The sequence below is a fragment of the Eretmochelys imbricata genome, chromosome 20 (assembly GCF_965152235.1).
Source record: "Eretmochelys imbricata isolate rEreImb1 chromosome 20, rEreImb1.hap1, whole genome shotgun sequence".
Taxonomy (NCBI): domain Eukaryota; kingdom Metazoa; phylum Chordata; order Testudines; family Cheloniidae; genus Eretmochelys; species Eretmochelys imbricata.
Window position 1 is genome coordinate 1,700,390 of NC_135591.1, and position 59,585 is coordinate 1,759,974.

The following is a 59,585-nucleotide window of genomic DNA, read 5'->3' on the forward strand; positions in this document are numbered from 1 at the left end:
TGAAATAGTGGGGAGAAAAAAAATAAATGACTCCCTAACCTCCTCCTTTCCATTTTATGCTTGGGACCTAGGGCCTGCCCCGCCATTTCGGGGATGGTTAACACCCTCAGTTGTGTTTTTCATTTAAAAGAAATAGTGATATGGCTGGATGGAGCCGGAGGTGACCATGGACAACAAAAAGAAAAGGAGGACTTGTGGCACCTTAGAGACTAACCAATTTATTTGAGCATAAGCTTTCGTGAGCTACAGCTCACTTCATCGGATGCATGCAGTGGAAAATACAGTGGGGAGATTTATATACACACAGAGAACATGAAACAATGGGTGTTACTATACACCCTGTAAGGAGAGCGATCACTTAAGATGGACAACAGCAAGTCCTTGGAGTCTATCCACATTGGGGGCCTTTCCACCGGCATAACTGTATTGGGGCTTAGGTAGTAGAAGATGGTGCTTGCTCAGCTCTGTTACCAGAGCAGATCACAGTTCAATATAAACTTCCCTCGCAGATGCAGTAACAGACCTATGTTGGTGCAGGGTCCCCTAATGCAGACAGCCCTAGGACTTTCACTAGCGTCTACATGAACCAAGGGCATTCGGAGCTGCAGCAAGCAGGGGAGCTGAGTCACAGAAGGCAGGCAATTCAGATGACCAGGGCAGGAAGGAGGTGCTGCAGCAGCAAGGAATAGAAGCGATACACCGCTTGTTAAAAGAGCCCCATTGCCTATCAGATACTCTGTTACGCACCAACTTAGACAGCGATTCCAGCTCCCCACGCCAGCTTGGCAGAAAGAGCTACTGCATAATCCCTCGGCAGGACAGGAATTCCCCCGCCTCACTTGGGAGATGCTGTGGAGCAAAGGATGCTTGGAGTTTGTGCCAAGAAAGCTGATCTACCTCCCACCCGAGGTACAAATTGAGTCTTTACGCGATTGTTCGGCTCCTGGGACTATGGTGAGAGGCCCGGCTGCCATGTCACAAACGGCTTTATTCAAATGGCTGCTGGAGCTTGGTTCTGCTGGACTATGGCAAGTGTCCAATGCATGGAGCCGGCCTTCAGAGCATCTTAAATCCTAGTGTTCAATACACGGCTCTGTGAAACCTGTAACAAGCGGTGCCACTCGGAAGGGCTGGTCAGCCAGAAGCACATTCATTGGGCCCCTGACGGGACCTCTTCTGCATACACCATGATCCAGCAGGTGGGACAGTTGCTTAGTAAAGCCTAGCTTTCAATTATGAACATTCCAGCTGGTCCCTTTTATGCCACAATTGAGTAAGTGAAGGCCCTTGTTCACAATATGGGGTTTGAGTTCATGTTTTTAGCTTGCCAGGCACAGAACCTGCCCAGCAGAAAAGCAGCCAGCCAAATGCTTTACCATCCATGCTTGTTTTAAGCGGCTCGAGGGAGAGCTTGGCAGGTCAGCTTAAAGCAAGGGAGAGCAGAGATTCTCATTCACAGGGTGGCTCTCAGTGGAACGAGGGGCAGGAGGCACATGCCCGCCCCCAGGGCTTGTGTTTCGTCTTCATTGGAAGCCAACATTTAAGGACAGAGGTCTTAGGGAAGGAACTGGCCAGTTGTTCACTGCAGCTTGAAACGGCTGCTCTGTGGGCCTACAGTTGGGACTCCGCAAGCACTCTGGGACATACAACTAGAGTGTATTAGACACACAGAGCAATCTTTTTTTTTAAAGCCTTTATTTCACAAACATGATATGTTTACAAAGACAAATGGAAAACTGACATGATCAGATTTTGAAACAGTGGGAACTAGTCAGTGCTGTACTCCTTAAAGGCTCCTTCATACCATTGTGGTACCATCCATCGCTTCCCTAGTTAACAAGCAAGCTAAGTGTTTTAAGATGAAGTTTTGTGGACACAGAACATGCTGCAGGGATTTAAGAGGGTTAATCTATTCCTCCCCTTCCTCTTCACCCTCCCCTTCAACAGAATCCACACCAACCTCTTCGTAATCCTTCTCTAGGGCAGCCATGTCCTCCCGAGCCTCCGAGAATTCGCCTTCCTCCATCCCCTCCCCTACGTACCAGTGAACAAAGGCACGCTTGGCGTACATCAGGTCAAACTTGTGGTCCAGACGAGCCCAGGCCTCAGCTATGGCTGTGGTGTTGCTGAGCATGCACACGGCCCGCTGCACCTTGGCCAGGTCACCGCCAGGAACCACAGTGGGGGGCTGGTAGTTGATACCAACCTTGAAGCCAGTTGGGCACCAGTCCACAAACTGGATGCTGCGCTTGGTTTTGATGGTGGCAATAGCAGCATTGACATCTTTGGGCACCACGTCCCCACGGTACAAGAGGCAGCAGGCCATGTATTTCCCGTGGCGGGGGTCACATTTCACCATCTGGTTGGCTGGCTCAAAGCAAGCATTTGTAATCTCTGCTACAGAAAGCTGTTCATGGTAAGCTTTCTCAGCAGAGATGACTGGGGCATAGGTGGCCAGAGGGAAGTGGATACGGGGGTAGGGCACCAAGTTGGTCTGGAACTCTGTCAGATCTACATTCAGGGCACCATCGAATCGGAGGGAGGCGGTGATGGAGGACACGATCTGGCTAATAAGACGGTTCAGGTTGGTGTAGGTGGGGCGCTCAATGTCCAGGTTCCTGCGGCAGATGTCATAGATGGCCTCGTTGTCTACCATGAAGGCGCAGTCAGAGTGCTCCAGGGTGGTGTGGGTGGTCAGGATGGAGTTGTAGGGCTCCACCACTGCGGTGGAGACCTGAGGAGCGGGGTAGATGGAGAACTCCAGCTTGGACTTCTTGCCATAGTCGACGGAGAGACGCTCCATCAGCAGGGAGGTGAACCCAGAACCAGTGCCACCTCCAAAGCTGTGGAAGACCAGGAAGCCCTGGAGACCAGTGCACTGGTCGGCCTAGAAGAAAGGGGAAAGAAAAGCAAGAGGAGTTAGCCTGTATTTGCAGCACAACTTGTACTATCTAGAATGGGAGAAGAACACAGTCTTCCATCCCACACCCCTGACAATTTTCTTCCAAATTTAAGTGTTTGTTGAAGATGAGATACCTGAATGTAGGGCTTGAGGTTGGAGACAAAGTATTTTCCTCACCCCCAGCATAGTTTAAATCTTGGCTACAGGACAGGCTCTAGTTAGTCCCCAGTCAGTTAAATGCACTATACCTCTGTTCCTTTTGTGCTGGGGGAAGAAAGCTCCAGACAGACTGGTTTTGATTAGAGATCCACCTAATACTGATCCATCACACTTACTGAACTGTCAAGCATTCCTCCCTAGATGGAGCTGTAGCATGAGACACTGCCAGGGATACCACTATGCCTCTGGGCTGTGGGGGGTCTGAACAGATTTGCAGTATCAGAGGCCATATTGCTCCTCTTTGGTGGCATCTGCCAGGTGGAAATTCCCACCCCATAGAAAACTCATCCTAAGACATGGTGGAAGACATGGCGGCTCCTCCTCCTGATCCCATGAGATGCCTCCTTTTACATACAGTGGAAGGTTTGCCTTAGCAATGATCACTGCCCAGCTGCTGGAGGTCAGCCAGCAAATTCAGTTCTCTAGAAAGGAGGAAGAGAACGAAGTGTAGCTACTGCACACATCTAACTCCACAGGCTGCAGTAGCTGGGATGCAGGAGACTCCCTCAGCCTCACGTTGTTCAAAACCCTTTCTAGGGCAGCAGTCTTAGGAGGGCCACAGAGTAGTTTAGTTGTGTCGCCCAGCTCCTTCCTCTTTACAAGAGAGCCAAAGTCACTCAAACAGATCAGATACCCTAGGGAGGGGGATGAATCTCTCAATGCAAGCATCACCCAGAGTCACCAGTTCTCCCTCCCATTAGACATACAGGTGCAAGGACAGCAGGCAGACCCCTTTTGAGGGGGCCAAATTCCAATTGTATAGGTAAAGGAGTTGTGTCAGTGCAAGATTTGCAGAGACCAAGGTAGCACGTTTCTGGTATGCAGTAATTAGGGTTCTAGTTACTTTCTCAGTATTCACTGCACTCTGAACATCCGTGGGGAGGATGTGCTCCAGTTAGGCATGCTGATTTCCCCATCCTTTGTTTCCCTGCCTAAATTACCTCTCCTCGCCTGCACCAGCTCCCAGCCATGCCACGTCCTAGCCTATCAGACGAAGTGCTCAGGAATGTGAGTGGTTGACTAGCAAGATGTTACTGTTAAGTTTGAGCGACCAACCAGTGAGAGAAGTTGGTACAAGCATCTGTGTTGGTGAGAAGGAAGGAGAAGAGGAGTTCTCACCTCTCAGAGCTGCCATTCCAGCCAGTCTGCAGACACAGGCAGACAGTGCCTTGCATTGGTTTACAGTCCCATATGTGAAAGGTTAACTTTACAGCCATGAGAACATTGGAACCATTGTAATGAAAGCTTATTCTACAGATCACAAGTCACTTCAGTCACAAATATATCAAGTGGCCCTGACATTAGACATCCCTGTCCTAGAAGTTGCAGAGATCTCCACCAAAGGTAAACATTCCTTCAGAGCCACGCCCAGCTCACACTAGTACAGATCTCGAACCCTCCAAGAACGAACCACCAAGCTGCTGGGTGACAAGTGCGGGTCTCTGGACTCTTCTGGTATGGCAGCTGCTCCCTCAGGTGTAACCAGAGGGAGGGGTCCTACAGATTGAAGGTTTCTCCCTTCCCCGCCACACACCAATAAAGACACTGAACAAAACCCCTCAGATGAGTGGTATTTACCAGCTTGCGGATCCTGTCGAGAACCAGGTCGATGATTTCTTTCCCAATGGTGTAGTGCCCACGGGCATAGTTGTTGGCAGCATCTTCCTTGCCAGTGATGAGCTGCTCAGGGTGGAAGAGCTGGCGGTAGGTTCCAGTGCGCACTTCATCTGGGGAGAGGAAAGGCAGAGAGTTTGTCTCCCCGCTGTCCATGCACAGCAGCTCTCTGCTCTAGGCACATGAGTTTACAAGGGAGCCCAGAAAGCAGTCAGATGATGGCTTCGCACACTCACCTATGACTGTTGGCTCCAAGTCCACAAAGACGGCTCTGGGGACGTGCTTGCCAGCGCCTGTCTCACTGAAGAAGGTGTTGAAGGAGTCGTCTCCTCCGCCGATGGTCTTGTCACTGGGCATCTGGCCATCAGGCTGGATCCCATGTTCCAGGCAGTAGAGCTCCCAGCAGGCATTGCCGATCTGGACACCAGCCTGGCCGACGTGGATAGAGATACACTCACGCTGCGGGGAGAAAGAGAGGGAACCAATTAGTGCCATGACTTCATTATAATCAGTGTCTACAGCGTCCCTGAACCATTACTCCCAAGTACCCCGTTGCTCCGGGTTAGACCATGCCCTTTGGAACAAGGACCTCCTCTCGCCGTATTAAAAGGGCAGCATCCATCTATGTGACATAAGGGAACAGGGCGATGTGGTCCAATGGACAAACCCGGCACGGCACTGGGAGTGAGGGAATCAGCTCCCCCAGTTGCAAGCTCAGTGCTTTGTTTTCCCCAGTAACAAGCCAGGAACAGTACTTTTTAATTCACCTTCAATGTCTATAGATCACAGTATCAGGGCCTTTGGTCCCAATCTCCAGTAGCATGTGGTCAGTGCTTCAGTGAGATCTTTTGAGTCACAGCATGGCCTCTGAATGTCTGGGTTCATGAAGGAGTAAGTTTTGTATCTGTAGTTAGTGAACTAATCTCTGGCCAGATTTCCTGCACCTTAGAACAGATTTCTTATGACACACGTTGGGATTGCATTACCATTTTACATTCAGATTCTGGTCTGGATGTGCCCCCTTTCCCACCCAGCACCTGCCCCTCCATGGACTTAGGGAGGGAATTTCTTTATTTAGCTAAATGAAGAAAGCTTCAACTCCTGCCATGATCACATTTCTCAATAGGAAGAATAGTTTTTAGTCAGAGGAAAAGGAGGCAATATGCAATTGAATTTTCCACCATGTGGTCTAGTAAAAAAAAAAAATTTTTAAATGAATGAACTATTCAGCATGAAGCAGCAACTGCAGTGTCTGCAGCCAGCCTCCGAGTGGTTTACCAGCAATCACACCACTTGCAAGCTATCAGCTGACCATCTCCCCACTCCCAAAAAATGGAACTGATGCAGTCAACTTCCACATCTGCAAAGCAGAAAGGTCTAAGCAAATTGTCTCTCTCCCTACACCCAGATTTACTCTCTGCAGGAACATCTGCCACCAGTGGCCGACTCCTAGGATTATCCTAGGCCTAGATCTAGATTTAGCTTACATCTTTCCCTTTTACAATCCACTTACGTTCCTAAGGCACACACCCCACCCTTGCTGAACACACCATCTGCTCCAACACATTTCTCTCTGCCTATGCAAGGAATCAGCAGGGACAGATGGCACTCGTGTCAGCTGCAACTGCCCCCTTTGGAGTTTAGCAAATCTAAGACAAGGGAATTACAAGCTTTTGCAGCATCCAGTAACCCCCCCCCCCCCCACACACACACACAAATGCAGCGCTTACGTAATGGACCAGTGGCCATTTCATTTCAAATGGCTGCAGGAGGAGGGATTTATTTGAGCAAGAAACACAACAAGGAAGAGCCACCCTGTTCCCCAGTAGCCCCACCCCTCAGCACCACACTTGGTCCTTTCCAGCCAGGGGAGGGGGTTTTTCCTCAACACCAACCTTAGCATTACCCAGCATGGAGGGGTTTCGGTGCCCTCCCCCCCCAAGGGGCCGCGCAGGGCTGGATGCAAAGGGAGCTGCAGTGGGGGGGGTCTGTGGGGGAATTAGGGCAGCACTGGGGGGGGTTCTGCAATGAGGAGTGTGCACAGGGGCGGTGAAGCATTCCCAGGCTGGGGAGTTTGCAGGGATGGGGAGCGCTGGCAGGACTGCGGGGAGGGAGTCTGCAATGAGGAGTGTGCACAGGGGCGGTGCAGCATTCCCAGGCTGGGGAGTTTGCAGGGATTGGGGGGGGGGGGTGTGGTGGTGTCTGCAATGAGAAGTGTGCAGAGGGGCGGTGAGGCATTCCCAGGCTGAAGTGCAGAGGGGCAGTGAAGCATTCCCAGGCTGGGGAGTTTGCAGGGATGGGGGGGGGGGGGCTGGCAGCATTGCGGGGGGGGGGTCTGCAATAAGGAGTGTGCACAGGGGCAGTGAAGCATTCCCAGGCTGGGGAGTTTGCAGGGATGGCGGGGGGGGGGGGCTGGCAGCATTGTGGGAGGGGTGGTCTGCAATGAGGAATATGCAGAGGGGCAGTGAAGCATTCCCAGGCTGGAGAGTTTGCAGGGATGGCGGGGGGGGGGGGCTGGCGGCACTGCGGGGGGGTCTGCAATAAGGAGCGTGCACGGGGCGGTGAAGCATTCCCAGGCTGGGGAGTTTGCAGGGACCGGGCGGGGGGGGCTGGCGGCACTGCGGGGGGGTCTGCAATGAGGAATATGCAGAGGGGCGGTGAAGCATTCCCAGGCTGGAGAGTTTGCAGGGATGGCGGGGGGGGGGGGCTGGCGGCACTGCGGGGGGGTCTGCAATAAGGAGCGTGCACAGGGGCAGTGAAGCATTCCCAGCTGGGGAGTTTGTAGGGATGGCGGGGGGGGGGGGGGGGGTGGGCTGGCAGCACTGTGGGAGGGGTGGTCTGCAATGAGGAATATGCAGAGGGGCAGTGAAGCATTCCCAGGCTGAAGAGTTTGCAGGGATGGCGGGAGGGGTGGTCTGCAATGAGGAATATGCAGAGGGGCGGTGAAGCATTCCCAGGCTGGAGAGTTTGCAGGGATGGCGGGGGAGGGCTGGCGGCACTGCGGGGGGGTCTGCAATAAGGAGCGTGCACGGGGCGGTGAAGCATTCCCAGGCTGGGGAGTTTGCAGGGACCGGGCGGGGGGGGGCTGGCAGCACTGCGGGGGGGTGGGGAGGATTACACAACACGTTGCGCAAGGACCCGGCTGCAGCGGCGGGGCGCCACGCCCGTGCAGACAAGACTCAACACGTGGCCTTTTCCCACTTCCCTCCCCCCCCCGCCCCCTCTGCAGCGACGGGGTGCGCGCGCAGCCGGCCGCCGCCACGCGCCCGAGCCCTTGCCCGCGCGCGGGAAAGGTAACGGCCGGCGGGGAGGGGCCAAGGGGAGCCGGCCGGCGCGCGCCCTCCCCTCAGGGGTTGGCGCCAACCCACAGCCCCCATGTGCTCCCCCTGCCGCAATCCGGGCCCCTCCCGCACCTCGCCAGATTCCCCCCCCCATAGCCCCCCGCTTTCACCCCCAACACCTCCCCCAGCTCACCATGCTGCGGGGCGGGCGGGCGCAGGCAGCGGGCGGGCGGGGACGTTACTTCTCCCGACAAGCGAAGAGTCGCTGGAAGTAACCGAGTGAGGCGGGCGGGCGCCGGCGGCTGCTTTTCTACCCCCGTCCCCGGGGGGGCGGGGCCCGGCCGCCCGCGTCAGACCCGAGCCCGGCCGCCATTGGCTGGCGGGCCCGTCCGTCTGTGAGCTCACAATGCGGGGGCTGCTGGGGGGGGGGACGACCCCGTGTTTAGGTGGGCGTTGGGGGTCCCCTTCAACTGACCCCCCCAGGCGGCCCCTCCCCCACCAGAAGATCTGGGTTTAGGGGCGCCCCCCAAAATCGAGTCCCCCCCCCGCTGCTCAGCGCAGAGCCGGGGGCTCCCCGCAGCGGGGCGTCGGGGCGGGGCTGCCCCCGGGAGCCAGCGCCCCCCCACCCCGCGACACCCCCCCAGCAGCCAGAGCTGGGGTACCCCAGTGCCCCCCGGATTGCAGAGCGGGCCCCAAAGGCAGACACCCCACCCGCCGTGCCAGGGGGACAGGTGGGGCCGGTCGGGGGCCAGGGCGTGGGTGGGCGGGTGCATGTGCATGGCGCTGTACGCTCCCGGCGCTGGTGGCTGCATAAACCAGGCTGCTCAGCCTGGCTCCTCTGCAGCCCCCCGCAACCTGTGCTGCGGCCCCCTTTGTCAGCCCCAGGGGGGGGAAAACCGCTGTTCTAGGCTCATGAGGGCGGGTCACAGACCCCTCCGCAGACCCCCGGGGCCACACGTGGGAAACCAGCGTTTGAAACAAAGGGCCCTTTCAGTCCAGGCCAGAGCGGGCTGGGGTTTTAACTAGATCCCCCCGAGCCAGGCGGGCGCTGCTGGCCCCCCGTGGGTGGCGAAGACAAATGTCTGGCAGCTGCCAGGGGCTTCTCTGCGCATTTGGCTTCCAAATAACTGGGATAGTTTCAGGCTGAGCCACAGCTGAAGCTCCAGCCCCAGCCCCTCGCCCCTTCCCCGCAGGTGCCAGCTTAGATGCGGCGCCACCAGAGAAAAATGCAACTTTGCAAGCGTCTGTCAAGCGCCCAGATCGCGAATTGCAGCTGCTGCATTAGGAGGGGCTTTGTGCGGCCTGCATGGCAGCACAGCCAGCCTTTGTCCTCGGCTTTAAAATCAAACCAGTAAAACTGCATCCCCGTGGGCGGAGGATGAGGCTGGCTGAAGAAGAGGACGGGCAGCCGGGTCTGGCTTCCCGGATGCCATCAATAATGGAGCAAGCTGCAGAGCTGTGTGCAGGGCGGGGGAGCCGGGCCAGGCCGCCTGACTGGGACTGCGGCTCCAGGTTGCAGAGGAAAAATGCGGCAGCAGGGGCAGGAATGGCTCAGCCTGGCTCCCATGGGCAGGGCGGGGGAGCAAAGAAACCCCAGAGGGGAGCAGGGGGCTGAGCGGGGTCTGGGCTCACAGGCGGGTTACTCCTGGGGGAAGCACTCCGGATTGACACTCCGAGCCAGAGGGGAAGCAGGCCCAGGGGAGAGAGAAAGGGGAACCAGTGCTTCTCCAAACGCCCTCCCTGCCAGTCCGGGCACACGCCACAGCAGCACCCACTGCACCCTGGACACCCGCTGCGGCACTGACCCCCCCATCACCCTGTAACCTCCGCCCCTTGGCAGGGGCACACTGGGAAGCAGCACACCCCTCCAGCCAGGGACACCGCCTGCAAACATCTTCCTGCAAACACTGGACCCCTCAGTACTTACCGTATCCTTTCATCCTCCTGTCTCTCGTTCCCCCTGCTGTCCCTGTGTCTGACCCCCTGTGCTGAGCTCCCCTCTAGCCTCCGCCTTCTCGGTTGCACCCAGAGGAGTCTAGCTCCCTTCCCCCTTCTCTTTTGGGGAGCTGGGCCCCAGCGTGGCGGGTTTGTTGTTCACCTCTGTGCAAGGCCTAGCCCGACAGCAGCAGCCTGGCCTAGCAGCATTGCCTGGATTCCCGTTTCCTTAGGCAAAGTGCAGGCAGCAGGAGCGGGGGACCCATCTCCCCCCCTTGCACGGCACCCAGTCTGCCCAGAGGCCAAGGGGCAAGGAGAGGGCGTAGGGCTCTCACCCTCTGTAGCCCCCTCAACAGGGGAGGGGGGAGTCCATAGGCACTAATAATAATAACCTGGTTCTAAAAATGGGCTACAGGGTCTAGTTTCTTTATTCACAAACCTGGGCTTCTCTGGGACCTGCCTGCAGCTGGGAGGTGTGACTGGCAGGTGACGGAGCCTGGGTTTGAGCTGACTCTGCTATCACCGAAGGCAGGGCAGAAGCATTGGGGGATTGCTGGGGATGGGCCAGTCCAGCTAGAGCAGCTCCACAGCGATATTTATTTGCACTTCAGTGTGCGGAGTGATAATGGCAGTGAGAGCCCCTGTGCCCTCTTGTGAGCCTTTGGCGTGTGGCGTGTTGCAAACTTGACAGGTATCTGCAGTGCCAAAATCTTATAACCCACGTAAGGTTTTAAGGGGAGGGACCTGGCAGGGCAGGCCTGGGCACTGGACGATGGTTGCAGTGCAGGCCTTTGAAAAAGCTGCAAGGCAAAGCCGCAGGTTGCTGGTGGGCCAGAGCCCGCTGCCTGTCTCCCCCACCTGGAAAGGTCTCCTCCTCAAAGCACACACACAAGGGAACCAAACAGCAGCCGACGGGCCTTGCTCTGTCCCGCAGATGGGCCCGACAGATGCAAAAAGCACCCTGCTCGACGTGTTTAGCAGGGCCACACTCACCTAGAAAACACTCTGGGAGGGCAAGGGCTACCGGTTGCTGCTTTCCTGGCACAACTGCCTTTTCCCAGGAGGCCCTCAAAGACAGCCTGAAACCCAGGGAGAAGGGGCTTGTTGCGGAGCATTCATCTCAGCCTGCCAGCTTTAACTCTTGAACTTGGACTGGGGGCTTGCTCTGTGTTGTCCCCATTTGAATCCCTTGCCCTTGAGGCCGCATACTGCCCAGCTGCGGTACATCTCCTCTGATGTGGGTCTTCACAGAAACTTGCCAATGCCACCCCTCAGTCAGCCAGAGGAGACACTGTTGAGCTATGCAAAGCACTCCCTGCTCCCCAGCGCCTGGAGACAAGCAGGATGCCTCTGTGGCCATGACTTGGTATTTGTTATAAGATGTGGAGCTTTCTGTCAAGGTTATTAACAGATATGAGAACTTGCTCGGTGCCGTCCCAGCAGACGACTTATTGCAGATGTGCCATGCTCAGATTTCAAATGGGGCAGGCTGTCTTTGTAGCTATCGAGAGGTGTGCTTAGGTGGAAGCCCTGTTTGCTACCTCTCATGCTACCTTCTCAAGGTTTGCAAATTGGACAAGAGAAAGGAAACCCACACCTCCTTCCCCTTTTATTCAGAGTTTGCAGGGCTTTTTCTGTTGTCCCATATCTTAGCACTCAGGCCTTGTCTGCACGATGCTTTTTTCCTCAAATTTCCCACTGTTGGTACTACTGGTAGAAGTGATTTGACGGCAGGCAACCGTGAGAATGTTAAGGGAAAAACAGACAGACCCAGGATCATGTGAATGCGTTTGGCTGGCGGTTTGATAGCATGCCAACATTCTTCCCTTCCCTCGCGGGATCTGCAAATGGCTCCAGCTAGATGTGTTCTTATTTTATCTGTATTTTGTACAATGAATAACAAAAGGGGCAGGCCAAGAATATCTGAAGACCTTTCAGAGGCTTATAAAACAAAAATGGTCCATTTTTCACTAGGCCAAAACTTTGGCTCCATTTCCCCTCTTGTCCCACCTCCAGACTGAAATGTGTTTGATCTAATCTCTTACATGGCTCATTCTAAATAATCCTATTTCCTGTTGTTTTTCGGAGCAGTTTATGAATAACCTCACTGCTCTCTCACCACAGGCTGCAAAGAAACGTCTGTTTTCACACAGTGGCTGCTTCTGCACTGGCAAAGCTGGAGACATTTCCTACTCCCCACCCCCCTCACTGCTGCAGTGCTGCCGGTGGAAGTGAGAGCTGTAGACAGGGCTCAGGTAAATCTATGCATTTTGATCACCGTGCCATCATCTAACCATGCTCTAAACCCCACTGCAGCCTCTAACATCACTACCCCTGGTCTGAGTGTTACAGATTCCATTTTTTGCCCATGTAGACAAGACTTAGGAAAGCACCGTTCACACAAAAGTATTACACATTCCGAAGCAGTTTTTACCTGCAAGCAAAAGCAAACTACATGGGGTATAGTAAAAATGTTTCAGTCCCTTTTGTTGTCCTATGGTACAGGAGGAAAAGGTCTATAGATTAAAAAAATACTTATTTGTACACCATATTGTTATCGTGTGGAACTCACTGCCACAGGAAGTCCAGTCAAATCAATGGATAGATTTTTAAAAGGCCTGGATAATTGTCTGACCAACAACACTGATAAAAGAAGGGAATAATAATCTCATACTTCAAGCGTAAACTGATCACCTTTGGGAAACTTCAGCAGAGAGGGCAGTTGAAATGAACACTGGCTTTTAAGAAATTGTTAGGGGGTTCTTGTAGCCAGTTAATGCAGCCCTGTAAAAGATTAGATGTTTGCAAGAATGAACAGGCACTCAGTCCTGATGGGTAAGAAAGGGCTTGCCGCAACTGCCCTCCAGAAAGGCTTACATGGATTGTGTTCATTTGTCTCTGTGCCCAGCCACTGGAGGACAGCATGGGTGCATCTGAACAGTGGCTCCCTGAAGCACGCATGCATGAATCAGTAGCTTTAGACTCATGACAAATTACTCCAGGAAAGAATGTAGTGCTTTGTGTTTAATTGCATTTGGCATCTCTGAGTAGCCATCTTGTTTGGACAAGGATACCGGAGAAAGCCCATTAGTGATTGTCCTCCAGTTGCAATTCATCTACTGATTAAACATTCAGAAGAGCTTTGGTGCTTTTAATACCTAAACAAAATGCCCAGGCTCTACCCAGCAAAGTTCTTCTGATAATAGCTATTAAAACACGTTGGGATTTGGGAACTCATGTATAAGCTGCCGTTGGCTTCCCTACACAGATGACAGCGGGACGTTACAAAATGCCATATTCAAAGCTGCATGCCGGAATAGAATGAATTCTTCTCAGGCTGGGAACACACAGACCATTGTACTCATTGCGTTCAGGACTGTTTCCCTGATCCCGTTGTCCTTGTAAAGATGAGTTTGTCTTAGAGGCATGCCCAGCCCCTTCTACTCTCTCTTGCCTCTCAGATTTCACCTTGTCTGACTCCCATTATTTATTCCATTCCGGAGCGAACATTGAATGGCAAAGGTGGGGCTTTGTGCCACTTGGCAACCTCCTTTTCAATCTTTCCAACCAAAAAGGGGTTTTGTGTATGAGTGGCTCTAACTGACACAGCTGCTCCTCTGAAATCGAACTGAAAGTAGGTTCCAAACTCAGCTTGCTGTAGCCTGCATCCTTCCCTTTAAATGTTGTTTGGTTTGCAGGAGGCAGGGTTCTAGGAACCAACAATGCTGGGGAGGGTTGGTCTTGTTTGACAGAAAGGTGTGAAAGGAAGGGAATATCGCAATGCTGCTGCTACTGACAAATTGTCTTTCCCCTTTGACATAGAGGGCACTGAAGACCAGGACGGTTTTGCAAAAACAAGGGAATTTTTAAAAAATTCTAAACTTACATGTTATGGAAATGAAACAAAGAAGTGAAACTAGGAACTGTTTTAATCTTGGAAGCACCAGTCACTTCTCTCCTAGTCTGTTACCAAAACCCATCAGTTCACTTTCATCTCACTGCAGTCCAGGCATTATCCTATATGTATCTAGTCTGAAATATTGATGGCCAGTGAATGTTTTATGAGCCAAACTTTGGAGGCAGGTGCATGGTACGGTGCCTATTTCTGCAGGCAGAGGCACAGAGAGTAAGGAAAGGCTACAGTATTAAGACTGAAATTAGTAACTTCCCCCTGAAACCAAGAGTGAAACTTTAAGTGACTTCAATGGGCACAAGCCTGGGGCCACACTTTCAGTAGTGGATGATGCATTAGGGCTCTGGGGGATACCCTGGTCCCCTTGAAGTCATTGGGGTTTTGCTAATGGGGCCAGGATTTCACCCTCTCCCTTCAGTCCAGTCTTCCCCCGTAATTCACCAGTGCGTGTCCCCAGGTCACAGCTTTCAGTTGCAGCTAAATGCTCCATGCCAGGGCGAACGGTTCATAGAGGTCTCCACCGTTTGCAGAAAAAACATTTCGGACAGACACTAGCCACCAACCCTTTTCAAAGATCCCCTGTGTTTTCTTTATTCATGAAGACAAATCCTCCATCTCCTTTACATCAGGGTTCAGTTAGCATGAATGAGAAAGGGAAGGGTCTCTTAATTGTGAGAGCCAATAGCAACACATAATTACAAGCAGATTGTAGGTTCCTATTTTCAATGACTGCAAGCACCTGCATTTGTTAAGTGACACTGTCATGGTCAAAATTGTATATTTTAAAAAGTCTCCTGTGAATGGTACAAGCCACAACTTAGAGGACTAAAGCAAAACATTGGAAAGAAAGATTTAATTTGCTCTTTCCAACCACCTCTATTTGGCTAATGGGAACCATTTCAATTTGCTTCTACCCCATTACATTCCCATGTTCTCATGCCCTAGCACAAAGCTGCCGTGTTTTGATTGCAGATGCTGCAGAGGAGTATTTATTAGTCAAGGAAAATAGTTTCAATGGGTATTTTAAAAAGAAATTAATGATGCATTTCCATTAGGTTTAGATTTCAGGGCAAAGTTGACCAGACACTGTGCTTTCAATGGGTGTTCTGGGTTAAGAGGTCACTGTTGCCTGCGTAACACGATGTAGCTTTAGCAACAGTCAGATTCGTTACAAGCTTCTGGTTGAGGGGTGAAGAAAAGCCCTCAGACATCCTGAAAGAAGAGGCACTGATCTGGTTTTAGTTATTTCAGATGCTGGATCAGTGACAGGATGGATTGAACCCCTCTCTCTTCCCCAAATGGACCCAGCTGAAATGTCATTTCACTGCTCTGGAGTGAAAACAGGAGGCCAGTTTCCAGACCTAGTTGATTTATTTTTTTTAAACTTCTCTGCTTACAGAACATGTGGGGGGAGGGCATGGCCTGGGCCTCCCTGCAGTTAGGCGGCCACAAGAGCTCCTTGGGGTCACTGGCAGCTGGCACAAGTTGGTGCTGACTCAGGGCTGCACTAATTTATAGAGCTCAAGCTCAAGGAAGCGCAGTCATGGCTTAAAACCATCGTGGCTGGATCTCCCCTAAAAGCGTGGGCGTCAGTCATTGTAAAAAACAATACGCTGTTTCAAAATTCACATTGGTTTTTTTTTTTTAAAGTGTTATTTTTGACAACTGAAGTCTGCAGTTTTAGATTTTGCAGAGGGCAGTTTTGCGGTCTTCTAAAAGACCCTCAAAGTGTGTCTATTGTGTGCAACTACACAGTGGTGTGGAGGTTTAAATGAGAATGGATTTCAGGAGTGTGTTGAGTACATACAAAAGACACAGATCCTCTAAGACAGGGAATGCTTTTTTATTCACAAACCCACAAGAGAAGTGGACGGTTTGGGTCTGTACCAAAAACTTCCATGATTTTAAGCACAGATCAGTTACCAGACAGCAAACACACACATTTGGGCAGACACTGCTACATACAAATTAACTGATCGGACCAAACATTTTGAATGTTTAGAATAGTTTAAGCTCCCTGTAAGAGCAGCACCGTTGTGACATTTTACTTTAATATTCCTCCCCTTCCTCTTCACCCTCCCCTTCAACAGAATCCACACCAACCTCTTCGTAATCCTTCTCTAGGGCAGCCATGTCCTCCCGAGCCTCCGAGAATTCGCCTTCCTCCATCCCCTCCCCTACGTACCAGTGAACAAAGGCACGCTTGGCGTACATCAGGTCAAACTTGTGGTCCAGACGAGCCCAGGCCTCAGCTATGGCTGTGGTGTTGCTGAGCATGCACACGGCCCGCTGCACCTTGGCCAGGTCACCGCCAGGAACCACAGTGGGAGGCTGGTAGTTGATACCAACCTTGAAGCCAGTTGGGCACCAGTCCACAAACTGGATAGTGCGCTTGGTTTTGATGGTGGCAATAGCAGCATTGACATCTTTGGGCACCACGTCCCCACGGTACAAGAGGCAGCAGGCCATGTATTTCCCGTGGCGGGGGTCACATTTCACCATCTGGTTGGCTGGCTCAAAGCAAGCGTTTGTGATCTCTGCTACAGAAAGCTGCTCATGGTAAGCTTTCTCAGCAGAGATGACTGGGGCATAAGTGGCCAGAGGGAAGTGGATACGGGGGTAGGGCACCAAGTTGGTCTGGAACTCTGTCAGATCTACATTCAGGGCACCATCAAATCGGAGGGAGGCGGTGATGGAAGACACTATCTGACCTATCAACCGGTTCAGGTTGGTGTAGGTGGGGCGCTCAATGTCCAGGTTCCTGCGGCAGATGTCATAGATGGCCTCGTTGTCTACCATGAAGGCGCAGTCAGAGTGCTCCAGGGTGGTGTGGGTGGTCAGGATGGAGTTGTAGGGCTCCACCACTGCGGTGGAGACCTGAGGAGCAGGGTAGATGGAGAACTCCAGCTTGGACTTCTTGCCATAGTCAACGGAGAGACGCTCCATCAGCAGGGAGGTGAACCCAGAACCAGTGCCACCTCCAAAGCTGTGGAAGACCAGGAAGCCCTGGAGACCGGTGCACTGGTCGGCCTAGAAGAAGGTGGAAACACAAAGGACGTTATTTTTAAGAACATAAGAACAGCCATCCTGGGTCAGACCAAAGGTCCATCTAGCGCAGTATCCTGTCTTCTGACAGTGGCCAATGCCAGATGCTTCAGAGGGAATGAACAGAACAGGGCAATTATTGAGCCATCCATCTGTCATCCAGACCCAGCATCTGGCAGTCAGAGGCTTTGGGACACCCCAAGCATCAGCTTGCATCCTGGACCATCTTGGCTACTTGCCACTGATGGACCTATCCTTCATGAACTAGATTTCTTTTTTGAAACCAGTTATATACTTTTGGCCTTCACAACATCCTCTGGCAAGGAGTTCCACAGGTTGACTGTGCATTGTGTGAAGAAATACTTCTTTTTCTTTGTTTTAAACCTGCTGTCTGGTAATTTCATCAGTTGATTGGATAATTGAACCGACCAGTTATACCAGGCAGGAAGTTCACTTATGTTCTTCCCATCCTAGAAATGTTTCCCCTTAGGACCAAATTCTGTTCTATTAAATCTGGGTCCACTCCATCAGACTTGGTGGAGTTCCATCAGTGTAAATCCAGTGTAATGGAGATAAAAATAAGCCCTTTAATAAACTTATCTGTTACAAAGTTACTTGTCCGTATTCACTGCCTGGTAATCTTAGCTCAATACCACTGAGTGACTACTCTATTTCAAAGGACTTTTTAATTCACCTTAGGACCACCTGGAAATATGATGACACTAAATACATCAACAATACGATTAGTTGGGATGGGAGGCAGGGGGAGAAACCATCAGCTATGAACTTATGTCTTTCAAACAGCTTCCCATTCACGACCTCCCCAGATCACCCTCAAGAGAGATGGGATCTACCAGCTTGCGGATCCTGTCGAGAACCAGGTCAATGATTTCTTTCCCAATGGTGTAGTGCCCACGGGCATAGTTGTTGGCAGCATCTTCCTTGCCAGTGATGAGCTGCTCAGGGTGGAAGAGCTGGCGGTAGGTTCCAGTGCGCACTTCATCTGGAGAGAGGAAAGGCAGAGAGTTTGTCTCCCCGCTGTCCATGCACAGCGGCTGTCTGCTCTAGGCACATGAGTTTACAAGGGAGCCCAGAAAGCAGTCAGATGATGGCTTCGCACACTCACCTATGACTGTTGGCTCCAAGTCCACAAAGACGGCTCTGGGGACGTGCTTGCCAGCGCCCGTCTCACTGAAGAAGGTGTTGAAGGAGTCGTCTCCTCCGCCGATGGTCTTGTCACTGGGCATCTGGCCATCAGGCTGGATCCCATGTTCCAGGCAGTAGAGCTCCCAGCAGGCATTGCCGATCTGGACACCAGCCTGGCCGACGTGGATAGAGATGCACTCACGCTGCGGAGAAGAGGGTGGGAGGCGGGAAGAGAAGATGTAAACACATTGGCTTGGGCTGCAATTGCATGCTATTAAGTGGCTTTTGATTAATTGAGGCATCTCTAGAAGCTCCCTTTGAAGCTCCCATTTTTGCCTTGTTGGATCCTCGATGCATAAAACAGTAGCAGCAAAATCAGGCACCATTCAGCCTTGGAGCTGGGCGTGCTCTGAACGGGCTCGGTGTTCGGCTGTAACCAAAAAGCAGCATGTCACACAGATGCTAGCCCTTTGTGTAACCCCACATGTTCAACGCACCATGTGCTTTCCAAATTGTGGGGACAGGAAGAGCAGATCATTGGTAGGAAAGGAAGCAAAAAGAAGAAAATACTCATGAACCATGGAGAGGCAGGTGGTAACGGGAAACAACTGAGCAGTACCACAATTCTTGAGAAGTGTCTGCCTGCCACGGCCAGGATTTTCTTATGTGGGGCCCGCTCCCGCTCCCATGGAAGTAACTGGCGAAACACCGACGGATTTGGGGACAGGATTGGGGCAATAGGTATTACTGTGAATAAGGGCCCCATCCCACAAAACGAGGAGGGCCAGACTACCAGCCCCCAGCAGCACCCCATTGTTCTCATGGAGAAGCCAGCCCCCATTGTGAGTGCTGAGTCCTTTCAGGAGTCTGGTCCCCAGTGTCCCCCTCTGGGGTGTCTGCAGTGGGTGCTCAGTACCTGGTAAGATCAGCCTCCAAACCACTATGATTGCTTTTCTGTCCCGCAGAAGTACCAGCCTCTGCCCACACGCACAGATGGCTAACCCCCAAGAGAGCCTAGCCCAGGGAATAATTAATGGAGCTTCCACACCCAGCCAGGGAAAACCAGGCTCAGTGGACAGAGCTGTGAGAGAATTCTAACCATCCCTCTGCCCTGTGCCCGCTGCTGGAGGCTGTGCAGACAGCAATGGCCAACACAGACTGGGCTATTTCCAGCATGATCTCATTAGATCGTTTGCCAATTTCCCTCTGCTGACCTCAGCGGAGAACATGCCCACATGGGAATGAAGTCAATCAGTGAAGCGGGCGGGACAAAAGTCAAAGCTCAGTTCACATGCCAAGAGAGTGAGCATCTGGGTGTGGGAGAGAGGCTGCGTGCAATTCCCCATTACTTACATTCTGCCTTTAATGCACTTTAAATAGAATATTGCAAACGTGGCCCTTGCATTTGCAAAGCTCTCCCTCCCTTCACAAGGCATTGGGGATGCTGCCTAGGGAGCTAAAAGACTACACTAATATAACCAACGTAAAGCGACAAACAAAGAATAGGCACGTGCACAAGTGTGCACAGGAGCTCACACGCACGCCAATATAATGGCTCTGAAGCACATTTATCTTCCAAGCCCCATCCGGTAACTGCAGCCTTGTCCTGCTCGCCTGGGAATCATCATTCTGGTCCCATCTGCCTGAGCCCCGCCCCCCTTTGTCTCCTCCTTCAGGCCCCCTTGTGCTAGCTATTCATGGCCACAAACCGCCGAGGGGGAGTGGAGGACAGGCGGGGGCTTTGCCAGGCTGCCCTGCCCCATGCTGCAGGGACCCGCCGCTTTTCTCACCCCCCTGAGGAATTAGCCCCCGGCACGGCTGTTCTCTGGGGCGCAAGGGCGTGGTCCAGCCCATGCTCCCCAGCCGCTGCCGGCAGTTTCTGGCTCTCCTAGGAGGGATTCTGGAGTTGGGACCTCGCGCTTTGCCACGTCCCCCTCCCGCGGCACCGCTCGTCTCTGCGCCCCCCGGGGGTTGCGAAGAGGGCTGAGCAGAGACCAGAGCCGCTGGCTCCAGACAGGGACCTTTGAAACGCGGCTCATCAGCGAGCTCCACGCAGAACCCCCCGGGAGCGCCCCTGGGGTACAGCCGCGCCCCGCCCCCGACAGCCGGCAGCGCCCCGCTGCGGACAGCCGCGCCCCGCAGAGCCGCGCCCCGTCCCGCCGGGGTTGCCGATTTTGGTTAGAACGATCCCTGGAGGTTTCATCCCGGGACACAAACTGCAAGGAAAGATTCAGCTCCAATTCCCGGAACCTCCAGGACAATCCTGGACGGTTGGCTCCCCACGCCCCGCGCCCCCACCCCTTAGAGCCCCCGGCGGGGTACAAGCCCCGCGCCCCCACCCCTTAGAGCCCCCGGCGGGGTACAAGCCCCGCGCCCCCACCCCTTAGAGCCCCCGGCGGGGTACAAGCCCCGCGCCCCCCTTTATCTCCCTGCTCTGCCCCGCCCCTCCCTGGAGGGAGCAGCGGCCGGGCCAGCCTCCACCCCGAACCCAGCGCTGCCCCGCGGCAGATGCCCCGGGGGGACGGGCTGCAGCTGCAGCCGTGAGGGGGGGACCCCTCGGTTCTGCGGGCGGGGGCGGGGTGCAAAGGCGAGCCCCGGCCGCAGCAAAGCGCGCCCGGCGGAGCGGAGCGGGGCTGGAGCCCCCCAGCTGCCCCCCAGCGCGCGCCCCCCCCCCTTACCATGCTGGTGCCGGGCGGGGGCGCTGGCCGCTTTCTTACCGCGCGACTCTTAGGGGGTCGCTGTAAGAGAACTCGGGGGGCGCGCGGCGGCACGGCGGCTATATACCCTCCCGTCGCCATGGCGACGGGCCCGGGCTTCCAGTGGTTGGTCGGTCCGCCCGGCTCCGCCGGGGGATTGGTGCAGAGCGCGCGGGGGGGGGGGGGGATGAGGTAATGGCCCCGCCCCCTCTGTCCGCCCCGGCCCCCCCAGCCTGCAGACAAAGAGCGGGGCGGGGCAGCGGGGGGGGGGCCGTGGCTTTGCAGCCAGCAGCAGGGATCTGCAGCCAGATGAAATCCGGAGCATGCGTGACCCCCCCCCCCCAGCCTCTCACCGCATGGTGCGCGGAAAAGCAGGGGGCGACCCCCCCCCGGGGCGGGCTGAGAGCGCCTGCATTTGAGGTCCCCAGCTGAGCCCAGAGCGGGGGGGGGGAGCTGCCAAAGCAAGTACGTGGCTCACCCCCAAGACTGGGGGCAGGACAACCAAGGGAGGAGGCAAACGCGGGGCTCGTGTCTGGTGCCCCCCCTCCCTGGGCAGTCGAGGGGCAGTCGGGCAGACTGGAGGAGAACAGTGGCGCTCTCGGGGCGGGGGGCGTATCCCCTGCAAGCGATTTCCTCCCGACCCCTGCTCTCTGCCCCCCGAAACGCACGGCAGAGTCCAACCGGGGAGGGGCAAGAGCCAAGCAGCATCCGAGCGCCTCTCTCCAGGGCCGGAGTAGCCGGAAGCCTGATTCATCGATGTGTCTAGTGGGGCGGGGGTGGACACTCGCTTTGAGCAAGACGGGTCCCCGTGAGCGGGCTCCGAGCCCGGGGAGCCGGGAAGGACCTGGCTAGGTGCTGGAACTGGGGGGCTGCACCCCCTGCGTGCCGTGGTTTCCCTCATATGCAGGGTTTGCACTTTGGTTCCATGGTTCTCAGCGCCCCCAGCGTAGGGATGGCTCCAGCCCCCCGCCTGGCACCCTGGTGTAGGGCTGGGGTGGTTCCTGACCCGGCCCACACAGCTGTGGTGCTGGGGAGCAGTTTTAATTCTGCACATGGGGGAATTATACGGGGGGGGTGGAGCTGGGGGGGGGCGGCATGCAGGGCTGCAAGCACCAGATCACCCTTGGAGCCCTGCATCCCCATCTTCAGAAATGCGCCCACCCCATGGAACCAGCTGCTCCCTCTCCGCAGGGCTGTGGTGAGCAGCGTCTGTCCTTAGCATAGCTTGCGTGTGCTGGGTTTTGTAGTGGGTTCAACCTGCAGCAACCCCGAGCAGGGACACAGAGCCAAGACCTCGCCTTCCAGATTTCGGTGGCACAAGAGTGGGATGCAAGTGTAGGTGCTGGAACTGGGGGTGCTGGGGGTGCTGCTGCACCCCCTGGCTCATATACAGGGTTTACAGTTTGCTTCAATGGCTCTCACCCCCCCCCATTATACAAATTGTTCCAGCCCCCCGGGATTGTAAGGCAGCGGGGGTGTTTTGTGGGGTGGGTAGTACAGGGGGGTGTCTTGCAGCTGTGAGGTCTCCCTTTTCCGCAGGGTGAGATCAGAGTCTCTTTCCCGGGTCTGCAGGCGCCTTCACACCCATGTCTGCAGGGCTGGCAAGGGAGGCCAGGGGGTAGAGAGAGGACAGGCAGCAGCTGCTGCAGGTGGAGTCCTGAGACTGGCTGCTTTGTTGCAGGCTGGAGAGCAACATTTTCCATCCCTCCCTGCAAGAAACCCAAATTTTCTGCACATTTCCCACATTCTGTAGCTGCTCTGGATTCCTGCTCCCCATCTTTCTCACTAGTCTGACGCATTTCTGCCCCCCTCCCATTTCCCTCCTCATCCATATTTTATTTTTTTTAAATAACTCATCAGTCCCAGACCCCTGGCTATTTTGGGGCAATAACATCCCAGTGAATATTGGTCCCAACCCCAAGGAGAACTGGCCCCCACGAATGGTCAAGATCTGCACCATGGCAGCACACATAGACTGTACCTAGATAATAAAGGACAAAGACCTCCTAGACCCAATCCGCCTTCCTGCCGAGCAGCCTGGTTCCCTACATTCCCCAGGGGGCTGATGAGATACAAGAAGAATCCAGGTTTCAGGGTAGCAGCCGTGTTAGTCTGTATTCACAAAAAGAAAAGGAGGACTTGTGGCCCCTTAGAGACTAACCAATTTATTGGAGCATGAGCTTTCGTGAGCTACAGCTCACTTCATCGGATGCATTCAGTGGAAAATACAGTGAGGAGAAGAATCCAGGATTGCAGAGGCACAGCTGAACAAAGGAACTTCTGGGCTCATTGAGGACCAGAGGGCCAACTCCTCAGCGGGTGCAAATTAACTTCAATGGAGCTGCACTGGTTTACACCAGTTGAAGATGCAGCCCAGGGAAAGGGTCTGTATCCGGTTTCAGAATTTGGCCATGGTCAGAGCTGGGCTTTTTCATCAAGTTCATCTCCACCCACAGAAACCTATAAATCTCCAACCGTGTTGTAGTGAAACAAATGGAAACAGCACCCTGCCCTTGGCTCCAGCCCGTGCTCTGCGTGGAGAGCTGTCAGGACTCCTAGCTAAACCCCAGGACACAGCAAAATGCTACATTTGCCTTTACACTGACAGTAGTTTATGGTAGAACATGCTGCTTCCTGGAGATGTGTCTCATCCAAGCAGCACGAGAAGAGGAAAGTCCAGGAAATTCAATTCCCTGTGGGGACTTGTCAAGTTCTCAGGGTCTTTTTGCTCCGGTTTGTAAATGGGCTTTGCGGCGCATTAGTGACTGGAAGATCCACGGCTGAAACATAATCATCCATTCGAACACTCACCACAAGCAGTTCCATGCTTACGGGATGGAGCACAGGAAATGTCTTTTGCCTTTTCTTTTCCTCCCTGGCTTCCTTCTATTTTACTCTAATCTGTGGCCTTAGCTACACCTGGGGGCAGATCCTCAGCATGTGTCAGTTTACACCTGTCAGGAATCTGCCCTTGTTCCAGCTATTGTTGTAGTGGCACCAGTGAAAATAGCAAGCCCCCGTCTACACTTGGGGTTTGCACGGGGGCAGTTACACCAGGGCCGGTAACCTACCTTTATGACCCAGAGAGGTGGGGCGGGGCAGGTGGGGGGAACAGGGTGGCTGTATTGAGGGTGGGAGTTCTATGCCATTGATTAAGGCATAGAACTGAGAATCAAGAGGCCTGGGCTCTGTTCCCTGTGCGAGGCACGGTGGTGTCACCTGGGGCAAGTTAACGAGCCCATCTGAACCTCCCATTTCTCCAGCTGCACAATGGTGGGTAATATAAAGACCCACTTCCCAGAGGGCTGTGAGGGTTAATTCCTTAATGTCTGCAATGCACTTTAAGACCTGGGGTGGAAGGTGCTCTGTAAGGGCAAAGCATTATGATCCCAGATCATCCCCTATTTGGGAAAAATCTAGGTAGGAAACAATCAAGTGCATTTCAACATGCAGTTCCCTCCATCTCCCAGCAACCCCCCAGCTCTCCACGCTTCTGTACAGCTGCCTGGTTCCTCTCTCCTGTCCTGGCTCCTTGGCAGCCTGGTTGTGGCAGGAGCTGGGCTGCCGGACAGTCCGCTGCGAGCTCAGCACAGAGGCAGAACTTGCCTAAATTAACGCTGGCCGTGAAATGTCCAAGGAAGCCGACTGGGCCATCGTGACAGTGGCTACTCCTCCCCTCTTTCCAGTGTTCCGTCCTTGGAGCTTGTGTTTCAGTCCCTGCATCATTTTCTTCTGGTCGGAGGAAACCGTAAGAAACCGCAGGCCGCGCTCCTCCCTGAGGTCACCCGGCGAAGCCAGCTGAGGAATCCGGCCCCACGCTTTCAGCCTGGGTTTCAGGAGCAACTTGCCCTACTCCTGCTGGGTGAGGAGGCCAGGTGCTCGGCCCCTGTGTGCCCTCAGCGCTGCTCTCTCCTGCCCCCTCCCCAAACCATCTGCTCTCACATGAGCTCGAGCAGCACCACGCTGCTTATCCCTGCTTAGGATCAGGCCAGAGCAGAGCACGGCGGCTGGAAATAGAAGCCAAGGGTGGGTCAGGTGTGGGCTAACCAGGGTTTTGAGGCTGGAGCAGACAGCCGGCTCTTAGCGCCTTTCATGGAAAGCTGGAATGCCCTGCTGTCCACCCGCCATGCCCAGCTTCCCTTTCAGAACAGGCCACGCTCTGCCCGGGTTCGTATCTCTGTAGTGCTGCACTGTGACTTTTCCAGCAGTGCTGTGTGTCCCGGGGTGTGTGTGTGTGTCTCTTTGGGGGCACGGGGCACCACCCACATAGGGCTGGAGATGGCATTGTATCTCAGCACACTCAGAACCCTCCCCACAAGATCTGGCCCTGCGCCAGCCTCACGCAAGGCAGCTGGCACGGCTTCATCCCCATGGCAGTTTAGGGGGTGCTGTGCTACGGCCCACAGTGCCATCTTTCAGGTGAGAGTTAGAGCAGGGGTCTGGGCATCAGGACTCCCAGGTTCCTTTCCGTGCACTAGGAGGAAGGAAGGACTAGTGGTTACAGCAAAGAGCTGGGACTCCTGGGCTCTGTCCTCAGCCCCGCACGGTGACTTTCTGTGAATCGCCTCATTACTTCGTGCCTCGGTTTCCCCATCTGTAATGTGGCATTTATACCACTCATTCCTTTAACAGGGGAGCTGTGAGACTGGATTCATTGAAGTCTGTGAAGCATCTTCAGATACTGGGTGGAAGGTGCTGGGGAAGGGCAGCGGGCTGTGATTACAGGAAGAGGTAAAGGCTCTGTGGGTGCAGCAGAGAAATCAATGAAGTGTCCCCAGGAGCGGGTCTAGTGTGCTGTGGAATAAAATCGATGGCTCCATCCCAAGGAGACAGGAGCCCCAGAGATGCTTGCTGTCTAATTAGGTATGTAAGACAGAGCCCTGCTCATCTGCTGCTAGGCAACGGGTTGTTCAGTTGCTAGGAGACGGAACAGGAATCCCTGGTGGCATCTGGTCTCCCTTTATCACCTAGCAAGTCATATGACTGGGCCCCAGGAAAGCTGTCCTGGGAGGGGGAGAGAGAGGAGAGGGGATAGGGAGGGAGGAGAATAGAAAAGAGAGACAGTGAGACAGCTGGGGAAACAGGGAGGGCCCCCCCCCAACGCTATTGTCCCCCCTGGCTGGCTGACATTCAGATGTTAATAAGAAAGGCCAGATCCAGGGGGTTTCTTTTCTTGGCGGGGGGGGAGGGGGTGTCACATTATTTCTCAAGACACTTTCCTGGGCCTGGTCCCTTTCTCAGCCCCACCCCCATCAGAGAGAGCTGAGGCTGCATTTCTCCTGCATGCTGGTGTCGCAGGAGCTAAAGCCGAGAGGCCTGGAGGAGGAGGAAGGAGACGAATCCAGGCTGCTGCAGTGGAGAGCCGAGTGCGGGGTCCATGGCACCCACATTCCGACCAAGCAAGCTCCGTGGGACTGATGTCATTCGAACGCCAGCCAGAGCCAGGAGTGGGTCTTCCGGGGTAGCACAGCTCCGGTCTGAGATGATAGCGCTGTTTCTGTCCGGGAACGCTGGTGTCACGGGGTCCCCGGGCGATGCTCGGGAACTGCTCCCCAGGAAGCCAGGCAGGACTCTGGGGAAGTCTCCTCTCGGGGAGCAGCCTGTCTGCAGGACACACAGCTCCCCCGGCTCCACCTTCCTGAGTCTGACCTCGGAGCCTTCAGCATCCTCTGCCCCTCCGTGCGCTTCCCACAGCCAGTCCGCCCAGGTGGGGTCCTGGGGCAGCCAGAGGGTCCTGCACCCCAACTTCGCAGTCAGATGGGACTCTCAGCCAGCCAGTAAAACAGAGGTTTATTAGACGACAGGAACATGGTCTAACACAGAGCTTGTGGGTGCAGAGAACAGGACCCCTCAGCCGGGTCCATTTTGGGGGGCAGTAAGCCAGACAACCACGTCTGCCCTTCACTCCTCATCCTCGGCCAGCCCCAAACTGAAACTCCCTCCAGCCCCTCCTCCTCTGGGCTTTGTCCCTTTCCCGGGCCAGGAGGTTACCTGATTCCTTTGTTCTCCAACCCTTTAGCTCTCACCTTGCAGTGGGGAAGGGCCCAGGCCATCGGCCCTTCTTTGTGTCCAGACCCCTGCACACACCTGCCCTCCAGGCTTTGCAAGGACCATACACCCTTATCCCACCCCCTAGATACTTAAGAACTGCCTAGGGGAAACTGAGGCACACTCACACTATTCAGAGGAAACATTAAGAACAGTCCCACTTCGTCACAGCTGGGACGTTAGAGACCCATGTGAGGCATAGACAGACAGACAGATGCTCATCATGACACCCAGACAAAGCCACGCTCAGAAATAAAGGCCCAGTTATACTCACAGCTCTCCAGCCCATCTGCACAGCCACTTTTACACACACACACCAGCACACACACACACTGGCTCACACGCACGCATGCACGCACAATCCCAGTCCTCGTGGCAGGTCAGCAGTGACTCGAGCAATGGCCTGTGTGCAGTGAGTTTGGTGGATCTCAGTCCAGCTCCCGTTGGTCAGGTGTCCACATCTCAGTTAGCAGTGACCAGCCCCTTTGCTGGCAGTCTCAGCAGAGAGGCCAGGGCTGAATGAGCCATGGGGACTGAACCCCCTTTCCCTGCTGGGGGAGGGAGCCTCCCAAGGTAGGCTGAACAAGACAAGGGCAGTCTGGCTTGTACCTTTGCTGGGGATAAAGGAAGAATGGGAGTTTCTAATCTCATTGACTGGAGCAGCCAGGGATGAGCTGTTCTGTTGGCCTTGGCCTGGAGCGATACCCATGACCAGGAGGCAGCTCTGACTCTCCCATCTGGCACTGGATCCGGGGCCCCCCCAGGTTCCAGGCCCTCGGAGCGCCTCTCCAAAGCGTTGTTAGAGTCCCGGAGAAGTGTCTTCTCTTGTGTCCCGTGGGGAGCACTTGCCGTTCTCCTGAGCCCGTGCCTCGCTGCTTTCCTCGCCTTTGGCCTTGCAGAACAGAAGCACACTGGGGCCTCCGGCTTCTCCCGACCATGCCAGATCTGTAGAGCAGAGACGACTGGCTCCGTGGCCCTCTCTCTTTCCCCAACCTCCTTCCTCTGGGCTCTCCGAGCTGGAGAGGGCGGACGGGGCCCCTGGCCTCTGAAAGAGACTGAGCTGTACAGGCAGCCTCCTGGGCCCCAGAGAGAAGCATGGGGGGGACCACTGGGAACCTTCGAGTTGTATCCTGAGGAGGAGGAACATGGAAGAACCCATGTGTCCCCTGGATGGTTCCCCAGGCCCCGCTGTGCCCCCTGGACGTTCCCCCGGCCCCGCCGTGCCCCCTGGACATTCCCCCGGCCCCACCATGCCCCCTGGACGTTCCCCCGGCCCCGCCGTGCCCCCTGGACGGTTCCCCCGGCCCCGCCGTGTCCCCTGGACGTTCTCCCGGCCCCGCCGTGTCCCCTGGACGTTCCCCCGGCCCCGCCGTGCCCCCTGGACATTCCCCCGGCCCCGCCGTGCCCCCTGGACATTTCCCCGGCCCCGCTGTGTCCCCTGGATGGTTCCCCCGGCCCCGCCGTGTCCCCTGGACGTTTCCCCGGCCCCGCTGTGTCCCCTGGATGGTTTCCCCGGCCCCGCCGTGTCCCCTGGACGTTTCCCCGGCCCCGCTGTGTCCCCTGGATGGTTCCCCCGGCCCCGCCGTGTCCCCTGGACGTTCTCCCGGCCCCGCTGTGTCCCCTGGACGTTCTCCCGGCCCCGCCGTGTCCCCTGGACGTTGCCCCAGCCCCGCCGTGTCCCCTGAACGGTTCCCCCGGCCCCGCCGTGTCCCCTGGACGTTCCCCCGGCCCCGCCGTGTCCCCTGGACAGTCCCCTGGGCCCAACATCTCCTCGAGACAGAACAAGCTTCCTTTCCGGCTGCATTTTGTGTATTGTTGGTAGCAACCAGCAGCTCCCTAGCGACTGTTGCCTGGCCTCCCCGGCTGTGTTTGCAGGCGCAGGGTCAGCGCCAGAGGGGCAAAGATAAAACCCGTCTGAGGAAAGCGTCCAGGGCTGTTCGGAGCCTGTTACCCCCACAACCGCCCCGCAGCGAACACACAAGCAGTGTAGGGCAGTTACGCAGCAAGGACAGGCTGCTGTCGGTGTAGGGGAGCCCCAAACCCCAGCAGTTCCTCCAGAGTGCTACTCGCAGACCCAGTGCAATGCACCAGTTAGCGCTGGTCCCACCGGCGCTGGGGAAGTGGGTCTGGCTGGCTCAGGGCTGGACTGGGGTACGAGCCTTTCACCCTCGGTTGCTGGCTTCAATCTGGCCCCAGGCTAGCGGGATCCCTGGCTGCAGGGTGGCCCGGGGTTACATGAGGCAGGGCGTGCGTGTCTCTGTCGGCTCCCAGCAGGTACCAGCCTCACCAAACGACCCCCAGAACTGAGCTCCTGGTCCTGCGGGACAGAGATGGGGCAAGTGGCTGGGAAAGCCTGCTCTGTGCGGCTGGGGCTGGCCAGGAGCCCTACGGCTGGCTTTGGGGGATAGAGAGCTGCATTGGTTACGTGGCAGTGGGGGATCTTCCCCTCTCCCGCCTTTTCATGGGGGAAGACAGATCGAGCGGCACTCAGGATTCGGATTAAGATCATCCCAGTGCCCGTGTTCCCTGAGTCCTTGCACCCCAGAACTTTTCCATGGGGTACGCGCAGCTCTCCCTTGAACGTAGCACCGCGCCCCTCCAGTCTGACCCGGCTTCCCCTCCGCCATGGGCTGAATGGCAGCCAGTGGTGTGGCAACCCAGTGTGCCAGGTCGTAATGCCGCCCAGTTTGGGTGCCCTCCCACAGGGGCCCCGGGCAAACTGCCCCTTTTGCCCCCCTCTCGGGGCGGCCCTGCCCTGGCACCGCTGAGCGCGGTGTGCAAAGTTCGGACAGCTGTGGGTGCCGCTGCCCCTCCCCAGGGCCGTGCTGATGGGGTGAGACAGGGAGCAGAGATCCCCAGTCTTGGTGGCTCCAACCGGCCAACCGCCACCTTCCCCTTCTCCTGGATTATTCCCTGGGGGGAATCTGCTGAGCCAGGAGCCAGAACAGTGTGCACAGAGAGGGGCCCGGGCCAGCAAATTTGGATCAGGGTCTAAGGTTCTTGTTTGTTCCATTAGAGAGCGGGACCCAGCTTTCCACTTCCCAGGTGTCTGGAGCTTGGGCTGAGGTTTGGGCTCCTCAGAAAAATCCTTTGTGTCTTTTAGTCTCTTAAACCACCTACCAATGCAGATGTCCAGACCCGGGAGAGCCCCTAGCTCTGGTGGGAAGATCCCGACCACCTGCATGCACTAAACTGTCAGCTCCCTTCTCCCCAAGGGGGGTTCTCTGATAAGCTCTGCGCAGTGCAGCGAGGACACCCATCTGCACGCATGCTGCATCCCCCCGGGGCGGCTCCTTTGCATCCAGCACCAGCCCTGGCTGGGTGGCTCGCGGGAGAGCAAACCTGCAGCTCAAACCCCCTCAGCGGCATCCAGCTCTTCCCCCCACCCTTGTCTCACTTGCCGCTTTCTGGGGAGGGCTGGCGGTTGACACCCTCCCGCTTCCTTGTCTCTCAGCACAGAGACCCAAAGCCCTTGCCCATGGGCCTAGTCCTTAGCCCCATCTTGCACCCCCACTGCATGACACTGGTGTGTGCCCGGCACTGTCCCAGCCGCCTGCTTTCTTGATCTGCAAACGCAGCGATTTTCTTTGTTTGGCTGACTGAAAACATTTAAAATAAATAAAAAACAAAACAAATAACAGGGTAGGGGGGAACCTCCCCCCCTCCCAGCTTCCTCCTGTTTCATGGGGCTCCTCCCACTGCTATTCCTTGAGCTCCCTCTGCAAACACCCCCCAAATCCCAGGCCCACCCAGCAAGTACCAAGAGCGTGGTGTGGCAAGGGTGTAACTGTGGGTCCAGCACTCAGGTGCCCCTTGGAAACGCAGGGGGACTCCCTCCCAGAACAAGGGAGGATCCCCCGGCCCTGGTGGAGAAGGATGCAGGACAGAATGTCTCCAGAACTGGTGAGTTTGGGGAGGCAGTGACAGGAACGGTGGATGGAGCCAGGTTCCTGCTAAATGGGCAGGGAAGTAAAATGGAGAGGTGGGAACCAGGAGGTGCCCAGGCTCAGCCACAATAGATAGGGAGGTGTCCTGATTCCTTGTGGGGGTGGAGGTATCATCTCTCCATCCGGACCCTGCAGAGAGCACAGACAAGCTCGTTTTCCCATGGGTACGAGCAGGGCCAATCGCCCCTGGCCCAGGGGAGGCGGGCGCCCCTGGCTGCAGGTCCAGGAGCATGGACCAGGCTGGCTCAGCCTTCAAGGGACGAACGAATCCCACCACCACCCGCATATTAAAGTCCAATGCAGAGATTGTCGGGGCTCCCTTCTGTGCAGCGGCCCTGGCGGAGGGCAGGGCCTTCCACAAACTCCAGCTCGGCAATTCCTCTCTCTCCTGTTTTCCCACATCCAGATGTGCAGCTTCAAGAGCATCAGATTTTCCAGCTGCCGGATCCAGGACCCCACGGCTGGGCCAATGTTCCTGTCTCTCACACACATGTTCCAGCCAGATGCAAGCAGCCTCTGTGATGAACCCCAGGACAGACACCCCCACGGCGTCCCAGCCAGAAAGCAAGCATCGGAGAGATGTAGGTGGGGGATGGGGGGCAGCCCATCTGTGTGGGCCTCAGGGGGCAGAGCAGCTGCTCGGGATGCCAGCAGAGACTCACAAAACACACCGTGTTTAAACCCGTGTGGAACTCGTTTGTGGCCCAGCTGGTGTGCGCATGTGTTTGGATTCCCCTCCCACCTCTCCTGCTTGTGTGGACAGGAAAAAAGCAATTAAACGTGTCCTAACCATGTACCGGAACCATCAGAACCCCGATCCCCCTCCCCAGCATGTTTATAACGTGGTCTGTGCCTGTCCACCTAGCCGGGGAAAATTCAAGTTAGAACATAGCTGAACCCCACCTGGGTTTAAACCTGGTGATTTCTGGCAGTGTAGATGGGACCTGAGGACCCGGCTATCTTGGCACTTGTATGGCCTTCGTCACAGTATTACCTGCATGCCTCACTGGTGGATTTTTATCCTGAGTCCGGGAAGGATCGTCCCCCCTGGGGAGCTGAGGCACTTGGCAGAACTCAGCAAGGAATGGCACCCTCTTGACTCCCAGGCTAGGCCAATGCCCATCCTACTAGGCCACCTCCTTCCTACCCACACAGAGATGGCAAAGACCTGTTAGACCACCTGAGCTAGGGCAGGCTGCAGTCCCCTGATACGGAGGGGCCTTGGCCAGAGCGTGAGGCACAGAGTCAGGAACTCTGATTTAGTTGGGGTTGGTCCTGCTTTGAGCAGGGGGTTGGACTAGATGACCTCCTGAGGTCTCTTCCAACCCTGATATTCTATGATTCTATGAACTCCTGGGTCCCACTCCCAGCCCTGGCTTGCAGGGTAACACCATGCCTCTGTTTTGCCTTCTGTGAAATGGGAGTAAACCTCCTGCCTGCCCTGCAGTGGGGAGGGTGAAGTGCTTCGGGATCCTTGGCTAGCAGGGCAATAGAAGGACAGTCACTCTGCACGGAGGCTTAGCCAGATCATCCCCGCCCTGCTCATATGCCGCCTGAAGACACGGCAGGAAAAGCCACAGCCTAGTGAGGGGAAAGGAGCAGCATGGGTCAGGGCTAACGGGGGGCAGGAGAAGAATGGGGAACAGGACTCCTGTAAATTGCACTTAGCTGGGTTAGTTCTGCTGGCAGCTGCCCCGGCCCTCTGAGCTAATGAAATGGTGCAGAATGGAACAATTCTCCCAAAGTGAATCAATGCAGAAGGAGATGAAGGAGGGGAACTATGGGGAGGAAATGCATGTCTACAATAAGAAAGGCTTCGGGGAAGGAAGCTGCTTTGTGCCCCAGCAGCTTGGGGCGGGGCTGCAGCAGCTGGGCCAGCAGCCCATTGGTGGATCTCAGCAGAATGAGTCAAGCCCTTTGTATCCTTTAAACATGCCTGTCACAGCAAAGGCAGATGGGACCCTTTGCACCTTTGCTCTGCTTAGCAGGGGTGTTGAACCTGTGTGTGCGTGTACCGGCTGTGTGTACATGGAGATGGATGCGTTGCAATCAGAGAGGCGCGTGTGTGAGGCTGTGGTTTCTGTGTATGCAGCGGATCGTGCTATTGCCCAGGGCTCAGATTCAGCTTTTGCCGGCCCTTCCCGCTCCAAATCCCACTGAAGTCAATGGAAAGCCCCCGATGGGGCTGGATCAGGCCTGAGCTGGTCACTTGGCCGGCAGGTCTCAGCCAAGGGGGGCACATGTTTCTTCACACGATTTGAGAAGCAAAAGCGATTCGTTTGTCGCTGAGTCTAAACCAAAAGGCTCGTCACCACTGGATGCAGGGTAAAAAAACACATCACATTTGGAAACCCCCGGAAAAGTATTCCTGTGAATAATAAATAACGGTAATGAGATCTGACTATTTCCCAATTACTAAACAGATATCAACCAATTCATCTGACAAGCCGTTAACTTGCAGCATGTTTTAATCATTCTTATGCTTATCTTTAAAATCAGTGTATGTTATTCCCCTGGTCTGGTCTAGTATGGCAGTTCCTGCGTTCCTGTTCCTCCTGAAAAACCATCCAGTGCTTATCTAGCTAGCTATCCCCAGAGAGACCTATCTGTGGGTCACCGAGTGCATGGTTTTGGCCAGCATAGGTGTTAAATGTATCTTGCTCCATGGCAGACTGTGAAACCACGCGACAGCCATATCAGCAACAACCACACTGGGAAAGGCTCCTGTGCTTGACAACTATTGTTCGCCAAGGCGGCTGTTCACACGGTTGGGGCTCCGGGAAAGGCAGGGTCTCCACCGGCCTCTCTTTAACCCAAAGGAGCTTTCGGGGTGGAGCTAAATGCCTTGAAAACTATAGTTCACAATGGCAACGCAAAACCAGAGCTGTCTTCTTTTGGGAGCAAGGCTGTGCAGTGGGTAGAGCAGAAGACTGGCCATCTGCGTTCTAGGCTCTAGTCCCAACTCTGCCAGTGACTCACTTGGGCAAATCACTTCCTCTCACTGTGCCTCAGTTTCCCCGTGGGGTTTGAAAGGGAGTTGTGGCACTTTTGTGGCACCACTCTTTGGAAAATGCTTTGCGCTTTCAGGAGAGGAGCAGGAGAGCCGGGCAAAGGAGATTTGTGCGTCTCCCCTCCCTTTCCGGGGCACGGCCCGCTCTCCCCGTGTGCTGGATGAGAGAGCATTGCAGAGGAAAAGCGTGGGTAGATCTGGTCTGGGGGCAGAGCCCAGTGTCAGGGGAGACACAGGGTTTGTGTGCCAGCCTCAAAAGGCCTTTTAGGTCCTGGCTGCACCCTCATTTCTACTCAGTGAAAACGCAGCTCAGCCTTGCACCGCGTACGGCCCAGAGCCACATGCCCGGCTTGGACCTTGCAGGGTTGGTCGGGTTAAAACTCAGCTCTGGGCCTGGCCGCAGGAACTAACCATGTTTGAGCCACGTCCCTAAACCAGCTCACAAGGCTGCCAAGTCTCAGGAAGGGCGGGCGAGTGGGCTGGGCGCTGGCGTGGGCTCAGGTCTCTGTCCCCCAGGCCCCGCTCTGAGACCAGGGCTAACCCCTCCCTGCCTGGCTGGAGTGCTGGGAGGCTGACGCAGAGCACGGGGAGAGGTTCAGTACAGCAGCGAGCTGGGCTGGGGAGCCACGGGTCTAGGCAGACACGGACGGTTAGTGCATGGGCTGCTGGGACCCCAATAAACCCATGGCCCGGCCCTAGCCACGCTGCGAGGTTCGAGCTGGGTTGGACCTGGGTCCCTCGATGCAGCAGAAATCGGGAGGGGCCGTTGGAAAGGTCTCAGATCCCCTCCTCCACCTTCATAGAGCCTGTCAGAAACACATTTCCCACTGGCCCCCCGGCATTGCACGACAGGGGACAATCGGGGAGGGTCTCGCCCAAACAGGAGGGGAGCTGGCAGATCCGCTGACATCAGGGATGGGCCTGAGCAGGAGGGAGACCCCCCCCCCCGCCCACGTCCGGCCATGCCCCAGTTGCTCTGGTTTCATACCAGGCTGTTCCTGGTCCCCTCACAAAGGCTGGACAAAGGGGCCGTGCAGCTGCAGAAAAAAGCGGCCCAGCTCCCTCCCCTGCGTCCCCCTCTCCCGCTCCCTCTGTCTGTCTCGCCCGCCCCGCCCCAGGCCCTGCGGCAGGGAGGAGGCACCCGCGGTTTGGGAGGGGTCTGTGCGCCAGCTGGCTGCTCCCGGATCTCCCAGGCCCACACGTTGACAGTCGCTCCCCTCCCCGGGGGGATCCACCCACTGCCCCTCTCGTCCTTCCCCCCAGGGTGGTTCTGCCTGGCAGCTGGGCTGGGCTGTCCGGCCGGCGGGGGGCTATCGCTGAGCTGGGGGGCCTCCGTGGCCTGTGGGGAGAGCTGGCAGCTGGGGCCAGCAGCCTGGGTAACGCCCTGTCACTCAGGCGGCTGATGGCGAGGCCAGGTGGGGAGAGACCGGCCGGCTGGCCTAGGGATGCCCCTTGCCTGAGCCCTGCGTCCTGCTATGTCTCTCTCCCTGCGTCCCACACGCTGGGGATGAGCCATTTCCTGGCGGAGGAGCCCCACGTGCCTTCGCTCCATGTCTCCTTTCGCAGACGGTTTCCAGCATTTCTGATCCAGGCAGATACTGACGTGACGGTGACACAGAAACGTCTCAGGGAGCCGGGCTCCAGCCTTGGTGCTGGGCTCTGGCTGGGAAGCCAGGGAGAGCAGCTGGGGGCGGGGAGCATGGCTCTGGGTTTCCAGTTCAGGCAACTCCCCTGCAAAGCACATCACCTGCCCCCACCGACTGCTTACCCCTCGGCCATCCCCACACACCGCCATGACCCCACCCAGCCAAGGAGGGCGGATTAAAGACCCTTTGACCTGGAATCTGGACACCGGGAACTGAGGCAGCGAGAAGCCAAGCACCAAACTGAGCCCTGGCACAAGCCAGTGCAAGAGGCCGGATGATGCCCCCACCAGGCCCCACAGATCTCTCTGGGGTGGGGGCAGTGAGGGGGAGTCCAGTGCTGTCCTGGGGAACCGAAGGGCTCATGCTACAGGGCCCCACCCAGCACTAGCAACCCTAGCGTGGGACGAGTCCCAGAGCCAGACGCACAGGACGTGCCTCTGGCTCGTTGCCACCTCGCGGCTCGCTCGGCCCGTTGGCAAAGCAGCCACGGAGCAGGGGCGCGGCTCGGGACTGGCTCCTTGTGGCTACCCACCGTGGGGGAGGGGGTCGCTGCAGACGTGGGCTCTGTGAAGGGGAGAGGAGGAGGAGCCGAAGACCGCATTGCGGCAAAGCCGGGGATGGAAGGAGGGGGAGAGAGGACCGAGATGAAGCAGCAGCCGCAGCGCCTGTGAGTCCCCCCCGTGTTTGCATTTCAGATGCATGGGGGTCTGTGCCATTGCAGGTCCACTAGGGTTGGGGTGTTAGAAACACTCCCTTCGGTGGCTATTATGGGATGTGCATGGCAGCTCCGGCCTGGCCCAGGACCCCAGGCACTGCACAGACACAGAACATGTCTGTGCAAAGCTTTGCAAGTGGACAAGGCTAATTATCAATGGAGATGGACCCAATCCCCAGAACCCAGCCCCCCGCCCCATGGTTTGGGGTGCTCAAAATCCAGTCCCAGCTCTGACTCGTCTTTCCTTCATGCCAACCCCCCAGGCCGGCGCCCTCTCTCCCCACACTGCGGGACCTGGGGGGCTGAAGGTCTTGGTGCTCACCAGGTGGTTACTCCCACTGCTCTGAGCAGGGGGGTGCTGAGCACGCAACTGAGCCCTGGTGGGAGGGGGCTGAGCTTTCTCAGAGGTCTGGCTGCTTAGGGAAAGTTCAACCCCCACCCGGTTCTGTGGGTTGACGTGCAGCCAGCCTCTCCCCCCCCACCCCCAGAGCGTCATGCGTGTCACTGAACTCAGAGTAGGGCTGCCACCTCTGAGGTGACAAACACTGGGATGTCCGGGGTGAACTGGAACCTACGAAACTGGAGAGCTGGGAGCAGGTACCAAGCCCCCGGACAGATTTCCCAGGACCTGGACAGGTGCCAGCCTTAACTCAGCTCAGCCAGCCCCCAAACTCAGCTCCTGCCCATGTGAGCCGAAGGAGATTCTCCATTAGCTCCCAGCAGTGCCGGGCCTATGTCACACAGTAAAGCCGCTCTGAGGCAGTGCTGCACTAACCCCTTCAGGACAATATCCAAAGGTTTCTTTCAACACCAGCTCGAATTCCGCCTCCGAACATGGTGAATAATACCCAGTGTGGTGGGGGGTGGGGAGCGGGTCAGGACAATGTGCTGAGTCGGATGCGTGCATGCTGCAGGTCCCCGGGCCTCGGTGCGTCTCCCTTCACTTCCACTGAGCCATGGGGGGGGCTTTTGAAAATCTTACTCGTCATCTGTCTGTGGTTCAGTTTCTCCAGCTGGAAAGTGGGTAAAATAAAACCCCTGGCCGGCCTCCCTCGCACTTGAAATCCAGGTGGGTTCCCTATCGCTCTAGCCTTGTCTGGCGCGCACCCGCGGGGTGAGACACCAGAGAGGACTGCATTTCCCTGAGTCCCGGGGACGAGGGAGTCCTGCATGTGTCATTTGTAAAGCGCTGGCTGAACAGAGCACTAGATCAGGGGGAAGTAAAGGAACAATGCTCGGTATGTGCTTTGCTGAGCTGCAGCCTGCCGGGCTCACGGAGCCAGCCCAGTGCAGGGTAAGGCAGGGGGGCAAACGCTGTTGCCACAGTTTGCAAAGGGCTGGTCTGTGCCCACAACCCACGGGCCACCCCGGGCCTCTGGCAAAGGGAACATTTAGCTGCAGCGCCACCTCTGGGAAGCAACGCGAACCGGCAGCGCAAGGGAAGGGCGGAGGCCTGCAGCAAAATCCGTCCAGTGGGAAGCCATCACCACGCCAGGGTCTGCAGCCTGGTGCGCAGGTCCCCACCCTGGTGAGACTCGCACCCGCGCCCGGGCAGCTGCTTGGTCGTTCAGCAGTGAAAGACCCCGGGACAAGCTCTGCCCCTGGGCGACCTCTGGGTAAAGCCCAGGGGGTTTCCAGCAGGGAAACAAGGGCTTGGTTACACTTGAACTGCGCTGTCAGGCCAGTTTAGCAACACTGCTCTCGTTCACACCCCGACAGGTGCTGAAACGAGGGGTGCGGGTGGCTGCAGCACCCCCTGACTTGAAGAAGTTTCCACTCTCTACAGGGTTTCCAGTTTGATTCAGTGACTCTCAGCCCCCCACTGTACAAATTGTTCCAGCAGCACCCCTGCATCCCGACCGACATGGTTAAACCAGCCTCACCTGCGAGTGTGGACCAGGCCGAAGAGCAGAATTTGGGCCTGTTCCCAGACTTGGCAGGTGCTGCTGGGTGGCCTGGCGCTGACAGTCCCCGAAGAGCCATCGCACCGCAATCGAAGTCTGCCAGCTAACACGGTCCCTCCCGATCAACCGGGCGTGGGGCTCAGGGGCTGGGCGTTCCTCACTCCTGGCTGCCTGGCTGGAGAGTGGCAGAGGATTGATCCCGTGGGATGGCTGCGTGGTGGCCACTGCGGGATGCGGTGGGAGGGGTGTAAGGTGCCGGAGGGCACGTGTTCCCATCCCCACAACCTGTCACAGCCAGGCTGTGGCCTAGGGAAACCCCGCTAGATGGGGTGCAGGAATGAGGCCCCTTGCTAAGGTATGAGCAGTACCTCTTCTGGGGATGATCAGGAGACCAGCCACTGAGACCCTTCACAGACCCCAGCTTTCAGGGGTGGCCTGATCATTAGACACCCCTAACCCCCCTCCCTCAGGGCAAGGTGAAACTTCACCACCCCGGCCAAACGCCAGCCAAGGAGAATGATCTCTTCCCCCCATTCCTTCTGCGTCCTGGTGCAAACCCAGCAGGAGCTGAGTTCAGGAGGGGCCAGAGCTGGAGAGATACAGCCCCAGTAGGCTCAGCTTGGGGGGCAAGCAAAGGGGACCCAGAGGCTGCTCTAACTTACAGCTGCCGACAGACCACTTCACATCCCATGCTGCCCAAGCTGCTCCCAGCACCTGCTATGCCCGGGGGTCATGAAGGAGGGAGAGGGCACAGGGCCATCTGTGACTGGCGAACACCAGTGAAAAGTAGGGAGGGGGCTTGTTAATGTAACTACTCAATTTTCAGAAGTTCCCAGCATGATTGAGAGCCTCCCCCCGCCCCCCCCGGGTCAGTTCCCCACCTGGAGAAGGGTCAGCGAGCGCCCAGGGGAACGTCACTGGGCATGCTGCTGCTGCCCCCGCTCCTCTCGCCTGCCAGCGCCCCCCCACTCCGGCCTGGGACTTCCTCTTTTCCTGCCCTTGTTTGTCCTCTTTAATTCCTGTTTTTCTTTAACATTGGTTTGCCTTTCCTGCCCACTGCCGGCCTGTCCGGCCTGCTGTGTTGCCAAGCTGGGTGCACTGGCCCCGCCCGAGGAGCTCAGATCTGTAACAACAGCTTGGCCGGGCGGCCGGGGACCAGCTGGGAGCCTGTCCGTCAGTGGCAGGTTCTCACCCCAGCTGACCGTACGCTTGGCCCCCGCGGTCATGCTCGGGCAGGGATGTTTTGGTGCCTTTACCGATGGGGAGACCCAACACCCGCCCGGGCCCTCGTCCTGACTCTCAGCCCTCGGGAGTGAAAATGACACCAGAGCTGGGGCACGTTGAGCCGTGGTTTGAGCGACAAGGTGCCGGTCTTGAGCTGCCACCGCCAGCTTCTCCCTTTCTGATACGGGCTCACAAGCAGTGGGGCATGCAAACCCTTTCCGAGAGGAAGAGCCCCAGAAGGATGGGGCGGGGGGAGCAAGTCAGCACACCAGGATGTGCTCGTGCGAATGCTGTCCCGGTGAGAGGGTCACACTCACGGCCCTGTGACTGGAGCCCGCGGCAGCAGGGCGAGCGCCCGCCCCCAGCCTGAAGAGACCCTCGCTGGGGGCTGGGCCTGGGATGGACCTGAAGGGGCCTTCAAGGGAGAGGCGTCCCGCCCGCACACAGCCCGTAGAGAGCTGCAGTGGGACTGGCCCTGCTCCCGGCACATGGCTCACACGGTGGATCAGGGGCATGGCCAAAGCGTCACAGGGGGCCAGAATGGGAAATGGAATGTCTTGGAGCGGCCAGCGCCAGCCGGACCCCACAGAATAGGGAGCCCCTGCAGACCCCGTCCCTGCTCCACGTGCAGGACGGGAGTAACTGAGAACTGGGGCCTTGTCCTTGGCCTCTCTCCTGACATCATGGCAAGCGGCTGGGCTGCTGGCGGACGTTGTTTCCAGTCCCGTTGGCAGGTGGGCTGAGACCCCCCTGCTCATTTAATGTGGGACCCAAAACGGCTGCCACCAGGTGACAATTTGCAGTCACCTGCCGCTTGGCCAGAACTGACTTGGGGAGCCAGGTGTCAAAGCTGCCCCAGTGGCCGAGGGGTCCAATGCCTGGTGAATGCTAGTGCAGCCTTTAGAGCTGTCACGCCGCCCGCCGTGAGGTTCCTGCTTCAGTGGAGGAGGAGATTAAATTCCTGACTTTATTATTTGCCTTTGTCCCACCCCCAGCCTGCTGCGTGGTTTTTCCCTAAGGAAACTCCCCAGGATCCCATTGTCAAAATGGAAAAGGAGGACTTGTGGCACCTTAGAGACTAACAAATTTATTTGAGCATAAGCTTTCATCTGCCTCTGTCATTTGTTTTTATGACTAACTAGCCCCAGTTCCCCAGGTAGCTGTAACTGACCCATACCCTGGAAAGTCCCACGGGCGGGTTCGCTTGGGGCAAGTGGCCTTGGCTTTCACAAGAGATGCCCAGAATCTGCGCTGTGGTTAGTACCAAGCAGCAAAGAAAGCCGGGTACTGGCCCTGTAGCTAATCCAGTGACTATTTGAAAGGGCAGTTGTCAAACATGCATGGATTACAGGTGTTCGCCATGTCCTAGCCATGTTGGTACCCGGCTGACAGAGGGACAAGGTGGTGAGGTAATACCTTTGATTGGCCCAGCTTTGAGGACAAAAGCGGAAAGAAAGCCAGGCTCCCTGCAGAACGAAGGTCACGTGCGTCCTGCAGGCTAAAGTCTCTCCTTGTCCCCACTCCCTCACCCCACAGCGTGTCATCCAGACAACATGTTCCCCACTGGGCCAGCCAGGGAGGGGAGAAGGGCACTGAGTTCAAATCCTGACTCAGACACAGGCTGGGTGCTGGAACCTCGGGGCAGCCACTTGTCTGTCTGGGTAGTGGGGATAACAACATCGGCCTCCCCAGGGAGTCACCAGGGTTAGCTAGAGCTAAGCACTGTTCTGATAACTCCTTCCCCCCTGCTGCCGCTCGCCACCGCTCGGCGGCGGTTCCCAGGCATGTAGGGGCATCGGACAGGTGAAACAGGCAGCAGAGCTAGACTCCGGACAGGGGCAGCCGCACAAGCTGGACATGCTGGGGGAAGAGGGTGGGCGGAAAAGTGCCCTGGGAAAGCGCAGCGAGGAGCCTCCTTGGGGAGAGCCTGTGCGAGGCAGGCAGCCTTGCTGGCCCTCCTGGCTGAGACAGGGCCAGGGAAATGCCTCTACAGGCAAGCCCGGGCTCCTGGCCTTTCGCCTGGGGGCATAGGCTGATCCGGAGCCGGTGCCCCAGGTCGCTGCCCCCACGAGCAGGGTCAGCGCTGGCCTGCCAAGCCTGGTCGCTCAGGCCCTGTGCACGCTAGAGCCTTCTCAGACCCCCGTATGCCCCCCCGCCGGGGCCTCGCCTGCCCACCGCAGCCCCCCAGCCAGGCTGCAGGCCGGTGGGGATAATGCCATGTCGCATGTCCCTGGGGCTCTGTGCTCACAGACCCCCCGGTTCCCTCCAGGGGGCAAGCGACCTCCCGTTACAGGGGGGCACCCCAGGAGAAGGGGGAGTGTTGATAGCAGGGAGTTGACTGCTCAGAGGGAGCTCCCCAGCCACACCTGTGGCCCCAACCCCTCACCCTGGTCTCAGGCCCTTCATGTGATCTGCTGCCCCCTCCCTCCACTGTCCTCCCCTCCCCAGGGAGGTGCTGCCTTGTCCAGCCCCCTCCTCATTCACTGAACACTGAGCTATCAGTCCCACACACACTTCCTTCTGCACCCCACCTCCCCAGCCCATCGCCCTTGTGTCTCCCCCACCCCCCCGTGTCTCCCCCAGCCCACCTCCCACCCCCCCATGCCTCCCCAGCCCATCTCCCCCAACCCATCACCCACCCCCGTGTCTCACCCAGTGCTCTCCCACTCCCCAGGCCCCCACAGCCCCTCCCGCATCTCCTACCCCCAGGCCTGCTAGGGTTGCCAGTTGTGGTTGGACACATTCCTGGTGGTTTCTTCACATGACAAAACCTTTAATTAAAGATTTGTCTTTAATTCCTGGAAACTCCAGGGCAATCCTGGAGGGCTGGCAACCCTAATGCCTCCCCATCCCATTCCCCCACCCCCATGTCTCCCCCAGCCCATCCCCCCTCTCTTGCACCACCCCACGGTCCCCATCTCCCCCACCTCCCATGTCTCCCCCAGCCCATCCCCCATTTCTCCCACCCCCATGGTCCCCCCAGCCCATCCCCCCTCTCTCCCACCCCCATGGTCCCCATCTCTCCCCCATGCCATCCCCCCTCTCTCCCACCCCCCCATGCCTCCCCCCAGTCCATCCCCCATCTCCCCCAACCCCTCCCCCATGCCATCCCCCATCATCCCCACTCCCATGTGCCCCCCCAGCCCCTCCCCCATCTCTCCCACCCCCCATGGCCCTCCAGCCTCCCTCCACATTCCACTCTGCGTCCGTCATCCACTGCGTGCGAGTTCAAACTTTCGAACCTGCCAATCAGGACACCTTGGGGACGGGGCTTACACGAGGGGCGGGGCGTTGAGGGGGGACACACCTATCTCCCCGCCCCTTCACCCTTAGCCCCGCCCCCTCGGGTATATAAGGCCCCGCCCGCGGGGCTGCCCAAACTTCTTCTCACTGGAGACTCCCTAAAGGGTCGGATAGTGAGAGACGCCGCTGCCCCCCCCACAGTCATGGTGAGTGCGGGGCCCGGGTTCGAGTCCCCCGCGGCGAGCCTTCCACGCGGGACCGTGCGCAGTGTGGGGGGCGGCTGGAAGGGAGCTGGGGGGCAAAGTGTGGGGGAGGGGCGCGATGGGGCTGGGCGGGCCGCGTGGGGAGGGGGCGGGTTGGTGGGTGGGGGGCGCCCTGGGGCAGCCGCAGCTCGGCATGCCGGGAGGGGGGGCGCACCGGATGCAGCGACTCCGGGGCCCCAAGCACGCGTGGGTCCCACTCGCCGCGCCTGGCCCCGCCGCGCCCCGTGACCTTGGGGGGGTGGGCCCGGCGCGGGCCCCCCCCCGGGCTCCGGAGCATCCCCGGGCCGCGCCCTCGGCTCCTTGCTGCGCCACGCGGGGCGGGCCGAGGGAAGCGGGGGCGGGCCGAGCTCGGCCGGAGGCGGAAGCTCGCTTGGGGGGGGGCGAGCTCGCTGCCCTGCGGCCGGGTCGGATCTGCCCCGGGGGCCGGGGGGGGGCTGGTGCCTGGCGGGAGTTCTCCGGGGCGGGCCAGGCTCGGATCTGCCCCGGGCTGGGGCCCTGCAGACAGGAGCGCCCTGGAACGGGGCGTTATTGCTGGTCTGCGCGCTCGCAGGCGGGTATAACGCCTGGCCACGTGTTTCACTGCGGGGGGGAGGGGGTCTCTTCACATTGATGGGGGGACCGACCCCCCACAGTTACAGACAGGGATAGTGAGACTCCGGGCCCAGCTGGCCTGCGAATCCACTCCTGCCGCCACCCTTGAGAATCGGACCCAGGAGTCCTGCTGGGCCCAGGACACCGGAGCCTGGCTTTCCAGCCGCTTCTGCTAGGCCATGGTGGCCCCAGAGACCGGGGCCCTGGCCCTCGGAGCTAGCGGCCACGGGGTAGACCGCTGATGCCGTGTGAACGGAAGCTGTAACCCGCAGCGGCAAGTGACTTTCGGGTTGGCCCCGTGGGAAGGGGCTGGGAAGATGCCGTGAGGGCAGAGAGGTGAACCAGGGCTCGGTCAAGGTGAGATAGGAGGGAGTAGTGAAAGCGGGGCTGGCAAGAGGAAGTGATGCCGGTTGGAGAGGGATTAGGCTGGCCCCTTGGTCCTGGGTACAATATTCAGGAGCATGCAAATATCCTGCCCCCCCATGCATGGGAGGCCAGTGCTCTCTCCTGGGTCTGCGCCCCGCCCTGGGGACCTGCCCCTGTGGTGATGCGCAGGCTGCCGGGCCTGAGCGCCTTGCTTGGAGCAGTCAGGGGGTGAGTAGCTCCGAGTCAGCCAGGGTCACAATGGGCCTGGGATAGCGAAGGGCCTGGCCCGTGGCCCGCATTAGTCAGCGCTTCAGCGGGGCTGGGGCGACTTCATTTTAGAAGTCGATGGCCCTAAATGGCCATTTCAAGTGACCTGAGGGGCTTCCAACAGCGAATGGCAACATAGCCTTTGCCAGCTCTCCTGACTTCTGGGTGCCTCCGTTTGCCCTCTGAAAGGAGGAGAAGGTTTTCCTACCCCTGGGGAGGAGGATTAGGGTTTGTGCCCTGCGAAGCCTTAGTCAGGTGCCAGCCTGCATTTCAGCAGGGACCGCCTCAGAAGCCCTGTGGCCGTGAATATGGAGAGGAAACACTTAGAGACAACGTTTCAAATGTTTCAGAGATGCTTGTGGGACGTTTCATGGGCTCCGACAAGTTCAGTGCCTTGGCTTCCCTGGGGGGCAGCCAAATCTCTGCTTCGGCTGGAATTTCTGGCCACTTTAACAACTTTTTAGGAAAAGAGAAGCCGTTTTCCAGACCTTGCGGCTGGCTGTGCTCTGGCTAGACTCGCCAAGGTGCAGTGCGGCCTCCCCTACAGGGTTAAAACCGGCTGACCACAGCCCTTCAAATTACAGCTTTTGTGGCTGCTTATCTGGCATGTTTTTCCATGAGTCAGATGGCTGGAGCTTGCTGGTTTAATCTGGCTTAAAGGGGAAAAAGGGCCTTCTATTGAAAGAATAGGACTGAAGCAGAGGCTGAATTAGCTCAGTGAGGGTTACACAATCGCTGGGAAGCCATGGATCAGGGACTGAAAGGAGGAATTTGCATGTTTCCATGGGGCCCATCAGGAATGTTCCCTGGAGCTGGAGGCTGGCCTGCGGGTATACAAACTGGTGGGACCCAGGGAAGCAACACTTCAGCGACTAGGCTGCAGCTGAGAACTTGCTGCCTCATCACATGTCTGATTTTGGGTCAAATCTGCTTTGACCCTGCAAGCCAGAGCTGCCTTGACTAGCTGCTTTCAGGCACCCAGCCAGTCTGTAATATGGCTTCTCTGAGCTGATGTGGTCGGGGAAAACCCTTGTCTGGCCTGGTTCGGGAGCCGTGTGTGTGTTCTGATAGATGCCTTGGCTAAAGAAATGGTTCCTTAACAGTCACAGCATACTCTTCCCACCCCGGGGGAGTGGTAATTGGCTGGCCACAATCCTGTCAGGGCCAGCTACCTTCCTGCTGGGGGGCTTCCTCCTGGCTCCTCTCTGGCCTAGAGACTGTTTCCTGGAGGTGTTTGCACTGCAGGTCACATGCCTCATTTGTAAATCTAATCTTTCTAATCATAGAATCTCAGGGTTGGAAGGGACCTCGGGAGGTCATCTAGTCCAACCCCCTGCTCAAAGCAGGACCAATCCCCAACTTTTGCCCCAGATCCCAAATGGCCCCCTCAAGGATTGAACTCACAACCCTGGGTTTAATCTTGCACCATCATGCCCCATGATCAGCTGGTGACACTGGGTGCAAAACCACCCCCAGCCAGGCTGCTCAATGTCCCTTTCTCCCCGCAGCGTGAGTGCATCTCTATCCACGTCGGCCAGGCTGGTGTCCAGATCGGCAATGCCTGCTGGGAGCTCTACTGCCTGGAACATGGGATCCAGCCTGATGGCCAGATGCCCAGTGACAAGACCATCGGCGGAGGAGATGACTCCTTCAATACCTTCTTCAGTGAGACGGGCGCTGGCAAGCACGTCCCCAGAGCCGTCTTTGTGGACTTGGAGCCAACAGTCATAGGTGAGTTCTGGGCTCCCTGGAGTAGAGTCCTGAGCCTCGTGTTCCCGCGATCTCCATGGAGAAGGTGCCTTATGCTAACTCTTCTTCCCTCCCCAGATGAAGTGCGCACTGGGACCTACCGCCAGCTCTTCCACCCTGAGCAGCTCATCACTGGCAAGGAAGATGCTGCCAACAACTATGCCCGTGGGCACTACACCATTGGCAAGGAGATCATCGACCTGGTTCTCGACAGAATCCGGAAGCTGGTGAGTGAGTCTCTGCCCAGTGAGGCCAATCTGGGGTGTGCCCACAGCATTGTCTGTGGTCCAGCCTTGGCAGCAGAACATTGCTGATGCGTATATGTGCCAACCCCCGTTCTACCTGAATTGGCTTCCTAGCAAACGTCTCCTGTTCCGGACAGGAGCGAACCCTTCTCCCCGTTCAGCAGCAGAGCAGGGAGGGGCTGAGGACCTGTGTCCTAGACAGCTAGGACAATGGAGTGAGCGTGCTGGTGAAGGGAGGGATGTGGGGGTGGGTCTGCACCCATGTTATGCAGATATTGGGAGTTTTGGATTTAGTGTGGGGTTGGAACAGACTGGCCCCCCATGGGGCAGGGCATGAACAGAGCAGACAGGCTTATTTGCCTGGCTTGGTTTCAGCCTTTACGACTTTTCACCTTCCTGACTGGCTCGTTCTCACAGCTGCCTGTCCTACCCCACTTCCATGGGGGTGGGGGGGCCCTCTGCCCCTGTGTGACACTGGAGGGGAACTACCTCAGTCTCCACCCTCTTCGCCAGGCAGACAATCACTGGTAGTAGGCGGTTGGGGGCGAAAGACTCGGCTCTGGAAGAGCTGCTGTCTCCAAGCAGTGACATCGCTGTGGGTTCCTTGGGTGGGTCTGGCTGAGGGTGCTGTCCAGAGCACCGAACCCACTGAGGGTGTGGGACCAGCTGTCAGTCTTGTGGCCAAAAGGCTCATCAGGAGCAGATGCTCCTGTCCCAGCAGGGGCGGGTGAGAAACCAAACTGTACTTGATCAAAGAGCAGAGCTGGCCAAGATGGCTTGGGTCAGGGCCTGGCATGAGCAAGGCTTGTGTGACCAGGATCTCAGTGCAGGTTCCGGAGGCAGCTTGTAATGTTTTTCTTCTAACAGGCCGACCAGTGCACCGGTCTCCAGGGCTTCCTGGTCTTCCACAGCTTTGGAGGTGGCACTGGTTCTGGGTTCACCTCCCTGCTGATGGAGCGTCTCTCCGTCGACTATGGCAAGAAGTCCAAGCTGGAGTTCTCCATCTACCCCGCTCCTCAGGTCTCCACCGCAGTGGTGGAGCCCTACAACTCCATCCTGACCACCCACACCACCCTGGAGCACTCTGACTGCGCCTTCATGGTAGACAACGAGGCCATCTATGACATCTGCCGCAGGAACCTGGACATTGAGCGCCCCACCTACACCAACCTGAACCGTCTTATTAGCCAGATCGTGTCCTCCATCACCGCCTCCCTCCGATTTGATGGTGCCCTGAATGTAGATCTGACAGAGTTCCAGACCAACTTGGTGCCCTACCCCCGTATCCACTTCCCTCTGGCCACCTATGCCCCGGTCATCTCTGCTGAGAAAGCTTACCATGAGCAGCTGACTGTAGCAGAGATCACAAATGCTTGCTTTGAGCCAGCCAACCAGATGGTGAAATGTGACCCCCGCCACGGGAAATACATGGCCTGCTGCCTCTTGTACCGTGGGGACGTGGTGCCCAAAGATGTCAATGCTGCTATTGCCACCATCAAAACCAAGCGCAGCATCCAGTTTGTGGACTGGTGCCCAACTGGCTTCAAGGTTGGTATCAACTACCAGCCTCCCACTGTGGTTCCTGGCGGTGACCTGGCCAAGGTGCAGCGGGCCGTGTGCATGCTCAGCAACACCACAGCCGTTGCCGAGGCCTGGGCTCGTCTGGACCACAAGTTTGACCTGATGTACGCCAAGCGTGCCTTTGTTCACTGGTACGTAGGGGAGGGGATGGAGGAAGGCGAATTCTCAGAGGCTCGGGAGGACATGGCTGCCCTAGAGAAGGATTACGAAGAGGTGGGGGCGGATAGTGTGGAGGGCGAGGATGAAGGAGAAGAGTATTAACCGGTCCTGTCTCTTCCCTGTGCTGTCACTTCATTGTGTTCTCTCTGTTCCTGTAAAACTCTCCACGGTGTCCTGTAGTCATTAAAAGTGCTCTTCCTACTTGGACCGTCTCGCTTACTCTCCTTCAGCGGAGCTCTGGCTCGGCCCTCGGGTGGGCCAGGGCAGGCTTAATGAGGAGCAGCTATTGAATGGGAGGCGGGTGGGGCTGTTCTCCACTCCTCGCCAAGCTGAACACTGGCCTGGGACCCTCGGCCCGTGACCAAGCCGCTGCATCGGAGCAGTGCCCCGGTCCCGCTTCAGCGATTCACTGAAGCCACTTGGCATGTGCTGGAACCCTGCTGAGGGGTAGAAGTGCTGTTATGGTGACCATGCACTCGCTGTAGCTTCCTGCCTCTCCCGGAGACACTCATCCAGCTCCCATCTGCCACAACTTGGGGGCAGGGGGTGTCTGACTCCACCATGGCCTCCTGGGTGGCATAGAGACCTCCCTGTGTGCTGTGCAGGGGACAGGACCCCCTTGCTCATACAGCTGGGCACAAGACTGGGACCTGTCCCCACCACAGCCCAGTCCAATCTGCTCCTAGCCTGCCATACAGGCACTGGGCAGAACTTCATTCTAGGCCTGGGGTGGCCAGGCCCTGCCAGGCATGGGGCAGGTGCTAGGCATGGGGCAAACTGCCGAGTGCCTGGCCTGGGGAGCCCCTGGCTCATGCCAGCAGGATGGGGGGGCAGAAGCTGAACCCAGCCAGAGATCCAGCAGCCTGACTGCTCTTGTACAGGCTCTCGTGTGCAGCTGCCTGTCCTGCTCAAAGGAACCAGGCACACCCTGGTGAGGGAACCCAGGCATCCTGCCTCCCGTTCTTCCCGGGAATGGCTGCAGTCCATCTAGCTGCCTGGACCTATTGGGTGCAGATAGTCCAGAGCAATCTCCCATTCCAGTATTAATGCCTCCCCCTGAGCTCCATCCAGGGCTCTGAGGGTCACCCCCACTTAATGGGGAAGTTTTCTCCCTTCTGTAGTCCTGGAGGAAGCCTGGGCACAGGTAGGGATAGTGCAGCCCTATGCTGACCACTCACTGAGCCCTTCCCTTTCAACCCCTACTCAGCAGCATGCAAGGGTCCTTGCCCCATCCCTGTGTCCTAACTACTCCCATGCACTGAGTGGGGCCAGGACTTTGTGCCTCAGTTTCCCCTGAGTGGGGAGCTGTGCGGGGGGAGAAGGGCCAGGCTGGCCAATAAAGCAGCAGATGGTGGGTGAGGACTGGCCCCGCAGTTAGGTTTGGATTATGCTTTTCTGTGTCAGTACCATAGCTGGGCTGGATTTCCCAGTGTCCCTGACCATGGCAGTTTCCCTCCAGACAGCCCCTGGCATCCGCCTCCCCCAGCACCAGGCAGCAGCTGCTGTTGGGCCAGCTCCTGGGAGAAAATGGCAGGCTGCAGAGACACCAAGGGGGAGGCTGGCATAGGCTCAGGCCTGCTGGCCCCAGCCTGGCAAGGGCAGGGGGACACCCCCTCCTGCTAGTTTAAATGTCCTGCTAAGATGCTGTCATAGCTCCTGGCTGTGCAAATGGCACCATGTTACTCGGCCTGGCTGTAGGGGCTGGCTCCCCTCTGTGAGCCCTGGGGAGCAGACCCACCGTGAGCGGGGGGGTAGAGACTCCTGCCCCAAAGACATTTCAGCTTGAAGCCAGCAGCTCCCCAAGGAGAATGGGGAGCAAGGGATGGGACTGTCATGTGGCCCAGCAGGGGCTGGTAACAGCTGACACTCCCCAGTCACTGGGGTGGGGTGGCCCCTTCTCTCTCTTCTCTCCAGGGTGGCAGTCGCAGGGGCCTGTGGGCTGGACTGTGGGGGGAGTCCAGGGTGGTGCTCGCAGGGGGTTGTGGGTCTGGACTGAGGGGCACTGATAAAGCTCTGGGGGAAGCCCAGTGTGGCAGTCACAGGAGGCTGGACTGAGGGGGGAGCCCATGGTGGTGGTCGTGGGGGCTGCAGTCAGGTTGAGGGGCACCGGCAGAGCTGTGGGGGTCTGTGGGTCTGGACCGGGGGGAGCCCAGGGTGGCTGTCGCAGGATGGGTGCTGGGGTGCCCAGAGGAATGAGGTGCAATCACCCCCAAGGCCTAGGGTGCTGCTTGCAGTGTTTCTTCCTTGGCAGCTGGCTGAAGGTTGTGTCCTGCAGGGCCCCTTCTTTGGGCTGCTTCACCCCTAAAATGGCTGGGGGAGGAGACAGCAGGGGGCCCCTGCCCCATGTACACTACAGGGGCAGGGCAAATGCCTCACCCGCTGTCACCCTGGAGCAGGAGGAGCTGGGGGCTTGTCCCACTCCCTCGCTGACAGTTGATGGCCCTGCCCCAGCTGGGATCTCATGGTGCCCAGCAATCATTACATAGGCCCCAGCCCCCCAGCCAGTGCTGCGATGCAGTCCCTGCTGGGGTGGGGCATGGCAGCTGTTTAACAGCCAGGCTCCACACCCGTTTAGAACAAGAAGGGAAGAAGGATCCTGCTGCGGGAACAGAGGGGGCAGGATGGACGGGCTGGAGCTGAGGTTTGTTGGGGGGTGGAGGGTGCTCTAAGGGTGCTGAGTGGTCAGAGCCGCTGTGCTAGAGAGAGGTGAGGCCATGCTGGGATTGCGAAGGGGACCCCTTGCCGCTCCCGGCCCACAGCGGGGGCTATTTGGCAGGCTTCCACCCAGGCACCTGCAGCCCCAGTGATGGCTCCCCGGCCCCGCTTTGTGGCAGGCCCAGCAGGTACCAAGCAGGTTGGCTAGGTAATGAGCTGGCGGGAGGGGGCTAGAACCCCTGGGAGGGACAACAAATGCCAGCTGCCAGGGCCACCAAGCTGGGGGGCCTGATGGATCCTTCCCTGCTGCCAGCGCTGGGCGCTCAGCTCTGATCTGCACCTGGGGGATTCTCGGGCGGTGGAACCTGGGCAGGATTTTCCTGCCTGGAATTTCAGCTGGGGAGGAGGGGGAACGTGTGGTGTCGGATGCGGGGGCAGGGGGACTCAGCTCATTGTCCGAGAGGCACTGGAGTGAACGCTGGGGCTGATTTCTCCTCCCTAAAGAGTGTGGGGGACCTTGAGAGCTGCTCTGTGTGTTCCCACCCTGGGAGTGCCCCAGGCCTTTTGCACCAGGGAAATGCAGCTCCTTCTGGGGTGCAGCACAGTCCCTGTGTGGTGGGGGGGTTGGATTTTAACCAGTGGCCCCCTGGCTCTTAAACCAAGTCTGCTGGGGTTTGTGCTGCACTGTGGGGTGAGGGGGTCCCCATGCAGGCCATCAGGCATAGGCCCCCATCCCCCTTTATCTGTGGCCCCAAAGGGGTGGGTGCCCCCTCTCCAGCTCTAGCTGTGGGGTTCACAGGCTCCCCCCATTCCCTCCGTGTTGTCTCACAGTCCGGGGGATGGGCGGTGCTGTCAGGGAAGGGGGGTGTCACTTGGTTCCCACGGCAAATGGTCCCACCTGAGTGAAGGGGGTGGGGGAAGAATGGCGTGAAGGGAAGACAAAGCCATGGGCGGGAGCCTCATGCTGCAGGACTGAGACACCCAACATGATATACAATAAAATAAAAACCAGCAGGATCATCTTAAAGGGGAAAAGGCAAAATACCACATTTATTGTGACTACAGAAAGAATCCTAGTAAGCAGTTAGCTAGAGCGATAACATTCCATTTATTCTCACATTCATTCACACACACACACATGTTCTGCAAGGTTAATATCGTAGTTACCAGCCTTAGAGTTGCTCATGCCAAGCCACTGGCCAGGTCCATTTTTGTAGGAATTTCTTCCTGGGCCAGTCTATGGAATTGCTTCATCATGCTGTTGCTGAATCAATCAGCGGATGGCACATTCCTGACAGCTCCGTGCTGCCAGATGTGATCTTGTTCTTTGGTTCTCCCATCCTTGAGGCTGTTGGGTGGATTCCAGTCTGCCCTCCGGGGGTCCTCTGGTTATTTCCACTTGACGCCTTCTTCAGCCGATGGACACCGGATTCTTAGGCTGGCACCTCCCTGATCATTCAGTTATTATCCACACCAAGCATCCATCCACATACATCCTCTATCTCTATTTTAATCACAATTGTTAACAAAGCGAGATGAATACAACAAAAGGGCGGGGAGTCTCTGGGTGCTGTTTCTGTTGTTACAGAGTATTGCTTTGAGTCTCTCTCTGGGTGAGTGGTTGTTGTTACAAAGAATTGCTTTGAGAACAGACTCTGTCTTAGAATGTAATACTAAAATTAGCAGCTTGCAAGTTTCACACATAGTGGGAGAGAAACAGTACCAAAAACCAAGAGACCTCTTAATTAGTAATACCCTGGAATTTAAACTATGGGGACTCAAACTCATTTGTGATTTTAATATAGAACTTCTTTAATATGATCCAACAAACAGGCCTGGGCCCCCTGGAATGGGGTTATGGAGCCTTTTGCCTTGAGGTGGCCAATTCCAATCCTGCCCAGGGGCAGTGACTGGCCTCCTCAGAGACCCCCCCTCCCCATGCAGTGACTTCACGGGTTCTCAGCATGGACTGGCCCCCTCATTAACCCAGACCTGACTGGCCGCGTAGGCTGAGGGCCCTGGGTCAAAGTTGGAGCGTGGGGGGAGCTGCTGCCTGGCCTGGACCCACTGTGGGGACAGATGGGGACTTCAGTGCCCACGGTGCTGCTCTGGAAATGCCTCCAGACCAGTCTGGTGCCAAGGCCCCTAAGGAAAGGACGCGGGTCGTGTCTGGGGCCAGACCCAAAGGCCACTGCAGTTAACGAGGGTTCTTCTGTCGGACTCACGGACCTTGGGATTGGGCCACTGGGTCCGAGGGGTGTGGGGGGGAGACAAGGGGCTGTGGATTGTGTGACGCAGTCATCGCCTGGCCCGGGGGGGCGCTTGGGGCAGAATCTGGCTCTTGTAAATAGTGAAGAGATAAATGAACATGGCTGAGAATAGCTCCTCTTAATTAATTAGCCTCTTAGAGTTGGTCTGGCAACTTCCACCCTTCCATGTTCTCTGTATGTATATCTATCTTCTTATTCTCTGTTCCATTCTAGGCATCCGATGAAGTGGGTTTTAGCCCACGAAAGCTTATGCTCTAATAAATTTGTTAGTCTCTAAGGTGCCACAAGTCCTCCTGTTCTTTTTGCGGATACAGACTAACACGGCTGCTACTCTGATGGCTGAGATTGTTACCAGTTGCCTGAGAACTGGGAGCCCAAATCACTGAAGCAGATTTTAAAATATTGATTTATCCATCCACCCATCCCCATCCACTCCATCTGTTTATTCCTGTACACCCCCTCTATCTATCCCCATCCACCCCCTCTATCTATTCCTGTACACCCCCTCTGTCTATCCGCATCCACCCATCCCCATCCACTGTCTGTCTATCCATCCCATCTATCCCCATCCATCCCAATCCACCCCCTCTGTCCATCCACCCCCTCTATCTATCCCCATCCATCCATCCATCCTGTCTATCTATCCCCATCCACTCCCTCTATCTATCTAGCCATCCATCCCCATCCACTCCCCCCCCCCGCCCGATTTAATTGAGTTTTAACAAACTTTCCCTTGTACAGACCAATTTTCAGGAGCTTTGGGTTCAACCCTTAGCTACCCAGTCCCAGCCAGCAGGTAAGACATCCCCTCCCATGCTGGGAGCAGCCCTGCAGGAGAAGAGGAAACTGACCAGAGCCACAACACAAAACTAACCAGTCCGGGCTCCTTGGGGCAGAGAAATCCCTGGCCGAAGCTGGGCATCTAAATCAATATTTTGGTGCCCAAATAGGATGCTGATCCTGAGGGATGCTCCATGCAGGCCCAAGCGCACCCCTCGAGGAGCTCCCCGCAGAATGGGGGCTAGTTTTAAGTGGTGCTAAGCGCTGGGGCGGGGAAGAATCAATGGGGCTGCAGGCACCTGGCCCCAGACATCTCAAGTTATCAAGCTGTATGGCTGTCTAACCCTAACCCTAAGCCCCAGCCCCCGCCCATGGCCCCAGGCACTGCTAAACACAGAACAAAGCAGCAGGCCCCACCCCAGAGAGCTTAGTCTCTAAGGTGCCACAAGTTTTCCTTTTCTTTTTGCAGATACAGACTAACACAGCTGCTACTCTGAAGCCTCTCAAAATCAGCGTCACCAACTCTCACGATTTTAACTTGTGATACTGGAGGTTTCTCCTGAAGACCCACCTGCCAGGGTCATGGCCTCCTGCGAGAACCTCTCCTTTCCTCATTACGATGATTTAATAAAAGCTACTTGCAAGCCCTCACATCTGTAGGGTGGAGAAAGGGGAAGACAGGACTCTCAGGAACCAGGCGGCCAGTGAGCAGAGCCGCACCTTTATGATATTTTAAATCTCAGGGGTTTGAAGCTGATCTCCTGAAGTTTGGAGGCCGGACTTGTGAAGCCTGATGCCACAGCCAAGCCAAGGGCTGGTTTTGGAAAGTTTGGTGCAGACAAGGACGATGCTGGAAAGTCCTGCTGGGTGAAATTTCCAAAAGTGCCTAAGTCCCCTTTTCAAAAGTCACTGAGGCACTTAGGAGCCTGAATCTCATTGAAAGTTGATGGCAGTTAGGTTCCTAACTCTCCTAGGTGTTCTGTGAGTCCCAATGGGCGCCTTAGACACCTAAAGATCTTTAGAAATCTGGCCCTAGCTCCTAAACCCCTTAGGAAAATGTTCTCCTTCTAATCAGCTCAGGTGACATTAATAACCCAGGGGAGGAGAGAGATACAAATGGGACCAGATGCTGCCCTGGTCCTGACATGAAGCCAGGGTGAGACCAGAGATTGCACCAGATTGACCCCAACGGGGCCAAGAGCCCCATCCGCCCAGGAATCCCTTTGAGCTGAGATCTCTCTCTGGCTACCTCCAAAGCAGAGCCTTGTCCTTCGGAAATGGGGTTCAAGTCAGCAGCTGCCTCGCCAAGGAGCCCCTCCCCTCCCCTCCCCTCCCCGCGCGGGTCGGGCTGCAGCCAAGTGCCGGATCTGCTGAGACTGGAAATCCAACGCCACTGGCTGACGTCTCCCTCACTCTCCTCTTCACGAGGCCTCGAGGTCCCTGGGCACAGACACAAAACAGTTTATGCTTCCCGTAAGCTGCTGCACCGCGCCCCCCCGATAAATCTTCAGCCGTGGGGGAGGGGAAACAGCCCAGTGACCATGGCCTGGCAGGGAAATGCTCATCAAGAAGAAACCAGTCGGGCGCTCAGGGGCCATTTAAAGGCCATTAGCCCAGTATCGTCTGTCTGCACAGCCCGCTGAGCGGCTCCAAAGCTCGTCTCCCTCCCCAGCAGGGACTGGGCCAAGAAAAGCTTTTCTCTCCCCCACCCTGTGGCTCATGGTCAGGGATGCAGGAGAACTAGTCACTGGGGGTGAGCACTGGCCCCGCCCCATGGGAAAACCGACTTCTTGGTCACCTGCACAAGACAGGTAGGGGGTGGGAGGAAGGAAGGCCAGGAAGCGGAGGGGGTCCGTGACAAGACTAGGGGCTGCCGGATGTTGCTCAGGGCACATGGGACTGTGCCCCCCCCCCACATGTTGGGAGTCGGTGCTCGGGGTTAAAGGGGGCATAATGGGGGGCCGTGTTCCCAGGCCATAGTGATTATCCGTAGCACGGCCGTGCCTGCACGAGGGAGCGAAGCCCTGGCGGGCTGGGTGCTGCACAGACAAGGAGTGAGACAGTCCCTGCCCCAGGCCACGCACAGGCTAGACAGACAAAGGATGGGAGGGAAGGGACATCACCAAGGTCACACAGTAGGTTGGTGGCAGAGCTGGAAATAGAACCCAGGAGTCCTGGCTCCCTGCCCAGGCCTGCTCCATTATGCCAATGTTAATAGCTTGAGGCTACACTGATTGGCTCTTGTGGGGTGGGGCCAGAATTTGGTCCTCAGTCAGGACTGCACCTCATCCCCTAAGGAGCTTGGGGCAAGCGAGGTGTGGATGGGCCCCAGCCAAGGACAAAGTCCCCTCCCCCGCCACACAGGGCTGAGCAGAGGCTGCACCCTGCAGTGGGGCTGGCTGGGTGTCTGGGGTGGCCTGGGCCCTGCAGTGGGGCTGGCCGGGTGTCTGGGGAGGCCTGGGCCCTGCAGTGGGGCTGGCCGGGTGGGTCATTGACTGGTGGAACGGTGAGGCCGGAGGCGTCTGGGGGGTGGGAGAGCCAGTGGGTAGCGGGGACACAGAGGCGGTAGGGGGACAGGGCTGTTTCAGGCTGGCTCTGTGGGCTGGGCTGGGAGCTCTTTGCAGGGGAAGGATCCATCAGGCAGATCCAGCTGCATTACCCCCAACAGCCCGGAGCCAGGCGGGCCCAGCTGCTCCACATCCACCTCCCCAGCACCTCACAGCCACCCCGCTCTGCCCCTGCCCCAGATGGGAGGGGGTACAGCAGAGGGAGCTGACGGGGGGTTTATGGCATGCGGGGGGGGGGGGGGATGTTTGCAGCCTCCACTCCCACTCGTTGGCCACAGGCAGAGTCGGGGGGAGGTGGAGGGTCACCACAGCTTCAGCTCCCCGCTTTGCTTGATCCTGGGGGTGCTGCATGGCTGGAGAGGGAAGAGTCCTGCTGTATCCGGAACGGAGCCTGGAGCTGCTCAACCCCTCTGCAGCCTGTGTGCGTGGAGGGGTGGGGGGGTTGCTGTTCGACCAGCAGCAGCGCCCCCCCCCCCCCAAGCATCTGAGAGCTGGAGCCGCACCCCCTCCAGGGGTCACAGTACAGGTGAGAGATGCCATGTCCTGCTCTGGGGCTGCAGGGCGTGGCTCTGCCCAGTGCCCTCTGGTTGGGTGCGGAAGGGGGGGCAGATCCCTGCCCAGCCTCCCCGGCTCCCTGGCACGTGAGAGGGTCTGGCTGTCAGCGATGGGCCTGGCTCAGACGGAGACGGCTGGCTGAGGCAGGGCAGGTTGGCAGCGCCAGGCTGTATCTTGTCTGGGGCAGGGCCGCCTGCTCCCCAAACAACAGCCCCCCCTGCCACGCCCCACGGGAGGAGACCCACCGGGGGCTGCGGCGGCAGCTGCAGGGGGGCTCACAAACAGAGAGGGCGGAGGTGGGGGGATGCGTGTGCAAGCGAGCTGGAGGCCTGTGCATGCGTGAGCCCAGCTCTGCGGGGACTGGACCCACCCAGCTGCCCCTGCCGCTGGGGAGGCGTCTGGCTGGGCTGGGCAAGGCAGTAACAGCACTGAAGTCCTGACCCGGGGGGGGGGGGTTCCCGTTCACCAAAGCCCCCCAGGGCACCCCCAGGCTCCATCCACGTTGTGTTGTCCTCAGCCAGCTCTGGCCCTGTGCGTGTGACCCCAGCATGAGACCCCCCAGCCTGGCTCCTGGACACGGACCCACCCCCAGGGGAAGGAGCCAACACCCTGCCAGTCATGCAGGGAGTTTAAACACTGCTGATGCCGGGCTGCTCTCTGCTGTGGCTGGGGAGAGGGGGGCAGGACCGCTGGGTTCTCTCTCCCTCCCCCCCCGCGCTCTGGAAGTGGAGCGGAGTCTAGTGGCTGGGGGGAGGGGGGGTGCTAAGAGCCCTGGCTTCTGTTGCCAGCTCTGGGAGGGAAGTGGGGCACGGTGGTTAGGGAGGGGGGGATGGTGGGTGCCAGGACTCCTGGGTTCTATGGGCAGGTCCGTGGGGCAGTGGGGCGCGGTGGTTAGAGGGGGGATGGTGGGTGCCAGGGCTCCTGGGTTCTATGGGCAGGTCCGTGGGGCAGTGGGGCGCGGTGGTTAGAGGGGGGATGGTGGGTGCCAGGACTCCTGGGTTCTATGGGCAGGTCCGTGGGGCAGTGGGGCGCGGTGGTTAGAGGGGGGATGGTGGGTGCCAGGACTCCTGGGTTCTATGTGCAGGTCCGTGGGGCAGTGGGGCGCGGTGGTTAGAGGGGGGATGGTGGGTGCCAGGGCTCCTGGGTTCTATGTGCAGGTCCGTGGGGCGCGGTGGTTAGAGGGGGAAGGGGGGTAGCCAGCCCCTCTGGGAGGTCCCTGCGCCCCGCAGCAAAACTCACCCAGCTCCTCCGCCAGCCCCACTTCTCCGCCCCGGGATCCAATAGCTGACACCCCCCCACCCACCGTGTCCTGGGAGGGGGGACTCGGGGGGGGGGGGGCTGGGCTCCCGGGGCTCTGGCCGGCGGCCGGGGGGGGGGCGGAGCCTACCCCCCCCCCCCCCCGCGCTATAAAGCAGCAGCCCGGAGCCGGCGGCTCTTTCCATCGCCAGCCGCGGGGCCGGGCCAGGATCCGGATCGGGGCCGCCGCGCAGCAGCCATGAGCGCCCGGGCCACCTCGTACCGCCGCGTCTTCGGGCCGCCGCCGCTCTCGCCGGGCCCTGCGCGCTCCGCGCAGTGGGCGCGCGGCTCGTTGCGCGCCGCGCAGCCGGCCCGCCTGGCCCCGGGCGCCGCGCGGCTGGACTGGGCGCTGGCCGAGGCGCTGAACCGCGAGTTCCTGGCCACGCGCGGCAGCGAGAAGGCGGCGCTGCAGGAGCTCAACGACCGCTTCGCCAGCTTCATCGAGAGGGTGCGCGCCCTGGAGGCGCACAACGCGGCGCTGCGCGCCCAGCTGGGCCAGGCGCAGGCCCGCGAGCCCGCGCGCGCCGCCGACCTGTGCCAGGGCGAGCTGCGCGACCTGCGGCGCCAGCTGGAGCAGCTGGGCCAGGAGCGGGACCGCGCGCAGGTGGAGCGGGACAACCTGGCCGAGGACCTGGCCGCGCTCAAGCAGAGGTGAGGGGGCCGGAGTGCGGGAGGGGGCGCAGGGGAGTGGGGGGTGGGTTATGGGAGGGGGCGCGGGGGAGGGGCGGTAGGGATGGGCGGGGGAGTGGGGGGTGGGTTATGGGGAGGGGGCGCGGGGGAGGGGCGGTAGGGATGGGCGGGGGAGTGGGGGGTGGGTTATGGGGAGGGGGCTCGGGGGAGAGGGTAGGGATGGGGAGGGGCGCGGGGGGTGGGTTATGGGGAGGGGGCGCGGGGGAGGGGCGGTAGGGATGGGGAGGGGAGGTGGGTTATGGGGAGGGGGCGTGGGGGAGGGGCGGTAGGGATGGGCAGCGGCGCAGGGGAGTGGGTTATGAGGAGGGCATGCAAGGGAGTGAGGGGTGGGTTATGGGGAGGGGGCGCGGGGGAGGGGCGGTAGGGATGGGGAGGGGGCGCGGGGGGGTGGGTTATGGGGAGGGGGCGCGGGGGAGAGGGTTAGGGATGGGGAGGGGGCGCGGGGGGGTAAGTTATGGGAAGGGGGCGCGGGGGAGAGGGGTAGGGATGGGGAGGGGGCGCGGGGGGGTAAGTTATGGGGAGGGGGCGCGGGGAGAGGGGTAGGGATGGGGAGGGGCGCGGGGGGGTGGGTTATGGGGAGGGGGCGCGGGGAGAGGGGTAGGGATGGGGAGGGGGCGCGTTATGGGGAGGGGGCGCGGGGAGAGGGGTAGGGATGGGGAGGGGGCGCGTTATGGGGAGGGGGCGCGGGGGAGAGGGGTAGGGATGGGAGGGGGCGCGTTATGGGAGGGGGCGCGGGGGAGAGGGGTAGGGATGGGGAGGGGGCGCGGGGGGTGGGTTATGGGGAGGGGGGCGCGGGGGAGGGGCGGTAGGGATGGGGAGGGGAGGTGGGTTATGGGGAGGGGCGGTAGGGATGGGCAGCGGCGCAGGGGAGTGGGTTATGAGGAGGGCGTGCAAGGGAGTGGGGGTGGGTTATGGGGAGGGGGCGCAGGGGAGAGGGGTAGGGATGGGCAGCGGCGCAGGGGAGTGGGTTATGAGGAGGGCATGCAAGGGAGTGAGGGTGTGGGTTATGGGGGGGGCGCAGGGGAAGGGCTGCAGGGATGGGCAGGGGAGTGGGGGTGGGTTA

The 59,585-nt window shown here is 58.1% G+C and overlaps 4 protein-coding genes across 4 annotated transcripts in view; 2 read left to right on the top strand and 2 right to left on the bottom strand.

Annotated features, from left to right (window-relative positions):
* Positions 1-1,676: 1,676 nt before the first annotated feature.
* Positions 1,677-8,349, bottom strand: LOC144277925 (tubulin alpha-1B chain). Its single transcript, XM_077838948.1, has 4 exons — positions 8,210-8,349; positions 4,972-5,194; positions 4,700-4,848; positions 1,677-2,887 (listed from the first exon to the last, which is right to left on the bottom strand). The coding sequence occupies exons 1-4, from the start codon at positions 8,210-8,212 to the stop codon at positions 1,910-1,912; spliced, it is 1,353 nt and encodes a 450-aa protein (XP_077695074.1). The 5' UTR covers positions 8,213-8,349; the 3' UTR covers positions 1,677-1,909.
* A 7,564-nt stretch (positions 8,350-15,913) lies between these two features.
* On the bottom strand, positions 15,914-18,261 carry LOC144277930 (tubulin alpha-1A chain-like). Its single transcript, XM_077838953.1, has 3 exons — positions 18,036-18,261; positions 17,764-17,912; positions 15,914-16,894 (listed from the first exon to the last, which is right to left on the bottom strand). The coding sequence occupies exons 1-3, from the start codon at positions 18,154-18,156 to the stop codon at positions 15,914-15,916; spliced, it is 1,251 nt and encodes a 416-aa protein (XP_077695079.1). The 5' UTR covers positions 18,157-18,261.
* A 24,346-nt stretch (positions 18,262-42,607) lies between these two features.
* LOC144277926 (tubulin alpha-1C chain) lies at positions 42,608-47,914 on the top strand. The gene is made up of 4 exons (XM_077838949.1): positions 42,608-42,694; positions 45,484-45,706; positions 45,803-45,951; positions 46,837-47,914. The coding sequence occupies exons 1-4, from the start codon at positions 42,692-42,694 to the stop codon at positions 47,809-47,811; spliced, it is 1,350 nt and encodes a 449-aa protein (XP_077695075.1). The 5' UTR covers positions 42,608-42,691; the 3' UTR covers positions 47,812-47,914.
* Positions 47,915-58,031: 10,117 nt separating this feature from the next.
* The window catches only part of PRPH (peripherin), a 7,022-nt gene continuing 5,468 nt past the window's right edge, over positions 58,032-59,585 (top strand). The window contains exon 1 of the mRNA XM_077838876.1: positions 58,032-58,483. Within this exon, the coding sequence (XP_077695002.1) occupies positions 58,032-58,483 (452 nt within the window). The remainder of the gene's footprint in view (positions 58,484-59,585) is intronic.

Coding starts and splice junctions, on each gene's coding strand:
- LOC144277925 (XM_077838948.1), bottom strand. Junction 4,849..4,971: donor CTTGGAGCCAACAGTCATAG/GTGAGTGTGCGA, acceptor TCCTCTCCCCAG/ATGAAGTGCGCACTGGAACC. Junction 2,888..4,699: donor TCGACAGGATCCGCAAGCTG/GTAAATACCACT, acceptor CCTTTCTTCTAG/GCCGACCAGTGCACTGGTCT.
- LOC144277926 (XM_077838949.1), top strand. Junction 45,707..45,802: donor CTTGGAGCCAACAGTCATAG/GTGAGTTCTGGG, acceptor TTCCCTCCCCAG/ATGAAGTGCGCACTGGGACC. Junction 45,952..46,836: donor TCGACAGAATCCGGAAGCTG/GTGAGTGAGTCT, acceptor TTCTTCTAACAG/GCCGACCAGTGCACCGGTCT.
- LOC144277930 (XM_077838953.1), bottom strand. CDS start 18,156: ATGCCCAGTGACAAGACCATCGGCGGAGGAGACGACTCCTTCAACACC. Junction 17,913..18,035: donor CTTGGAGCCAACAGTCATAG/GTGAGTGTGCGA, acceptor TCCTCTCTCCAG/ATGAAGTGCGCACTGGAACC. Junction 16,895..17,763: donor TCGACAGGATCCGCAAGCTG/GTAGATCCCATC, acceptor ACCTTCTTCTAG/GCCGACCAGTGCACCGGTCT.